We start from the raw sequence: 72,089 nt of genomic DNA on the forward strand, positions 1-72,089 counted from the left end.
CCTAGAGCCTGTAAAATTATTCGAACTATTCTTCCCTAAGCCTACTCTATTTGCCTATCCCGCCTCGCTCATTCCCTCCCACAAAAAGCACAATAGAGGCTCCTGCTCACATAGCCCGCTCACTCTTTTTGCCTCCTGACTGAGTCTGGTGCTTCCTCACATGGCCCTATATGGTCTGGCGTACCTCCTGATTCTAGGGACCTGTCAGTAAAACCTGATGGATTCACCATAGTCATTTCCATGTCTTCCTGTCTTCTACTTGAGTAAAACAAACCCCAGGGACATTTTAAAATATAGGGTCTGGGAAGCTTCTGGTCAGACTTTCACAGGCCAGAATTTCTAACTAAGAAATCTCAGCTCAGCTGAATTGGTAAAATGTCTTTCCTTTGCTTGACTAAGGAACACGAGGAAAAGTATTAAAAACGGGAGCACCTTGGGTACGTTGTGTTTGGACAAGGGTACTGACAAGTGGTGAGGTCTTGTGTTACTACAAGCAGGCTTCTCTTTTCTGTTTTTAAGATCCTTGAAAGGCATAAGAGAATTTGATCTACTAAATTTTAGGAACGTTTTTCGCATCCAATTTGGGAAGCTGCCTTTGCAAATGTCAGAGAAGCAAGTGCATTAACTTCGTAAACGTAGTTTGAAGTATCTAAGGTAATTCGACTCATTGAAGTTGAACTGGTGTTAGATTTAGAGGAGGATATGTTAAATTTATGAAATAAGTGCACATTAATCAAATAACCAATTAAAATGATGGGTTTTTTTTCTTACACAAAAATCACTAAGGTTATAACTATAACTTATAAATTGACCTTAAAAGCTTAAAAATACAGGTTTTTATATTTATTACTTTGATAAATTAAATGGTAAGACACAAGTAGCTCTAAAAATACTTTTCTATGCATGAGAGCTCTTTGGGTAGAGAAGTCATTAACGCTTAAACGTTTTCCAAGGCTTCACAATGCACCTACAATCAAGTCTAAAGTCATTAGAACTATGAAAATTTCCTGGAAAGGCAAGTTAGCACCACTGGACCCTCAGGGGCTGTTCTTGGGCACCTCTCTCTCACCCCCGTTCTTGGTCAGGAACAACCTCCCCTGAGTGGTAACTTAACCATTTAGCAAGGTCACTGGTAGGTGATTTCTGAAGCAACGAGCAAGTCTCTTGTCTTCTGAAATTCAGCAAGAAGATCACAAGTGACACTTCAGACCCCCAGGACTAACCCCCAACCAGTGATGTTCAAGGCAAAGGATGCAATCCCTTTGCCCCTCCTATGACCACACCCTCCCAGTGTTATACCCTCTCTGCTCAGCTCTTCGTCTGGGTCCAACCTTTTGACCAAATCTCTTCATCTATGAAAGATACCTGAAGATTAGCAGGGCCATAATACTCTAAAGAAATGGAACTGGTACAATTATATAGGAGAAAAAAAAAAGAAAAAAACCTCAACTCCTACTTTACTCCATTTGCAAAAAAAAAAATTTATTCGAGGATGTATCATAAAGTTCTGGAGATGGATGGTGGTGATGGTTGCACAACAAAATGAATATAATTAATGTACTTGTACACTAAAAAATAGTTAACATGGTAAATTTTATGGGTATCTTACCACAGTTAAAAATAATTTAAAATTTCATTACAATAAAAAAGAAAATTAAAAAAAAAAAACCTTAAATGTAAAACCTATAAACTATAAAGCCTCCAGAAGAAGACATAAGAGGATATTTTTCACAACTTCGGAGCAGGTGAATTTCATACACAGAACACGAAAAGTCTCAGTCGCAAAGGTTTTTGGTTGTTTTGGTTATTTATTTAAGCGGGTCTCTTATTCTGCCACGTACCTCGAGCTGGTAAGCTCTATGTGGTGTACTTGACAAGCTGATATTTAAACTTTGATATCTGAGGCAGCCCTTTCATTTCTGAAAATCGTAAATCTTAAAGAATTCATACTTAGTAACATCACCAGAGATGTATCCTAGTGGATCTTGGATCAGAGGGGAAAAAATATTGTTATAAAGGCTATCGTTGGTATAATTGCTGAAATTTGAGTATGGAGTATATAATTTGGCTCAGGTTATACAAGACAATGTCCTTATTCTTAGGAAACGCATGGTGAAATATTTAAGCATAGAGGGATATCATATGCCATTTACTCTCAAATGATTCAGGGAGAAGAAAAAATACATGAAAGAGAGAAAGAGAGAGGGTGCAAATGTAGCAAAAAACAGCATTTGAGAGTTCTTTGTCCTTTTCTTGCAACTATTCTGTAATTTTTTTTTTTAATTTTAAAAACCAAAACAAAAAAACAAACAAACAAAAAAGCTCTTGCTGAAATTGCCTTGAATTCTGTCTCCGAAAGATTTCCATCTCTTTGGATCTAATTCTGTCATTTACATGATCTTTCTGGACAAACTCGGGTTTTTCTATTATAATAGCATTTCAGATATCAGAATGATGGTATCATGACTCTCCCAAACTTTTTCTCACCAGATAATCTAAATGGGAACTTTACCTCCTTCCTGACCTTTACCCCTCCCTGCTCCCCAGTCCTTTTGTCTCCTCCACTCAGGGCGGATATAAACATACACGTACCCACAAGCACCATGTATATATACTAAGTGTGACATCCTACTTTGGGAACCTCTGTCAGCTCCCACATGTGCAGAGCCATCCATGGGAGTGGACAAAGAGTTATTTTTCTTCCCTGCATAAAAAACCTCCACAATGTCAAAGGCTTCTCAATGCAACTGTGACACAGCCTGTCACTCGCTGCACTGGCAAAGAAAAAAACTAACGCGCAAAGCATTGTCTCTTTTGGCAGGACAATGAGACAAATGGAGCCTCTGGAGCTCACAATGTGAGGAAAAGAGAAGAAATAAGACATAAAAGCCTGCTGTAGAAAGGTTGCTATGGTGTGATGTGTTTTGCCCCCACTCTGCTTTTCAGAGGCAGAAAAAAATGAATGATGTTGATTTCACTAGTTCTTTCTTCAGTGAATGAATGAGGCTTTCCTGAAGAAAATGGTCTCACAAAGTGAATGGCTCCCATCACACAATCTGGCGACACAATCAGACATTATGAACCGAGATCGCCGCAAGCTCTAGTCCGTGCACAAAGATACAAGATGAATCTGAATTCTGAGGATGTGTATTCACGTTTAAAGCATTGACTGATGGCATGGGTCGCGTGTCGCGTGAGACTGCATAGAGTAGTTGGCACATTTAATAACATTACCAAAACCTTGCTCTAGCAATGAAAGCCCCAGAAATGGACTTTTAGCACAGCACCTCCAAACAATGTTTGTGGGTGTGTTCTCAGGTCCTGGCACAGGAGGTTTGAAATAGACCTAGTTTCTTGAGGTCCCTTCCATCTCCTTGATTCTGAGCATAAAGAGTTCTTGCAGACTCTGTGTTAACAGTAGAACATTAGCACCATCTAAAGGCTACATACCAAATGTCTTGCCACTGTGACTGTTGCTCAAAATGCTGTTTGCTAAGATATAATTCTTTGGGGGACTGACTCTGTGAAAAATGTTGCCTGCCTAGAAAGAAGCAGTGGACCCCCATCGCACGCTATGTGATGGTTATATCCCCGAGAGGTATGTGTCATCTATAGCTCTTGCTGGTTTGAAAGAGTAGGTCATGTTTATCAGAAGCTCTATTGTCTTGCTGTATTGTAGGTACCTGTTATTCCTTAGCTCAGACTGCCAGTGGGCATGAACTTGGCCATGAGTGCAGTTGGGGAGGAGGTTGAGGGGCGGGGAGGATTGGGCAGTTATTCAATAGCCAGTAGCCTTGATGGGAGACCTTGTGGCTCCAGTCCCGCTTTGTGGTTTATTAGGTCAGTGGCCTTAACCTCTCTGATCCTCTCATACATAAGACAAGGCTGCTCAGCTCGATTATCAGGGTCCTCTCCTGTTCTACCATCAGTGTGGCCCTGGGTTCTGGGAGCGTGATGTAGATAACCCGGTCCCATACCTCTATTGTATGTCATTGCCGGGAGCAAAGTGAAATGCTGCAGGCAGGTTTGTCCTTTGTTAAACCCAGCTGAGTTTTACCCAAATCCTTTGGAGTCAAGGCCAAGGGAAGCCTGACTTAATGTTTCTTTGGAAAGGTTACAAGGCCCCGGGGTGTAAGTTGGAGTCCCCAGATTCCCCAGAATTTACTAAGAACCTTTTAGAAATAGAAGCTGGTCTTTAAAAGATTTGAGTGGTAGGAAGTTTTTAGAACAGACTGACCTTTGCTCCCGACCCTCTGATTCAGTTATCCAGCGGGAATGTGTCTTCTGAGGATCAAACCTTGGTGGATGTGGGAACAGAGAGTGGCCAGAGCAACAATAAAAAGTATCTGAAGCTTAGTAGGCAGAGATCTGTGGTTAGTTTGCTTCTGGCCTTACTGGTTGGGAGACACGGGGCAAACCATCCGACCTCTCTAAGCTTTGGTTTCCCTATCTGTACAATGCACCTAACAGCGAATTTGTTGGGAGGATTAAATTAGGTACTGTACCCATCGTGTCTAGCACAATATTCAATGCAGAGTAAATATTCTGTGAAGGCTGTCATTGGCTCATGATTTTAAAATCAGACTCTCCTGTTTGAGACAATACAACAAAGAAAGGTTTACAAAGCCAACAAAGAAAGGCTTAAGGTCCTTGTGCAACAACACAGGTCATAGATTCTGGTCTCAGATCTAACGATGCTCGCCGGGTTCCTCTGACACACAGCCCAGGCTCTGGCTTTGTCTTTCAAAATGGCCTCTTGGCTCAGTGCTTCCTGAGTATCTGCCACGGGCTCTGCCTTTCCCGGCCATGATCTTGCTTCTGCTTTTAGCACAGGTGGCTTGGCTGTCAGGGTACTTGAAGTTTCCTTTTGATGGCCCTGCAACTAAGCAACTTAATTATGAATGAGCACTCTGCCTAAAAGCCTGGCTCACGCTGCTCCCTTTTCCCCTCAAATACCCCTGGCATGAGTCCAGGGCTTCAATGCACAAAAGCAAAGGGATGACTGACCCACTCACCCACTACTGAATGACCCCCCATCCCTTCTCTCCATCTGCTGCTTGCTGCCTTTGTTAGAAGGGAAGAGATGAAGAGTGAGCTAGGAGGAAAAGAGCATGAAAATGTCACACATTTTTTCATGAAATGTGACATATAAAAAAATTAAAATTAAAAAAAATTCTCAAAGTGAATGATGCATTATTAGAAATTCATTCTGTTTCGAGATTGGTCAAAGCAATGTTTTAATGAGCTCACTTCTAGTTTTAATCATATATAAAAACATCACCCATGCACAACTCTTGAAAAGAAGAAAAGGAAAAACGGAGACACTCAATGAATAAAAAGATAAGGTTTCTTAGCGGTGAAAGTACAACAGAAACAGATTGTTTAGAAGTCCCTTTACCTAGAGAATAGGTAAGTGTTAGAGCAGGGCTGTGTTTGTGTGTGTGTGTGTGTGTGTGTGTGTAGGAAGAATATTCGTGATATGGGAAGAGATCTTTGTAATCTGGTCTAAAAAACTGAGTAGTAAAAGCATAAGTGACAAGTGACTTGCTCTGGACTACGCAGCTGGTTGGTGATGGAGCCAGGAGTGCATTCGAATTTCCTGACTCTGAGGGTACTGTTGAGCAAAGCCACGTTGAGAATAAAGTCTCTGAAATGTGCAAGAAACTATTGCTTGCCAAGAGCTAATCTAGTTCAACCATAACTTGCTGTCTCCACCTCTTCGCTCTTGTTCTTAGACTTGTCTGCCATATTTGCCCTTTTCAGACAGGGATTTCAGTACATCATAAAATTTCAAAAATAATATATAGTTGGAATTGATATGCACTGTGACTGAAAAAATAAGCATCAGACTTCAAAGACTTGATATCACAAAAAAAAACATAAACTATCTCATGAATAATTTTTCGTATAGATTACATGTTGAAAAGACAATAGTTTGGATAGATTGGATTAAGTCAAATATGTTGCTAAAATTAATTTTACCTGTTAATTTTTATTTTTTTAGTGTGGCTACTATGGAATTAAAAATGAGTTTTGTGGCTCACATTACATGTTAGGTCATACGGAATTGTAATTTTCCAATTTTAATTTGGTATTCTACTCTGTTCAAATCTAAGACCTGCAACTAAGGTTTTTGGCTCCAGGTAAATGACTGCTGTTTTGGAAAAATTGAAATTAATGCAAGAGATAAATGATTCAGATGTATTAAACTCTGCTAATCAATAATTGTTCTGTTTTGAAAAAATGTATGTTATGATAATCAATATTTGTACTATTCTGGAAAAGTAAAAATTAACATAAAGAATAAATGATTTAGATGCATTAATTTTTACTATTTGCTATAATCCTCCCTTCTGTGTGTTGGAACACAGAGTCCTTGACTCTCTGGTGTTCTTAAATTTAAATTGAACTAAAAATGTGCCTTCATGTGGAGGGTAGAGCTCAGTGGTAGAGTGGGTGTGCAGCGTGCACAAGGTCCTGGGTTCAATCCCCAGTACCTCCATTAAATAAACAAACAAACAAACAAACAAATAAACCTAGCTACCTCCCCCATCCAAAATGTGCCTTCAAGCGGTTCTTCCAGTAAATATATACAAGATCTTGTGGTAGCACATGGTGGAAAAGGATGTGACAATGGATATATGTATGTTCATGTGTAACTGAAAGATTGTGCTCTACGCTGGAAATTGACACAACATTGTAAACTGACTACAGCGCAATAAAATAAAATTTTTAAAAAAGAGATTCTTCCAGTAGATCACTACTCAGAACATACTTGACAATATGCTCATTAGCTCACAGCTATGAGTTATTATTGAAGGAGGGTGTGGGGCAGGGGGAGAAAAGACAGTGTGTTTGAGAATAATTGAATGATGGGAAAAATAGAAGGTCGTACATTATTTCAGAGTAAATTAATTGCCCAGGAAAAATATTGAAAAACTTACACATTTCATTGCTTTCCGTGTTTTCATCTAAGCCTGATTCATGCTTGGAGGAAGGCAAATCAGATGACTTAATAAGTGTCTTCTGCCAGTAGACGAATGTAATTTTTAAGGCAGAATACACAAACTAAAAATTAAGCTATAAAATAACAACCAGCTCTGATTTATTGCTACCAATTTAGTGCTATAACCTTAAAAATGAAAGCGTTTTTTATTGTATAGTAATATAACAAGAAATCTTAAGAATGCATAATTTTTGCTGGGAAAAAATATGGCCAAGAATAACATTCAGCTTAACCAAAGCTGTATTTGAGAAGTTATGACTTGTTCAAACTCTGAATGCATAATGCAAATGGTAGCTAATGTTCATACCTGCTATTCAGTGCCAGGCATGGTTCTGGGTTTCCTCACATCGTTTATTAACTCATTGAATCCTCATAATAGAACCATGGAGCCTATACATAGATTCATCCTATCTTATAGATGCAAAATCCAGATTAGGCACAGAAAGGCCCGATAGCTTGTTCAAAAGTCACACAGCTAATAAACAACCAAGCAGGGGGATGGAGAGATCTCAGGCAGTCTGGCCTCAGAGTTCACGCTCTTAACATACAATGATACGTGTGCTTAGCATTATGAGTTAATGGCTAAAAGTGGGCAAATAGTTGAAGAAAGCCTTAGAATGTTGGTTTCAACAACAATAATGGAGAATTCACTTGCATGGTTCTTGGCAAACCATCATGCAGGAAGAATCAAGAATATAGCATTGGCCAATGGCATGAGCGTTGGTTGAGAAGTCAGGGGACACAAGATCAAAAACCTCTACAGAATGAGAGTTGGACGACATGCCTTCCACGTTCCTTTTTCGGAGCAATGATTCTGTCAGTACTATGGTTTCTCCTGGCTTCTTCCAACAACAGCTACCTAAAAAGTCATGAATCGCAAATGAAGTTGTGGAATTGAATAAGAGAAGGTGAAGGAGACTGTTCCAATGGGAAGAGGAAATAATTGGATGTTAAGATTACGGAAAAAAAAAAAAAAAAAAAAGAAACACTGCTGGTGTAGACCAGAATTGAAGAGGACACATTGTTAAAAATTTAGCTATTTAAAACCATACGCAGGGTTTAGAATGTCAGCTCTTACAAGGAAAGAGCTTTACCTCTTTAAATTTATTTCCATAGCACATATACATGGATAGTTACTTTATATACACTTTGTGGTGACAATATTACTTTTGGTGATCATTCTGAAGATAATAAAGAGTTGTGGGATACCAAAAATAAATAGTCTGAGTGATTAGAAACCATAAACACTTATTCTGTAAAGTGGGGATAATATTAACCTCAAAGTCTGTTGGGAGGATTAAATGAGATAAAGCACAGAAGGTGCTAAGCACAATGTCTGCTTCATTATACTCTGTTAATCAAGGTGAAAAATTATGATGGTGATGACGATGACAGTGACATGCCACACAAATCAAACTGCTCCAAGGGAGCCATGTCTAACTGGCAACAATTTAAAAATAAAACATTCAATTTAACATGTATGTATTACACTAGGACATTTAAGCTGTTCAAAACATTGTAGCCAAATACAATAGGGTTTTAAACCCAGGAGCACAGCTTTGGCTTCATATATAATTTGAAATGTATTTGTTTTCTCCAGAAGCTGTAATCAAATTGTACATTCTGTAAAGTTCTGTTGTGTCAAGGCCCTGTATGCTTTATGTCAACAAGATCGTCACATTCTGGGATCCTCATTTGCTAACGAGAACTGACAGATACCAGCGCAAGATGGTTTGGTGGTCTTTTCGTTCTGTGCTCAATCAAGCTTTAGAAAATAGAAAAAAGAAGGTTTTGGGGAACAGCAAAGAAAGCATAGACTGTGAGATCAGAAGATAACCTCTGGCTTCTTATCCGTGAGATTTTTATAATAATTAACCTACAAGGATGAGATACCATCTGTGCAAGTGCTGTGCAAACATAATGTTATTATTGAAAGTCATATCCCCTTATTTTTAAAGCCGCCACCTTAAAACCAAGCACACAAGATCATCTGCTTTGTGGATTATCTTTATACGTCACCAGTGTACTTATTATAGTCATGTCTCACTCTCTCTAGATTGCGCACATATTAAAAGCAAGGCTAATGCTTTTTCCCCCTTATATCTCCACCATTTAGCATTCTAGTTGACACACAGTTGGTGCTGGCGCATATGTTTAAGCTATGCATTTATAGGGAGCAGAAAGAAACATTGATTTCAACCCTAGATATTATGGGCCACATAATAAGACAAGATAGCATAAATGCGCTTGTTTCCTTTTACAAGCCAATTAAATATATAAAAGTTATTGCTGCAGGTTTGGTTCCCAAGAGTCAGATGCTGAGATGGAGCTTGTGATGCAAGGTATTTATTAGAAATTAGCGCCTGTGGAAGACAAAGAGGGAAGCAAGCTTGGACAGAAAGAGAGGTAGAGCTGACACGCCTCAGCCAACTCAGTTGGACAGCTTCAGAGAGAGGATTGCCTGCTCGAGTTGTCTTTCATTAGGCCAACATAGCCAGGCTCTTTTTACCCCAACTACATCAGTCATTGGATGTGGGCCACCCCTGGGAGAGCACGCCCTTGGGCAAGGTGATTCTGCAGCTGAGGCAGTCCCCAAAAGGATTGACAGCTGGGGCAACAAATCCTCCCTTGGTGCCTGCATGTCCACGTTCACCAAGGTCACCAAATTTTACGTGTTCTGTCAACCCCGTGAGGAGACAACATTAATATTTGAGGGCCCAGAATGTCTTTAATCAATGAGAAATTTGGAATTTCGTTTATAAATGAACTAAAGAAATTATGCAAATTTTCATAGATTTATGGTAAAACCAAAATATTTCATTAATATAGTGAAGATTTATGGAAAAACATTGATTTGTCAGCATCTGATGTCATTTTCTCGTGAAATATTGTCCTTCAGCAAGTAGTTGCTGGGTACCCGTTTGCACACTGAAACAGGCATGACTAAGCAAAGTGCTCCTCCCGGGGTGTAATGATACAGCTATGGGTGGAACCTCTCTTCCCAGATCCAAGGCTCTCCGTTATTCTAGCTCCTGAAGGGAATGGCATGTCTGTCCAGCACGATGTGGCTGTGCCCTGGGGTGATGAGGAGGGCAGCATCAGTAGGATATGGCTTCCCTTTCTGATCTAAGCCTTCCCAACCCCCTGTCCCCCACACATTTGGTGTTCCATCTTGGGCAGCTCTCTCGCTCGAGTATGTATGTTTCAGTGGGGCCTGAAGAAGTGATCAAAGGCAAATCTGTACCTTAATTTCTCCAAGGTCACCAGGAAGAAATCAACTTACTCAAACAGTTCCCCAGTCATGTGTAGGCAGCCTGTTCTACCTATTACAAAATAACGTGTTGAGTGGATTAGCAAACACTTGGGTTTAGAAAAAAACCAACTGTTACTTCCCCAGGACCAGAAAAAGTTGATTTGTCCTTCATGCTAAGTTTCTGGGGAAAAGTTCAGGGGGTTCCATGAATAAAACTGAAGAGACTGGTCTGGGAAACTGAGATCTCAAGAAAATAAATCCAGTCCATTAACCTCTTGATTTTCCACTGCAGTGTTAACTCATTATTACTACATGCTTATAAATTGCGAGGATAAGATTAGTTTACAAGAGGCTTGCTCTCACCATTATGAATTATCACACAGATTTTTAAGATGTAAGCTATTAAGATTATAACATATTTTAATTTCCCTTTATTCACGCATAGCAAATGGGGAAGGCGGGTCAACATTCCCTAGACATTCCAAGAATAGTGTTTTTAACTGATCAATGTTTTCATTTGGTTTTCTCTCAATCCTTAGGGGTAGACATTAATGTCAGGCTAAGTATGTTTAATTTTTTAAAGGTATAATACAAATTCCATAGTAACTTGATATCCAATAATATCCAAATTCTCTCAGTTCCCAAGGCTATTTTTAGGTCTTCAGGAAAACTGTAACTCTTTCCTCTTTCTCAGCCTTAAAAAAAATTTTTTTTTGGAGGGGAAGTACTTGGGTTTATTTATTTATTTATTTATTTTTAATAGAGGTACTGGGGATTGAACCCAGGACCTTGTGCATGCTAAGCATGTGCTCTACCACTGAGCTATACCCTCTCCTACTTTCCCAGCTTTGATATGCCCCATTAAACGGTACTCTGGCTCACTGCACTCTTTTCCAGTCCATTCACCAGATTCAGCATCTAAGATCCTGAGAAGAGTGAGACTCCTTTCCCCTGACAAGGGGAAGGGATGACCCCCCCTGACTGTGGAGAGTAGGAAGTCTGGGTTCTAGTTCCAAATCCAAGACTAAGTGTGTGACTTTGGGCGAGTTCCTGGGTTTCCACAGGCCTCCATTTGCTCACCTATTTAGGGAGAGAGGAGGATGGAAGCTTTTGAATGACCCTCCCAGTGCCACTAGTCTATGACTCTCTAATGTTCCAAGCACATTCTGCTTTTTTCCATGGGGGAAGTTTTGACAATAGACCATGAAATAGGATTTGAAGGGAATATTTTCTATGGCTTCCAGAGAATTTGGAAAATGTGAGTCATAGAACTGCCCCCTCCAGGACTAAATTGGTAGTAAGGAAATAAAGATGGGAGTTTGGAGCATACAACTCTCAAAGCCAATTGTGTTTTCCAAGCCAGGAAGAGCTATTTTAAGATTAGAAGTATTATTACCACTTTTTGATTAGTGACATGAAAGAATAACTATAAGTGTGACCAGCAGTTAATACTTTCATTATCAGTTAAGAATTATAACTATTTAACTTTAGGCATTAAATTTAATTCTTTTTTATGACAAAGTTTCCCTTCACGTGATGATCCAAATGCCCCTTTCACGTTTGCCTTGGGAATGTGGAGAACCTCTAATTTAGTGGAGTGGCTGGCTCTGTCACCATGAAAGTTATGATCAAGATCAAGGTTTAATAGTATTAGTTTTATTCTATTCCAAAGCCACAAATACAAATTTAACCCTGCTGGCTTTCTTTTAAAAAATGTGTGAAATCTATGCCAAAGAATGGAGAAAACCATCATTTCTACAGGAAAAGTAATTCACAGGTTGGCTGTACGAACAGCAGGGTATACACCATCATCTCTGGTGAACCAAGACAGCATGGTGTTGAGGTTGCCTTGGAAACGGGATAGTGGTGAGATCCCGGAAGTGGACATAGCGCTATGCTAGCACCATAATGCTCAGGAGTACCATTGGCCTTGGATCACTGGACAGTCAATGGTGCAGAAACCATTGTTCATGAACTATTCTCCTTCGGATTCTTTCAGCTTCACTGATGGCTACTTATTCTTGTCTGAGACTAGTGCTTAAGAAAGCCAGAATGCATCAGATTTTGTGCCCATTCAACAAGCTAAATTCTGAGACTAAAAGCCAAATTTCAGAAGCCCCCACCACCCTAGTATGTTGATTTCAAAAAATGTTCCCATCATGCATTCTGAAACCCAATCTCCGTCTATTTCTGCATCCCCCCACACACCATAGGGGATGCATCATAGTAGGAAGTTGAGTGGGAAAAAACAATCCTTACACAGTCAAAATTTTGAAGATACTCTCTTTTTATTTCAAAACATGGGAATAACTCAAAATTTGAGCCTCAAGGACCAAATTATATTGGAACCAAATGTTCAGAAGATGAGCCAGGCCGCCATTTTGGCAGCAAGCTTCACATGGAGGAGTGGATGTTAGAGAATGATGCTCACGACATGGCTAAAGCTATAGCACACCGACAAATAGATTCATACTCGGTTGTCTAATTTGCATGCATGAGTATAGTGCATTCTCCATGCCACTAGTACGTATATGCCTTTTTCGAAGTCAGTGCAGGATCTGTATTTGTGCAGGTCTTTAAAAGTCTGCTCCCTTACAAAATTCTACCATAATTTAGCTGAGAGAGTCTCAAGGTGACAAATTCTTTATGCCACTTTTACTTCCCCAGAGTCATTTCTGGATACTAATTACGGCTATCAGGAGTTCTGGTATTACACAGGAGAATCTGTTTGTTAGTTATTTTAATGTCAGTTAGCTGGCTGTGAGTAAATCTGGCTAAACATATCCACATGCTTGGTGCCTGGAATTTGAAATCGGTAACCTTTAGCATCAATGGCAACCTTAGACCAAATGACAAGATGAAAAAAAAAAAAAAGCCAGATGATGTCCCAGAAAAAATCGAGCTTTCCTGTTTCCCAAAGCAAATGCTTCCCTAAATCTGCACCAAACAGTGACAGCCTGACCCACTTTTGCATGGGGGACCACTTTTCCCAGTAACGCTGAATTGCTGGAACCCAAACAGCACTCAGTGCCAAGGGGGAAGATGCCTGGATCCGAAAAAGAACCAAAAGAAATTGTACCAGGGAAAGGAGATGGGAATGGAAAACAAGTTCCCAGAGTATCTCTGTCAACAAGCATGTAGAGTCTTTATTACTAGAATATGCAGAATCCCGTGGGAATTGCTACATCTTTTTTTTCTTTAATTCTTCTCTTGCCAGTCCTTTCATGGCCGGTTGAACTGCCTCAGCGAGGGGGGAGGCTGTCCCATCCAGAAGCCACTCAACAGCTGGCCTCAGGAGCTGCACTCCTCACAGTGACAGGACAGGATGTACCGGTAAGTGGCGGTGAGTCGCATGCCCCCGGAGCAGCGCAGCCGCAGTGCCTTCAGCTTGGAGGTCTGGGGCCGGCAGCAGTGACAGGAGGAGCGGAAGGGCTGCTTGAGGACAGTGCTGAAGGAGACCAAGGGCTCGGAGCGTGACGCCTGACTGCAGTGCCCCTCACACCTGGCCAGGAGTACCATCTAGGGAGAGAAAAGAAGCAGTTACCCCCACGGGGGAAGCCGAAACCTTAGCCAGGCTTCACAGCATCCTCTAAAAGGCTCAAACACTCCTTGCCAATTCTAGCTGGATGAGACCAGTTGCTCTCCACCCTGGTCGCACGTTGGAACCACCTGGCAAACTTGCTTTTAAAATGTCAACATCCAGGTCCCATCTCAGACCAATTGAACTAAAACTCTTTGGAGTATAGCCCAGGCTTTTGTGGTTCTCAAAGCTCTTTATGTGATGCTGAAGTGCACTGAGGGTTGAGAACCACTAGACGAGACCCACCAACACGATGATATGCAAGTAAAAACCAAAGAATAAAAGAAATTTCTTCAGGCAGGTGGTAGTCCACCAGCAGTCCAGTGGTCTCAAACTGTAGAAAGTCACTCCAAATTGCAATCAGGGGGTAAATAAGAAATGACTACAGGAAAAAAAAAAGGAATTTGTTATCTGCCAGGAATTATTAAAGAAAAGGAACATTGTTACTGAAGAAGGAAAAGAGGCTAACTTATGTGATACTTAAGAAGAAATATTCTGGGCACTACAACTTGAAACAAGAGACTGAAATAGAAACGATACCTTTTGGGCCCTGGAATCACACTTCTGGGCTTATACACTGAAGGAGCCTGAGATTTGCACAACGGCATTTTCAGCATCATTTAGGGCAAACATTAGGATGCATTCATTCTGATCATCTCCATTTCCAAAGGTAGGTCAGGATGATAAATAAAGCTTGGGCTGCAGTAGGAGAGGCTGTGTGTTCTTTATAGTGGCTCTTAACGTGGCTTTAGTAAACAGACTCCTTTAAGTTATCCCCAAAGCAATGGACATAAACACACACTCCATATTTTGCACACAGAATAAAAGGACAGAGCAGGGGCTGATTTATATGTCCCATACATAAATCCTGGTATCCTGGGAGTGGCTGTCATGGGCGGGATATGGTGAGCAGGTTGATTCATTAAACTATATAACCTTATATATTGGGGCACAGTAGGTGGGGGAAACCTGAGATTATTGGGCTACGTTTATATGGGAGGGTCTTGCTTGGTGAATTTCATATTAAGTGATGGAGGAAAAAGTTGTGCTATAATTCCAGACCCCACAGTAAGAACAGACAAAGTGCAACCATTCAAATAAAAATTAAAAGATACATAAATAGGCATGAAATCTTTACCTCGTGGCATTTTAGGAATTAGCAGTTACTATTGAAACTCACCAGCTATTATCTCGGACATCATTCTGCAGGACAGAATTGAATACCTAAGAATTAAAAGAAAGAAATGGCCTGCCCATTTTCCAAAATGAAGAGAAGATGACTTCCAGTAATTATAGATCATTAGCATCATTATCTGAGAAGATGCTGGGATGAATCTAACAATCTCTTAGCAACCGTCAAGAAAATATGAGATACTAGGACACAATTAGCAGGGCTTAGGGAAGAGTAAGTTGGACTAGACCTACTGATTTATTTTCTGAAAGATCACAGAGACAGGGAGAAAATGGCAGCTGGAAGCCATTTTGAAGTTCTTAAAGTCTGATTCTATCCTGCCTGCTCTCCACACTGATAGGGGAAACAAACATGATCAGAAATAGGTTTTGAGAGATTATGCCACAGGTCTATATCACATGGGCCAATCCTTGGTGACCATCCCATCACTCTAATGAGAGAGACAGATCTAGGTCCTCCCAGTCCCTTCTCCCCACCCCTGCTAGTACATGGAAATAACTCCTTGACATCTCTCTTCGGAATACCTTTAAATTTGCTCACCTCTAATCACCTATTAGGCGGATTAAGCAGTTAGTCAAAGAATCACCTCCCAAAATGGAGTCCTTAGAGATCCAGTTTGAGTCTGAATGGATATAGCTAACCTGTGCCAACATACTTAATTCAGAAGGGCAAAGACATGGTGGTGCATCGTACCCAAATGATACACATACGGGTGAACCAAATGCAGACCTTGAATGACCAGGCAACTAGCACTGTCTGTAATGTGACCAAGTCAGCAATCTAGGGCCATTTGTAGAACTAACCCACTTGTGATTTCACTAAAAGTCTTCAAGGTCTCAAGCCCCATCTTTAGCTCATTCTGAAGGAAAAGAACTCCAGCACTCAGGGTGGGGGTGGGTATAGCTCAGTGGTAAAGCACATGCTTAGCATTCACAAGGTCCTGAGTTCAATCCCTAGTGCCTCCATTTTAAAAAATAATAAATAAAAATAAATGAATAAATAAGTTAGCCTAAAAAAAAGAATTAACTTTAAAAAAAAAAAAAAAGCTCTAGCACTGAAGACTCTGGGGCCACCTCCAATAGGTCCCCCTTCCTCAGGAGCTAGACTTTCTGGGCAAGGAAAATGCACAGACATGTACAATAAACACCTTCAGTGGCTGCCCGCGGCCTTCAGAATAAAATCCAAAATCCTCAGCAGACATTAAGCTCCTCCGTGACCTGGTTTTCTTCAGGTCTTTTCCAATCTTACTGTTGGGAAGTAACTGTTCTCATCACCCTCTCTTTATTCAGATCAAGCTTAATTATTTAGGAGTCGATGGAACTGCCCTGAAATTCCCTGCCTCTTGTCTTTGCTCACGTCTTTCCTCCCTCATGAATGCCCTTTTCTCCTGGTTGGACTTAATGAAATTCCCAACTATCCTCCATTGCCGAATTCAAATGCCCTTTCCTCAAAGAAGAGACTATGAAGCAATTTATCTGGCCCTTGACATTCTCAACATATATGCAAATCTCCTCTCTGGGAGAGTCCTAGTACAGTTGACCCTTGAACAATGCTGGGGGTCAAGGGCTCCATCCTTCTACACATTCTGAAATCCACAAGTAATTTACACTCGGCTGTCCCAACCAACCACAGGTCGTGAAGTACTGTAATATTTACAATTGAAAAAAATCCACATATAAGTGGACTCACGCAGTTCAAAGCCATGTGTTCAAAGGTCAACTGTATATAGAGCCCATCTCAAAGCTAGAAACTATATCAAACTCTGGCCCTGTGTGGTGTATGTGTGTTGAAGGGGTAAAGCAGGGAGTTTGGAAGATAAGATCTGTAAATGAGTGACATTAAGGAATAGAAGGGGTTCTACTCTTGATATTCACATTTTAGTCTCTGCCATGCCTCACCTGTGTTACAGATTTAATGAACAGCTTCTGACCTCTTCCAGACCAGAGCTTCTCAAACTGTAATGTGTGTATAAATCAGCGGAAGCTCTTGTTAAAATGCAGATAGTGCTCAAGTAGTTCTTGGCAAAGCCAGAGATTTTGCATTTCTCCTAAGATTCTGGTTGATGCCGGTACTGCTGGCTAAAATCCACACTTTGAGTAGCGAAGCTCTGGACCTTTTAAATTTTGAGGGGCTCCACTCTAGGTGGATCACTAGATAGCGACCATTCAGCTCATAATAATGATGGCAGCTAACATTTATTGAGTGCTTACAATATTTAATCTCATTTAATTCTCATGACAATCCTTGCAAAAGGGGCTACTGTTATCTGTACTGTTATTACATTTGAGGAAACTGAGGCTTTAGAGAGTTTAAGTAAATTGCTCAAACTCACATCTCTGGTAAAATGCAGAAATGAAATCAAACCCAAGTTTGTCTCAAACGATCCCATGGTCTAAACCATTATAATATCTTGCCTCCTGATATTAAGATGTTTTCCCGAGGCATGGGTCAACTCACACCCTACTCTAATTTATTTTGACCTGCCTCTGGGAGTCCTAACCATATCATAACCACACAAGTTTGACCTATCTCTTATGGGCTTCTTGGGACACATCATCAAACTTAAGCAGAGCTGAATCTTGTAAGAGTCATGGCAGTCCTAAGTATCTCTTCCACTGTCGAGACCCTCGCCCAGCTCCATCCTCCAGTGATTTCAGGACTCCTAGGGACTCCCGGCAATTCACTGGATGGTACAACACACTTTCTAACTCCTTAGCCAGTTCACCCTTCAGTTCAATAAACCTTTGAAACTTTCAAATATCAGCTCACCTGCCAAAACACACTGGCCCCCAGTTTACGGTCAATGCACATTCCTCACACGTGGGTGACTTGGCTGTATTTTATTAACATTGCACTGCACATAACTGCTCTTAATGGAGAGCATCCACACTGCTCTGTTATCAGATCAAGAAATGAACTTTTTTGGACAAAGAACCCACGTGGAGCCACACCATTAGAAGAGTGGGTTCAATAGGTGATTATTGTTCATATGACCTTCCATGACTTCTCACGGTTCAGGTGGGTGACAGACACGTTATCTGCTTTGGGTCCAGTTTAATTTTTGCTATCTCATGTTTCCCCAAACAAGCGGCTTGATGCTAGAAAGCTAAGCAACTTCTCCAGGAACCCCCTTTGGATCCCCCCAAACTTGGAGTCACTTGGCTCCGGTCGGATGTGAAATCTAGTTCCTTCTAACATGAACAGAGCTGCTGGGTCCAGAGTATTTGCTCAAGGATAGGCTCCTTCGTGTTCTAATCTGATTTCCACGTGCTGAGGCTAAAAGAAGTGAAAGGACCTTGGGCAATAATAAAAGAATAGTAAGGATGATGATATATAACACGTATTGAACATTTACTAGGCTCCAGGCACTGAGCCAAGCCCTTCATAGGCAACTTAATACTTGACAACGATTTCAAAAGGTAAACTCTCCCCACTTTCCAAATTAAGAAATTAAAAGGCGGAAGATAAGTTACCAGCCTGAAATCACATAGCTATACCATAAAGGGCCAGAATTCTGAACCAAGACAGTCTGGTTTCTGAGCACTCTCTCCTAACCGTGGTGCTACATTGTTAAGCCATGAAAGTCAGCCTTTCGAGCCCTTGAGTTCCCGAAGATGCTAATGTCGGTCATGGGCAAGTTCAGGCTACACTGGGAGGGTTGTAGCCAGCTGTGATTCCTGGGTCCAGACCAAGGATTACACCCAGAGACCTCAGACTCCTGCTCTCTTTGGTGACCTACCACAGTTCTTAGACAGTTTTGTCTTTGCTGCAATACCCAACCGTCTTCCAAGTGAGAGAAAACCCAAACACAGCTGGTTCTCATCATCCCTTGTTGAAAGACTCACCATCTCCAAAGCCACTTTCCTCTCCTGTGATGTGGAGCCCTGTGAATTCCTGGCTCAGGCCATGGTCTCCATCAAAATCGGAATAATCACCCACCTGTCCCATCCTAGAATAGAGTTTTGGCTATTTTATCTCAGCTGAGTGAGAAATATACTCTGCCTTTTTCTCAGCACTGAACACTGTGTATCCCTTATTCCGTGACATCCCTTGAATCACCTCTCTTTTTCCTCAGGAACAAGATTCACCTCTGCTTCTCCCATGCTTCACCTCACCAGTACCCTCAATAAATGACAGTTCAGTTCATCTCCAGAGACCCAGATCAACCCCTGAAGGGTCTGTGCCAGGCTGAGGGCATCTGCAAAATGGCAACCAGGGGAATGAAGCAGTCGGGGGAGGAGGTGAGAGCTCCAATAAGGTGGGTGGGAACTCTGCAAACCCCAACTGGAATCTGGTCCCTTCACTCTGGTCACAACTCAAACTGACATGAAGAGGCTTTTGCACACAGAATGCTTCCCTTCCCTCTCTCCTCCATTTACTTTGTAAGCACCATGAGGGCCAAAACGTAGTCTGTGTTTTCTTTGACTTTTGTGCCTCAAGTCCTAGCTCAGTGCCTGCATTAGTAGGCATTCAGTATAAATGTGTTGCTTTCTAAAAAATCAAGTCATATCTGCCAGGTAGTCAATTGGGTTATAAACTCAATATTACCGACCTCCACCCCCGTCATTTCTTCTATGAAGCTATGAGCTTCAGGGGCAGCACCAGGAGATGGCTTGGGGTCCTAAACACCCCTCCCAACCCCAAGGCTTGGCCCATGGCATGACAGATTCCCTTTCCTCAAGGAATTTCCCCACGTTTTGTCCCCAGGACCCTCCTCCTCCTCCTTCTCCTTTGTGGTCCCCCTTTGGGATCCCCACCTGTTCCTGTGGCCCTGCAGAGTTCAGGCAACCACATACCCTGGTTCCCCTCTCCTGGCTCGGGGGCCACCATCTCCCACTCCTCACCCAACTCAGACTTCACAAGCCTGCCCTGCCGGTTCAGTGTCCCAGCCTCGGTCCTTTGAAAGCCCGTCCCTGGCCCAAATCCAGAACACACCACTTCTGGTCCCTTCTTCCACTCACCTGGGAAGGGAGGTCAGACAGCAGGATCTGTTTCTCTTTGCTTTGACCTCTCCACCCCGCCCCGAGCATCCAGCACAGTGGCTTACACTTACTTTGCCCTTCTGCATGCTCCCAACCCCTGCCAGGTTTCTGTGTTTAACAAGAACCGCAGTGAGGTTCATTTTCCTAATCCTTTAAGGCTATAGGAGATCCCAATAGTTACTGAGGTTTCAGTGGTGACTGAAATAGAAAAGTAAGTCTAAACACCTGTCCAGTTTATAACTTCATCGTCAAGATCATACTATCATTTAAGTCAGACAAAGACAAATACATATGACATCAGTTATATGTGGAATCTTAAAAAAAAAGATACAAATGAACTTATTTACAAACCAGAAATAGTCTCACAGACATAGAAAAAAAAGCTATGGTTACCAAAGGGTCTGGGGGAGGGATAAATTAGGAATTTGGGATTAACAGATATACACACTACTATATAAAAAATAGATGAACAACAAGGACCCACTGTAGAGCACAGGGAAGTATATTCAATATCTTGTAATAACCTATAATGAAAAAGAATCTGAAAAAAAATCTATATGTATAACTGAATCACTATGCTGTACACCTGAAACTAAGACAGCATTGTAAATCAACTATACATCAATAAAAATTTAAAAAAAACAGAAAAAGATCATCCTATCATTTATTAATGTCTATTATATGCCAGAGAGCTCTTTTGTTTGCTCTTCTACCTTTACTAAAAATTTCAGGGGAGATTATCAACGAAGCTGCCACTCCTAGCATCTTTTGTACCCAATCCTATGAAGTGTTGCCACTGAAAACTGGGCACATCTTAATCTGTGGCCACACTGACCTCCTTAGTACTAAGGACCACTGCGACCAGTCTTTTCTGCCTGACTCCATCTCAACCCTTTCCTGAATTGCTGGATGATGAGTGACAGGACCCCAGGGCTGCCCAGCTGCAAGTTCAGAGCTAGGGGAAACAGACAATCTCATGGAAGGCTCCCAGAAAAACTTTCACTATTATTTCTATTTTCTGCAAAGGTTGCTGAGTAGAAATCATTATTTTCCGCAGACCAGAAGTTGAGCCTGGACTTCGAAATAGTGGTTCCTACATTCTATTTGCATTTCTCCAATAGGAAGAGCCAAGTGGAAGATGAATGAATTGAAAGATGAACGCTCCAAGGCAGACATTGCCACTTCCGGGCTAAACAATGTTGAGGAATCTACTTAATACTTCCTTCAGGTTTCAGTTTTCCTTATCGGTAAGATGGGAATTATAATGCCCTCCATCACAGGATTGTCAGCAATGATTAGATCATATAGTATGAGGTGCCTGACACATATTAGGTGTCTAAGCACATGCTCTTCCTTCCCTGAGCCTGGATCACACGTTCCCCGAAGCCAGACACTGGATAAACGGGAGTCGGGTAGCATTAACAATCGACAGGCAAACAGTAGGCATTGTCTAGTAAATAATGGCCTTTGAACATCATGTTAAGGGGAAATTTTTTGCCTAGAGGAAAAATCTACCCTAGTCTCCTCTTTTGAAAAACCTCCATGGGTTATTGTTGAGACACAGGCTAAATGTTTTATCCCAACTCTGTAAAGATGTACAATTTCGTTAAATGAGACCCGTTAGAGAGAAGACCAGCCTGAGTCTGTGAGAATGAAGAATTATAGAATATCTCAAAATGAGAAACAGTTCTCGTTCCTGGATGCATAGAGAAACTCTAATCCAGAAAAGGTCTGGGTAGTTGAGATTCTGCCAGGCATATTTTATGGCCAGGGAAGAAAAGTTTATAATTACAAGCACCATGTACATAAAACTATTGCTATATTCGGGATAGTTTGGGATGTTTGAAAACAGATTGTTCCCATGAAATTACAAACATCTCTTTGCAATCACAATTTTGTGCTATTTATCACGGTATTCTGGCAGAAACAGAGGTGAACAAAGGTAGACTAAAGTCTGTTTCTAGGATTCGTTCTCAAGCACTGTGAGTTTGTTGTGTTCCAGTTAATGGTATCTCTTATTTGACCTTTCCTTAATTAATTGCCGAATCTTTTCAGATTTTTTTTTTTTTTCGTTTTTACAGATGCTCCAATTTTTCTGTTCATCACATTGACACATTGCTCTCTGTAGGGGGAGCAGAAGAGAAGCTAATAATTGCTCCAGTCAGCCTTGCTCAGACCTACATTTTCTGAGCAATCACAGTTGTAAAAGCATGTCCTATCTTTCTTCTCAATTTGTTTTAGTTATTTTTTTTCTAAGAAGGGATTGCAGTCTTGCAAAAATGTATCTTTTTTTTTTTTTTTTTTTTTTTTTAGTTCTGCAAGTACAAATAAAGAGCCAGGAAGTTTCGGTTAAAGTGATTGACCCCAAATTCTGATCCCCCTAAACTAAAAGAAGCCATAATCATTGAGCTATAATCAGAGGAGTTACGGAAATTTTAAAGGCGGACGGAAGTCATGTTTTTAAATGGAAGGGAGAAACATTAATTTCTATGGTCTCAATTCTAGTGGTTGATATTACCAGAACTTCTTAATTATACTGGTAATTTAAAAAATACTTGCCATATGAGAATGTTTAAGTGGTTTTAGTCTCGAGACTGAGAGTGAAAAAATCTCTGAGGTTGGGTTAAACAAATTCTTATTTGCCAAATGTGGGCAAATTTCACTTATGTGACTGGGGACAGCGACAGTCTCCCTACTACGTGCCTCCCTTCTGGGTGGTCCATGTGGCTGGCCACTCTTGGCGGCCTTTGAAGCATGGCATTCCTTCATACACCCTGTCTCAACCCTGAGACATCATTTTCCTGTGCCAGGAATGTACAACCCATTCCAAATCAGAATGACTTGGATAATCAAGGTAAAACTGATCAATTATCAAGTTGTCATTTATCTTTTGAAATCATTTTGACATAAACATGGCAGGTAGAGAAAGGCATGGACCACAAGGCTGGTGACCAACTATTTTGCCAGGAAACTCTTAGAAGAGTACGTTTCATTGCTCAGTCATATTTCTTGGATTCCCTTCCACTTGCAGACTCCACTTTTCTTTCTTGAAAAAGGCCACTACCGCCTATAAATCTCACAGCCCGCAATGAAACACATCCCTCTCACCTTGTGTCTAGCACCAGTTTGATTGTGAGAACCTTCCAGCCTTTCCTATTGATTTTGAGCAGCCGGAAAAGAGAGAAGCTGGCTGGTGTGCCCCACGGTCAATTAGGCGGTTTTACTGACAAAAGTTCAAAGCCTGGTGGGAAACCCTAAAGGCATGATTCTCTGCGGGGCTGGCCATATACCTCAGGTTTGGGCTGCGATCAGAGTTCTCCATCCCCCTGACAAAGGAATATGGCTTCTCTCCTGTTTCTGGAACTAATGCTTGATCTTACCTTTGAGCTACACTTGTACAACGGATGGCTGATAGAATCGACGTAGTGGTGCCTCATGCAGCGTCGAGGGTCGGAGTCCATCATGAATGAGCTGTCTGCTTTGCTGTCCGTATCTCCCATCAGCGCCAGCAGGGATAGCATAGAAAAGGATGCCGCTAGTACATGATTTCTCATTGTTGTAAGGGAAAACTTCTCAAGAGGAACAGCAGAGGGAGGCAGAGGACTAAAAATTGGAAATGCCTTCGCCTCCTAGGATCCAGTTCCTTTCAAGGAAAGGGCAGGATCCGGTTGGAGCTTTCTGGTTGTCATTGTCCTTTGTATGACGGAGTTTGGTCTTACTCTTCGCACTTGCCATCCATCATCCCAGTATCTGCTGCACAGCTGGAATGAAAACAGAAATTATTTTCCCCAGAGACACCCGGAAAAAAGAATGGAACCCAGGAGGTATCGAGTAGAATCTTTCCATGTCATTTTGAGTGGCGTATATTGGTTTCTGCAGTGTCATTAGCATAAGTTGTCATCCAGTTCATGCTCCACCCCCCCACCATAGCTTATGGTACATATTTATAATCATTTGGAGGTGGACACAATGGTTTCATGGAAGCACATGTTGACTTTAATTGCTGGAGTCCGTGTTCCTAGGAGCAAGGATAGTTTGAACCCATAGTAAAGATTAAACATGTGGTTCTGGCCACAGCGTAACTGAATTGGGTGGTCTCATCCTTATCCCTGGCTGTTGGGGGCGGGAGGGTCTATTTGGCTTCTCAGTAAGCTTACAGGGCTACAGAGGAGGCAAGTCAACACTAAACGAACACAGGCCAGGTCCCACAGGAAGGAAATACGTTTCCCAAGTCCAAGTCCAGCCCACCCATCCACCTAGTTTTCCCCTTCTGCACTCCAGGCTCGTCCTGTTTTTGTTTGAAGCCCCGTGCCTCCCAGAATCCATGACAAACTGCATCTGAAATACACATTCTGTTAACTGGCTTCCAGTATGGTTAAGGCAACACATGTGTATTTGCTAACAGACCTACGCATTTCTGAAGAGCCTTTGTAAAGCCCCGGCACATGGTATAATTTGAAAAAGTAACTGGTTGTTGGAACAGAGACTTATCATTAAAGTGGGACCATGCCATACCTGAAATTTGCTTTGTTCTTTTAACCATATACCTCTTGGAGAAAGGACTTGAGTCCAGAGATCTCGTCAAATCACCTCCCTAACCACCTTCCCCACCAGGCATGACCACCATGATCGCACAGGAAGACAGAGAGTATCAAAAATATTTTCAACCATGTAGGAAAATTGGGGGATGCCATTACATCTAAAACAAAAAGAACATGATACTTAAAGCTTCAGAAAAAACTTTCAAAGATATTTCAGATAAAAGTGTGATTATTTTGCTTCCTAGTACAACTTTAAAAAAAAAAACCAAAAACTTCCTACTCAGGGACAGTCTGAATACAGAGGACAAAGCATTGATAAGACGAAGATTAGACATTCAAGTCCATATAAGTCAATGAGTTTTGCTCTAATAGAGTGACCCCAGCCCCCTTAACATCAGTTAGCTGTCTTGCGATTGTCAGGCAGGGGATCCCAAGTGGAAGAGGGTGTGTGATGTAGGGCTGTTTCAGAGCAGAGCATCCCTGGCAATGGCAAAACCTCAGCATGTGTGTTACAGGGAAGCCTTATAAATTGCAGGGAGGGCAGGGAACAGTATAACGAGGGGAGGGGACCCACTTGGACTCTAGCACTGCCATTAATTAGCTGGGGGACCTTGTACAGGTCATTTAAACTGTTCCAGCCCCAGTCTCCTCATCTGATGAGTAGGGGGGTTGGAAAGGAACAGTGTCTGCAGCCCCCTCGTGCTCTAAAATGCCAATGTTTTAGATCCTTATGGATCCAGGTACCATCATCCCCATAGGTAGGAGATAATCCCAAAGTCAAGGAGACTATATTTTCATACAACTTTGCACTACTTTCCTTCACATGTCTGCTCATGGCAACAGCTCATGAAAATCGATCCAACCTGAGCCTAAAGCTCCAAATCAGCAAAGGATGCAGAAGAGCATTTTTGTTTTCTGTTCAGCTATGTATCCTAGGTTTTCCGATGCACACGACCCTGAAACTCAGCAAGACTTCAGCCCAAAGAGCCAGTGCTTTCTTGGGTTCCATGTTGAGAGGCTGCAGTTTTACTGACCATTTCCTGGTTTCAATATGACTATATTTTCCCCAGTGGTTATCTATCTCTTTGAAGCCTTAATTAGTCTCAGGAAAAGAATTTATTAGATTTCTCCTTTCACCACTCCAGTCGACAGATATTTCCCCCAGGAGCCAATGGCAAAGGGATGAAGGGAAACAGCAGACATTCCAGTCCTGACCCTCCCTCCCCACTGCCGGCAACTTCTTTTCAGAGCCACGGTCGGTGGGGGGTATGGGTAAATGAGCAAAGCAAATGAAAGGAAAGCATGCATACAGCACAATGGTCAAAACAAACAACATCATCAACAGGAAAACCCTTTCTGTGTGTCTGTATGGTTGTACATGTCGGCATTTGCATCTTCTCCCAAGAAAAAGAAACATAAATGAAGATGGGCACCATCGCTTATCAGAGAGAAATGAAAATTAAAGTACTTTGAGGTACTTTGTGCAACCAGTCAACCTGACACAAATTACAAAGTCCGATCGATCGTGCACCCTGTTGGCAGGGCTGTGGGAAAACAGGTTCATGTTGGAGAGAGTGCAGTGAAAAGTGGTGCAAATTCGGTAGAAGCCAATTTGGCAACAGCTATTCAAATTGAAAACGCGTATGATTTAGATGCAGTAACTTCACTTCTGAGAACTAGGCTCCATGGGAGATCACACAAGCATATGGTTATTCACTGGTTATCAGAGCGTCAACTTGGAAACAGCACAAGATATCCATCAGTCGGGGACTGATTAAATCTACAACATTCATACAATGGAATACCACGCAACTCTGTGAGGAAGGATGCAGAAACTATTCTGATTTGTGTTAAAACAAGGAGGGACAAGAATATATATTTGTGTTAATTTGTTATTTACATGGAAAAGCTCTGGATGGATACTCAAGAAACTATACAGTTAGTTACCTGTGGGAGTTGGAGGACAGACACGGGAGAAAGACCTTTCACTGTATACCTTTTAAAAATTTGTAGATGTTTGAACTTGTGAATGTATGACCAATTCAAAATTTCATTAAAAAAATAATACCTTCTCTTTTGAAAGCTTGGCTTAAAAATAGTAATTCAGTTAATAGATGTTTAATGTTTGTACCAGTTTGAGCATTTTAATAGTATATGCTTTTATCCCTCATAAATATGGGAAGACATCCTTGTGTCTTGGTCAAATAGTCCTCCAGGTGGACCATTTTGTTCTTGTGCACTACTGCCACCTAGTAGCAAAATTCTGAATTGCAAGCACATTTGAAAAATGGTTTTTCCTGAAAGGTGAATAAAATACTTACTTTCGCAAGCAAATGTTATGATGTTGATACTGATAAAGAGGTAGTTAGTGTCACACAAAATGAAACTTTAATATCTGATTTTCTCTTTAGGGATGATAAGCTGAACCCAGAAGTAGTAATAAAGATAAAGTATAAAAGAATGACAGAAGAAATATTGCTTCACCACTAATAAGAAATAGATTTTTCATTTCAACACACTCATAAAGCAGGATGTTTTTTGTTCAGTTGTTATATTAAACTCTGAAATGAGAATGCAAGCAATCATGTAAATACGGCATAGAACTCACAGACCCTCAAGACATGAAGGCGTGATCCTTGCAAGATAACATTGGAATTAATGCCTTAAGCTTTCAAATGGAATGAACCAACACTGCAGTGCTGAAGAAGACATAAATATAATGCTCAAGAAAAAAGTGATGTTAAGTCAAGTTGCCTTAGCATTGTGTTGGTCAGGATGTGCGCAGCAGAGAGCCCGGGGAAGTGCTCACAAAGAGGAAAACCAGGAATGGAGGAAATTGACATCCCTTCGAGATCCCCGTTTAACGGCAGCCTATGGGCATCTACGTCTGCCTTGCAGGAGCTCCTGTCACTGTTCTCAAGACAAAATTAATTCTAATTTGCTTTAATTTTTTAAAAAGCCACATAGCATCAAAATCAAATGCTGCCTCTCAAGACTTGGAACATCAGCCCAGCTAGTGATGGACTGAGAGAGAAAAGCAACTCTCTTGCTGAACTCAATAGACCCAGACTGCTCCGTGTGCTGGGGACAGTCTCCGAGACATGGACTTGGCCGATGTACAGAGCCCACATTCTAATAGCTTCAATGTGGAGCCTCTGCCGGCAGGAGAGGCACGTAGGCTGGCGTGCCCGACTTTGGAGCTACCCTCCAAACGATACCAGTGGAAAAGAACAACTGGTGCCCAGATTTCCCCACCTGTCATCCTCAGCGAAATAATATAGCAGAGCTTACAGTGGGCCCAGCCTCCTGGGTGAGAGATTGTGTCGTGTCCACAGATCAGCTCACTCTTGGGCTGACCTTCTGCCTGGTAAAGGGGAAAGTGCTGGTTTCACACAAGTGATTCCAGCAACAGGCTAAGACACGTGGCATGTGCCAAGAGTGGCCTTATCCTTGCCCTGCTTGCCAGGCAGGGGAGGGCAGTGCTCGGTATTTGTACATCACCCCCTGCCCCAGTCCCGGGCTGTTTTCAGTATAATACATACAGGTATTGCCCCACCCCTCTGCCATGGCTTCTTTCTACAAATATCCACTTCACACATATTCAATGAGCACCTACTATGTGTCTCCTTTTGCTCTAGCAGATAAACATTAACAGCCAGGGGGGAAAAAAAGGTCTAGTTTAGTTCCCTCTCCCAGCTCACTACATCCACAAGCAAAATGTCTCGGCCTGTTGTCTGCCTGGGTGATTTTGAGGACACACTGGTGAACTCCCTTAGCATCTAATTCATAGGCAACAACCATTGCATCATTTCTAAGAAGATCAAGTTAAGCAAATCAAATATAATGACTTTGGAATGACGTCAGGGTGACAGATAGAATTATTTGATATTTACTGTAATTTAGAACAATCATATCAGGCGTGGGTAAAGTAAAGATGGCAGAACACAGAGCCTCTCTCCAAGGATTTGCAAAAACAAACAAAACAACAACATCAAAAACCCCCAGAGCCTTAAAGGTGGAAGAAAGCTTGCCCCTAGATAACACGTCACACTAAGATTAGAAAAGCAAGAAACTCGAAGTCTAATCAGAGAGTGTGAAATGCTAAGTAGCTCCTTCACAGGAACTTAAAGAATTCCAACTGGATCTAGTCAACGAAATGCCTGGGAGAATAAGTCAGATGCCTCTTCCCAAGGCACTTAATTTATAAACTGTAAACAGCAATGTTGAATTTTATAAAGCATCCCGTGCGCTCAGTGAATGGTTTTTGATATTATTTCTATCTGGCAGTACATCAGTAGCAGCCAAGAAGCCAAGCCTGGGCTGACTGAGAGGCAGCGGTCCTGACCGTGAACACTGCCAGCCCTCCAGCCTGCGGGGGGGGCCCACCCGCAGGTATCTCCAAGGATGGGCAGACACAAGGTCAGTGGGGAGGGAGCTGTTCTGAGGTGGGGGAGCGCGGGAGGCAAAGCCTGCCCCCATAGTGCCATCTGAGGAGAAAGACGACACCGTTGTGATTTAATAACAGTTCTCCAGTCTGGGATAGTCTGTCTTCTCCCAGCCTGCATTTACTAGGCGAGTGTGGCCAAACTCAGCAGTGACAGTGATGGAGCAAAAAAAGAGATGGGGGAAGCAAAAGGGAAGGAGAAGTGTAGTCTGGGAAAGGAGCAATAAATCACAAGCCTGGGATAAAGAGGGCTGTGAAAAAGAAGGACTGGGAATAGAAGTAATTTCTGGCCACCTGTCAAGTGGCCCCACCTGTGTGTGTGTCCTTGGCTTGAATAGTTGTAGTGTCTGGGGAGGGACTGGTGTGGGAGGACTGGACCTTGAGACTGACTGGAACTTAAAATTCTGATCTTTCAGGAAATCCAGAGGAACTGCTCATTGTTATCCAAACACCCACTTATCTACAGTTTTCATCGCTTCCTCCCCAAACCCATTTCTAGCCTCTGTTGTTAGTATCCCGGTATTTTGCACCCATTTGTCAGAAATATTGGATCACTATTCTACAACCTTCTGGAACTGGAGGAGCATTTTACTGCTGTCTGCTCTGGTGACAGGAAGGCGGCTCCACGGAGCTGCAAGCTCTGAGCCCTGTGTTCCTGTCCTTGGCTGTGCCATCTTGAGTAAGTCACTTGCCTTCTCTGAGACTCAGTTTTCTCATCCACAAAATGAACGGATTGGTCTAGATGGTTCTATGGGTCTACCCACTTCTAACATTCACTCACTCTACCCACGCTTCTCAGAGTACACACCTGCTTCGGGGCTATCTATTCCCCAAAGAAATACTACGAGAAGAGTTCCTGTCTTACTCAAGAAGTTAACAATTACAGAAAAGTCCAAATGAGTTCTAATGTGGTGCCTGAGCCAAAATTTGAAGGCCAAGCTATAGGAATCTGCCCCTTGAGGAGGCTGTATTGGTGCCCTGAAATAAAAATAGCCCTTAATAACCAGTTAACTTGGTGTTTGAATGTACTAATATGGTTTATAAATTAATAACGTTTTGTTAATAACAGGAAGCAGTTAGCAAGGATATTTAACCAGTTCCTATTTTCTTAAAACCGTCTTAAAATGTATAGTGTTCCTTTACAGTTTCCACCAAATGGACAGAGGAGAAGGGCTAAACTATGGTAGAATAAAACTTCCTCCATTTGATGATGACGATGACACAGACTTGGGTCTAAAAGAGCTGCCCATTGGGTATGGCTCTGGGATCCTGTGCTGGGCTTCTAGGGGCTTCTATAGTTTCTATGGAAGGACTCCTGAGTTCTTAATGGCTGACATCACTAACTGACTTTCAGAGAACAAGCCTTACATAAATTGCAAATGACCAAGTCTGATTACCCAGGTGTCAAGCAGCAGGATACGGCTGAAGTCTCTTCCTCTGGGGGTTTGGATTATTTCTATAAACCTACCACTTCACTAAAAGCTGTGACTGATACAGTGATGAGCTGTCAGAAGATGCTTACGGGTGACCTATCTGCGGCACCAAAAATCAACAGTAGTCCTAAACATGGAGTCCCCTTCCATCCTTTCATCAACAGAGAATAAAACTAGAGAGAGAAGAAGCCACAAAAGAAATCACAGAAGGGAAGGAAGAAGGACAATCTTTATGTTTAAAATCTGCCACTGCCCTTTCAAATAGCACAATTCTAGAAAGGGAAGGGTCCCTTCAGTTCATCCACTCTCTCCTAGGAAGGGGGTTTCATGTGAAGAATGAGACACACTCTACTATTCACCTTGTGTAAGACCCTTTGGACAGAAAGCAGGACAGTTCGGAGATACCCAACCCAGGGGACGCAGTCTCGCCAAAACATGCATGTACCCTCTTCCCATGGAAAAGAAAAGGTGCCCAGGTGTCCTGGGGACCCTGGTGCTGATTTCATTTGACACTGGCTCTGCTGGCTGTGGTATGGCCTTAGGAGAAGGGAGGTGACCAACGTTAGCTCAGGGTGCAAGCTCCCTTTTACCCTGGAGCCAAATGAGTATGTTGGTTTTTCTTCAAAGTGTCCAGCAAAGTGTTTCCAAAGCTGCATTTGAATCTCCTCACCCACAAGAACGTTTTGGAATGGTGGGTAGTAATCTCACCTAACAGCTGTAGCTCCCTTAGTTAGAAATGGGGCATAAACCATAGGCGCAACTCCGTCTTTCCATTCCCCATTCAATTTGCCTTTTTCTGCCCAATGGTGGGACTTGAACACTGAATTCAATCCTGTTGCCATCCAGAAGGAACACTTGTGGACACAGACTCATGTCAAAGGGGCACGGTTAGAAGAAGATCACAGAAAAATGAATCGAGTTGTTGCAGGAGACCTGGTGATCCAAAGACGTAGCTCAAATATGTGCGGCTTAAGTAAAGCAAAATCCAGGCAGAAAAACAAAAGCCCACTAAGTTCAGTGTTATTAGTAATATATTATAATAATGATTATAATAGAATTATACTAACATATAATATTAGTATAATGTAATTATACTAGTAATTAGTGATATAGTAAATGATGATTATAATATAATTATACTAATATATAACATTAGTATAATATAATATATTAGTAATTATATTAGTAATATATTACTAATAACTCCGAACTTAGCGGGCTTTTGGTTTCCTGTCTGGATTTTGCTTTACTTAAACCATGCACACTCAAGCTACATCTTTGGATCACCAGTTCTCCTGTAACAATTCGATTCTGTCACTTTTGGATTTCCAACCTCCAAGAAAAAGTCAAATTCTGAAAAGAAGTAATTTCCCATAATTAGGGGAAAATCACAGAAATATATCAAGTCCTTAAATATTGCCTGGCGCCGTAAAGAAAAATCGGACTTTGATTAATTTCTTTGACTCTGCACATCCATATGGGGAATGGGTGTGCCTACATTGTCTTAGAGTTAAGGAAGGGGGATATTGTTTCACTGGAAGGATTGACCTCCTTTTCTTACGTCAAGTAAAGGAGGCAACCTCAGAGTTCAAACCCCTCTTCCTGGGAGGGAGTAGGTGAAATTAAGGGAAGCTTCCCTTTCTGAAATTGTGCTATTTGCAAATTTCCAGTGACAGATTTTGAACATCAAAAATAATCCTTCTTCCTTCTCTTTTGTTCCTTCTCCCATGGCCTGCTCTGTTCCTACTTGTATTCCCTATTGATGGAAGGATGGGAGGGAACTCCGTCTTTAGGGCTATTGTTGGTTGGTGGCACTGCGGAAGGGTCAGCCCTGAGCATTTTCTGACAGTTCATCAGCTTTCTTGAATGTATTAACCTGTTGCCCTTTCATTTTTAAAGGATATTGCAATTGGTTGGATCACAGTTTAAAAGAAAAAACTGGGACTGAGCCAGGCCTTGGAAGAGAGAAAAGAGTATGAAAAAGTCTTCGCTTTTGTCAAAAAACAAAAAGAAAAACATATCTACTGCAAATCTGATAGAGCTGAGTTGAAAGCTGTAGTCAATGTTCACGTGCCGATTTGGACATCAGGGTGAAATGGACTCTAACGGGATGAATTCCTGATTCTAAGCAGGAGGGATAAATTGCCCATTCTTTGAATTTTCTGAGTCAGCAGTCTTTCTAACAAAAAAAGAGTTGTCCCAGATTCTGCACCCCATCCAGGGTGTTAGGCCCTGACTATTGAAAATGGGTCTGGGGGTGTGACTCTTAGCAGTATGTGCTCACCCGTTCAGACTCCGAGGAGGGGACAGTAAGCATGAATGGCACCAGGCAAACTATTACCAGACCCACGAGAAAAGAGCTTTGTAGATGTGAGAGCAGCTGGCACCAGGAAGAATGCCATCGGCAAGATCTTCCTCAGAAACCCAAATGTGTGGGTGTGTGAATTTGCAGCATGCAACCCGCATAGCCAAGCCAGCACTCACTGTGGTACCAGCCTCTCCCATCCCGCTGCATGCGCGGGCACGCGCACGCACACACACGCACACGCTCACACACACACACACACACACACACACACACACGGGGGTGGGGAGTGGGCTTCAGCAGGATTCCCCACCCTTTGTTTTCTCTTGGGCTTAAACACAGAAGTTTATGGTGGGCACTACCAGCTGGAATGTTGCCACTGGCAGGGGCAGACAGGAAAATAGGAATGCTCTTAATGTCCTCCCAAAGAAAACCTTTGATGGACAAAAGAGTGGTTGTATTTTTACCCTCTCCCTTCATGCTGCCAGGCGTCTTTAAATAGATCTTCTAGCCTGGGGACTTGTATGGAATAATTCATATTAAAACCCAAGAAGTGGCAGAGGAGGGGAGTTGGTTCTTTCTTCTCTTTCTTTTCTTTCCTTTCTTCCCCCCCCCCGCCCCCAACCCCACTTCTTGTCAAGTGAACAGGAAAAGACTCATTTTAATTCAGCTGTGTTAAAATTTTCCTTTTGGGTGTTTTTAATGAACTTGAGTTAATTTGGAAAAGACGACCAAATCCCCCAGGAAAAGAAAAGGAATAGGAAGCTGCATTGTCCGCTGCTCCTTAATACCTTTTGGTCCCAAGGACATGAGCAGCATCTCTGAAGGATGCTGCACAGAGGGGGTTGCATGAGGCTCTTAAATGGGAACGTCTAATTGAGAAGTCCAGTTCCTTCCATTTGCAACTCAGAAACCAATCTGTTGTTCTACTGTTTAAAGAAAAGGGGGGGGGGAGAAAAAAAGAAAAAAGTCCTCCCCGTCTCCCCAGCCCCATGCATTTTTAGTTCAGCTCAGCCCAGGATCCATTTCTCCCCTTTCCCCCTTACGAAATGGGTTTCATAAAGACACTCAGGCCTGCGCAAACCAAATTAAAAGTCCCATCTCTCCTTCTTTCTCCTTGGGAAGGGAAGAACTGACCGAGCAAGGGGGCGGGGGAGGGCCCAAGGACCCAGGGAGCTTTGTTTCCAAGTTGCTTGTCTCTCTCCCTGAAACAGAGAATCACCACATTTCTCTTAATGTAGGCCGGAGTGCATCCAGGCGTTCCCATAGCGCCCCCACCCCCAGCCCTGGGCCGGAGATGTGCGGGTCACTGTGATGGTATGCTTGTCCCCGCCAACCCGGGTCACTCCAGCCCTGCTCCCAGCCGCCTAAAGGGCAGCGGAGCCATGAGGCTGCTCCTCTCTGCGAGGGGGGTTCAGGCTCGGGCGCTCCAAGAAAGACCCCCCATCCTATCAGCCGGGCCGGCCGAGGCGCTGCCAAGAATGACATCCTGGGAATACTATGGAGATGGGGAGACCTCCTGGGCTCTTGTCCCCGGATGGAACAGGACCCAGGCTGCCTGGAAAACAGGCAGAGCAAAGAGCAGGCGCACAATGGAAGGAGCTCAGGCGAAGGGAGAAGGGGGCGGGGTGGGAGTGGCGGAGAGCAAAAGAAAAGAAAAGCCACATGCCACCCAGGAAGATTCCAGGGAGGGCGGGAGGAGGTGGTGGAGGAAGGACTTGCAGGAAACAAGTGCCCAGACATGGCACTGCCAGTCTAGCTGGATTCTTTTCGGAATTAGATTATGCGAAAGAAAGAGGGGAAATATATAGCCTGCCAGCTGTTCAAAGGCTTACAACCTTGCTTTTATTGTCTGGGTAAGTTGGTGAGGTGGGGCATCAGAGGAATTCCAAACATACCATCCCAGAGAAATTTTAATATGTTCCACAGTGTCATACACGAAGAGGAAATGACAGCTGATCACAGCCAGGGCCGGCCACAGCAATCGGCCTCGGAGCTCACCCACCCTCCCAGGGCCTAGCTTCCCTCCTCCGCTTTATCACTTCGCAGTCCTGCCACCTGCCGCCCCATCCCTTCTGCTCCCACCGGCTTGCCAGGGGGCCTGGACATAGTCGCCTTAGCTGACTGTCATGGGAAGAGTTGAGGATGGGCTCGAAGGCCACTGGCCAGGGAGCTGAGGGCTGGCTAGGGTGAGTCAGGCACCCCGGGGAGTCAGAGGCATTTTAATCCAACCATGGCGGATTAGCTGCTGATAAGGACCAAATCAAGGACTCTTGTGATGCCGTCTTCAGGGTTTTGTTTTGTTTTTTTTTTTCCTCAGTAACCCACCCAAGTCAGACACCCCACGACTAGATGATTTAAATGCAACCCTGTTTGTTAGTGGCTCTGATGGAGAACCGGGTTTGGGGAATGACTTTGGGCAACCTCTTCCCGGGGGCCCCTTGAATGGAGGCCAGGCCCAGAGGCCATTGGTTTCTGGCCCCGGGGGTGGGGCAAGTAAGTGGTGGGAGATGGTGACAGCGTCTTCCTCTGTGCGTGTTTCTAATTCAATGACTCATCAAGTGGCCCTGATGGCAGCCGCTGAGTAGATGACTCACAGCCATCCCTGACAGAGACAGCACGTGGTCCTTTCCAAAGGGTGCTCAAGGGAGCAGAGAAAGAAGAAACTGTCTTTTCTCCAGGCTTCTCCTACCCAGGTGGGAAAGATCCGGGCTGTGCTAGCTGTGAGTGACGTGTCCCCAAGAGCCAGTGACACAGGTCTAAGGGGAACCCCTTAATCAGAAATGGAAATAAAACCCATTGATAAGCGACAATCATTTCAAGTCAATCCAGGTCCCAGCAGTCATTTGAAATGGTTCTTTTTAACAAGGAACTCATTGATCAGTTTACCCATTGGCAGAGTCCATTTCAGTTCCAACATCTAACTGGAGATGGCATGTAGACTGAAAATCAGGACTAGCATAATTTATCCAAAGAACGGTGACATGAATAATTAACCAATAAGAATAATAGTATACCTGAATTGTGAGTCCTGAAAATACAGTAAAAATTGCCGACCACCATTGGCGGCTATAATTCCGAGAAACTCACCACATTTGTCAAGGGCTGAGGAAAATAAATGAGTTGGAAATTGTTAAATGTATTGAAAAATGATTTATTCTCCCCTTGACAGTGTCATTGGAACTCAAATTAAGATTGAAAACTCCACAGGCGTGTTTCCATCTGTGGGTGTCAGCTGTTTGGTACACAGTGGTCAAGAAGACCTGAGCCTTTTACCTGAACCAAATGTGTTTTAAAGTAAGTGATGCAAAACATTGCATTTTGTGCTCAGACCCTCTCACATAATGATCTGAATAATAGTTTAAGACAGTTTTGTTTTCATGCAGCTAAATGCTGCATTTAACAGTAGTGGTTTCAAATTGTATAACCATAGAATCCATGGTATCTTTTCAAGCTTTCTCAAATAGTGACTATCCCAAAGTTGTAAATTAGCTCAATTCAAAAGCCCAATTTTCATTCAACGCGGTTCATCAGGCTAGTTACTGGAGAAAATCAGAAAAAAGTACCTCCTAAACCACATTCCCACTCCACAATGATAATTGGTGGCTAGGACCCTGAATTTACTTTCAGGAGCCAGACTAGTCAGAAGAAAATGGGCAGATGGTTGCCTCTGGTCTACACACACAATTGAGAAGCATCTTGCAGTCCCCACTGTATTTGGTAGGCACCTCCAGCCAACTCCGCCTTTTAGGCATCTCTAAGTTTTCAAATGCGCCTGGTATCTTTAATGTTACTTGTTGGAGCAATTTGCCAATGCCAACGCCTTGGAATTAAAATACACTAATAACAGAAACGAAGAGACATGTTTCATAGCAACCGTATCTGCTATTGATGATTGTTACAAAGCAGAGAACGTGGGACTCCCAACTTGCCCAATAGCTTCCTTTCCCGCACCTGAATCTCAGCAGAGACCAGGCAGGTTAACCTCGGCTCCTCGATTACAATGAGCCTCAGTTACAGGGCGTTCTGAGTCATTAACATTCTGTACACAGTCAAACTTCCCGTTCCCCAAGAAAGAGTTATGCCCAGGCCTCCTACAGCCCAATTGTTCATTTAAAGAGAGAACTTGTATTCAGGAGTTTGAAAGAACCCTCCGACTATTCCTCAGGTGTTTGTAGAAGCCATTGCTACAGGTCCTGGTCCCTGTGCATCCTTTCCCGGTCACTGCTTGGACAGGGGAGCATCGGTCAGGCTGCAGGGACAAGCTGACTACTAAAAATAACCCTTTGCAATAAGGCCAAGTCAAACAGCATGCATTTCCTCAGACTTTTTGCCCAATCAAAATCCTATAGTAAACCCATCCTCCTCTCTCCCCAGCGCTCCTGACCGCATCTATGGAAGTGGAGTCCTTGCACGTTGGGAGAAGAGTGCAAAGGAACCAGATTCCTGCAAAGCGTGACACAGAAAGCTAGAAATAAATGTTGCCTATTGTTTGAAGTCATTCTAAGCACTCCGGCAGAGCCCTGGCAGGCGATCAGCAGCATACAGAAGTAGTAATAAAAGTAAACAGTGCGCTTTTAAACTCGAAGGCTTGCCCGCGTTAATAGTGCCCCCACTGTAGCAGGGATGAGGGCGGTGGGAAAGATACCGGGGCTCCACGAATCCATGTCGGCGAGTAGCTGCTTCTCATTCTCCTTGCACCGGGTCAAATATAAGAACCATTACAAAGTTACATCTAACTACGCAGAGAGTTTGAAAATCAAATCTCTTTCAGTCAAACCAAAAGAGATTTTCCAGCCGCTCTGTGAGGCTCCCCTGCTCTGTCACAGACTTCAAAGACCCGTTCATTTAAAAAAACACAATGCTAGCAAGCTACAGATTAATGCAAATTAAATTAATGCAAATTTAAGTGGTATTTAAAGGTTGTCTCTTTGTCTGCGAGGAGGATGAAATGCTCGGTTTGGAAAGAAGTAATTTCCTAGGCAAGCCGTCAGCGCTGTTTTCCTTGCTTACCTTGGGGGAAACGCAGGGCTCCCTTCTCCCCAGACTTTTCTGAGAGCTAGAAAGAGGTCCTGTTACTTCCAAATGCTTTTGTTCTTCTGTCCCTCTGTCACATGGCTTGCCTTTTATATTTGCAACACACAAAAGTTAGGACTGTTGTTTAAGCGACACAGGGAGAGAGAGAGAGAGGGAGAGAGAGAGGGAGAGAGAGAGAGAGAGAATGTCAAATGGAAAAGTGCCATTGCAGTCATATATCAATCAGGCGTGCGGCCGCAGCAGCGCACTAGCAAATGGGAATGCCACGGAAATGTGAGGCGCTCGTTATCGGGGACTCACAGCCGCTGCCCACCGCTCGGCTCCCTTCCACGGAGCATCTTACGATGGGAACAGCAGAGAAGAACAAGGGCAAGGAAGTCCTCCCCCCCCACCGCCCCCACCCTCCGCCCCGCGCCACTTCTTCTGCTTTCTTTCTTTCTTTTCTTTCTTTCTTTCTTTCTTTCTTTCTTTCTTTCTTTCTTTTTTTTTTTTTTTTTTTTTTTTGGTGTTTTGAAAATAATAATAAGGGGCTAAGCAACATAGGGGATTTAATTCTTTGGCAAGCATGTGGCTGCCATAAAGAGGTGCCGTCCGCAGGAAAGACAAGAGAGTTTCGGAAATACAAAGACAGAGCGGCATTCTGTTTAACGATGCAGCAGCTGACCGGGATGAAGTTGAAATTCTAAGTAAGACAGTGGGGAGAAACATGGAAATCAGAACTACTTCTCAGGCTATGCTGTTGAAGCAAGTGCAAAGACGCTGCCCTGTTTTATCACGATGTGTGTGGGTGGTGAGAGTTCTTTTCTGAGTTGTTCATCCATTAAATGATTTCTCGCAGCCTACCCATGATGAAATGCACAATGGTACTTTAATAAGCGCCTTCTTTGGCATCATTTAGAATAAAACTCTAGATGGGATTTAGACGCAATGAGAAAGTGGCAGTCCTTGACTCCTTGAGATACGTGAGTGTGAGACTAACAGGTAAGGCCAACCCACTGCACTGCAACTAGTGGAAAAGTGACAATGGTGACTATGTGTGTGGGCTTAATGCCTCCTAACTGGATAATACTGCTATGAGCTGGGGGAATACAGAGGGAAATATTTCATAATTCTTGCCCTTAAAATTTAAAATCAAGACAGAAAACCATCAGCAATTTTTGTGGAAAGCACAATAAACTGTTGAACCATTTATAAAAATTTTTATGCCCGATGGACCCAACTCCAGAATATTTTTATTAACACTGATGAAGAATTAAACTGAGAATATTAAAAAAAGGAGTAGAGTAAATATATCATAAAACTTAAGGAGAAATTTCTCATGGGATTGCCATATAATTATTGACACTGAAGCTCTCAGGTTCATCTAGATCACATAATTTATTATTCATTCATAAATTGATAATCACATTATTACCTTTCCACACGAACTGCACTCCAGTCCCTGACATTTACAAGAGGTGTCTTAAATTTTTCAGTTTGATTTCCACCCTTTAGTAAGAAGCCCCTTTTTCTTTGGCTTTACCAGGAAAACCCTGTCTACCTGGGCCCAGCCAGTCACAAACGGAATCCACCTACAAAGATATAGGATAAATGACAAGTTCAGAGCCTTGAAAGAAAACCTGGCACTTGGCCAATGATGATCTTGGCTGAAATGTCTTAAAAGCAGAAGATCAAAAAGCAAATGGAAATTGGACCTTAGAAATGGAAATAATCTGAAAGGGGAAATGACTAGTAGCTGAGTAAATGAACACATTTTCTGGCCTAATTTTGTGGGTTGGATTCAGAGGGTGGATAAACCCTTTGGCCACCAACATTTTCAAATATCAGACCTTGACATCCATCCACCTTTTCATTTCTCCTAATAAGTTGTGCTTTTCTCAACATATGTCCCCCACTCCATCCTGCTATCTCTTGCCTCTGGGTTCTCAGAGTCAATTTATCTGCTCTGAAGTGACATGAAAAGGTGTGGTTCTTCCTGGTTGGAATTTTCCAGCCTTCTACAAGCTGCCCTTCTGCATGAGCACTGCAGAAAGTGTAAAAATTGCAAACACATTGACTGCTTGGCCAGGGAAGACAGGCTGTCTCCCAGATGGAGCCCCACTGCTTCCTCCAGCCGTTAGACTGTCAGGGGTGGCGAAGAATATACCATCTGCTGCCCCTTTCAAGTGGGAGGCTCGCCTCCGCCCCTTGGGCTCCAGGGGACACATTTCTGAGCCTATCAATAGGTATCTAGCCCCAGCAACTCTTTTCATCACATCATCATGCTTTTCAGAAAGGTCACTGTGCCATGCATGGTTACTTTACCAGCCATTATTCATGTTCCTGAGAAAGAAGGGCTCTCTTTACATTTCTGTCTATGCCAAAGGGGATGAAAATACTCCTGCTGTTATTTCATATGCACTCAGGATGGGAAGATTTTGGAGAAGATGTCTATCAGCTGGATGGGGAGTTCTTCAAGGGACCCTCCTGAACCTTTTAGTTCTCGTACTGTTTTCAGGTTGCCTCTCTCTTTCTTGGTAGCGCTCTAGGGGACATTTACAAGAATCACCCAGCATCCAGAGACCCCTGGAGGGATGGAGAATCCCAAGGCTAATGGGAGGCAGGACCTGCCTCCTCCCTGCAGAATCTGAAGGGAACAGATGCTTCTGCTTCCTTCCTCAGAGCAGCTGGGGAGCCAGGTGTGACCAAGCCTGGCTCAGCAGATGTGCCATTCAGGAGGACTGGCCAAGGTCTGCAGACTTGCAGAGGTTATTGCCTCTGGTTACACTGGAATTGAGAGGCCGGAGGTTAAGGCAGCCAGTGTCAAGGACAACAGAGTCCAGCGATGTGGACAACGGGTGTCCCAGGGACACAGGCTCTGTTCATGATGGCATTCTGAGCAGTCTTGGCCTTTTGGGCTGCATCTGTGTTTGTCACCATTTTATGAGCCTGGATCTCCAGCTTTCCTGGTGATTCTGTGAACTGCCCCATGTCACCGCACCCACCAAGATCCTGCCAATAAATTCCTTTCTGTTTTAATTAGCTAGAGACAGTTTTCGAGGTTGGCAACCTGGAGTCCTGACACTGAACACTGCCTTTTCCAAATTTAGGTAGACTAATATCATTTATATACACATGGAAATACAAATACAAATTAATATACAAATGGAAATCTATCATTAATGTACAAATGGAAATGTCCCCAACAAACAAATGGTTTCAGATTCATTTTTCACTTGACTATAATCTCTGCTATAACATTTCAAAAGTAGAAAATAACTATGTGGATATATAACAAGAATCATAGTTCCATAAATATATATATATATATGTATTTATCAAAACACCCACTAAAAGCCAATAACATTTGACATCATATCTATATGGATACAGATAGATGTGTGTGTGTGTGTGTGTGTGTGTGTGTGTGTGTGTGTGTGTGTTGGGGGAGGGGTATAAAATCTCAAAATACCAGCATAGTCTGCTGGACATGATTTACAATTATCTATAAGAATACTAATCTTTACTGTGCTCGTGAATATAATATTATTCATGCAAAAATACCTATAAATAATAATAGCAACTATTGAATGGGTGCTTACTCTCTGCTGGGCTTTGTGCCAAATATTCCATATGCATTATCTCTTTTAGGGAGTACACAGTAATCCTATAAGATAGACACCCTTTTTCTCTATTTTGTAAGTGGAGAAACTGAAGCTCCTAGAGGATCGGTGATTTTTCTGTGGTTGACAAAGCAAGCAAAAAGCAGATATGAGCCCTGGCTTTCCTCTCTCTAAAAGACCGTAGCTCAAACCACTATGCCATGCTGCCCCCATTTAACAGAAATTCACTGAACGATGCTTTGATCATCATGCTCTGTTATTTGTGAGAGTTGCAAGTAAAAATAGGACATAGATCCAGTTCTTAAGGTGTTTGTGATGCTGTAAGGAAGAGAGAAATGTTCACTTATGAAGACACTGCAAGATAGAATGTGATCAGGGTGGTGCATCCAGGAGAACTCCATTTGGTCTGGGCTTTGAAGCCACAGAATGGGAGCTGGAGGATGAAACAACACACAGTCAGATTTTTGGCTGGGCATAAACCATTAGTATCTGGAGCCAGGAGGACATGGGGAGCAGAGGAGGAGCCAGGATGGGAGCGGGGGCCAGATGAGGTTAAAAAAGGAAAGAATAGAGTGGAAAGGCAGTCTGAGACAAAGCAGTGGAAGAAGAAGACTGAGTCAGAGGAGCAAAGGTGGGTAGCATGGCAGGGATGCTAATAGGTAATTTCATTCATTCATACATTCGTTCAACACATATTCCCAGTGTTTCCTACCTGCCAGATATTGTTCTCACTGGGCCCCAGGATTGGGTAAGACAGACAAAGTTTCTATGGTAATGATGGAGGAGTATATGAGTAAGGACACTTTCAAGGCAAATAACAAAAAAATTGAACATCAATGGCTTAAAAACCTGAGAACATTTATGGTGTTCAATCAGGATGTATTAGTTTTAGGGTTGGTACAGTAGCCATGGTATCATCAAAAACTCAAGCTCCTCCCACTTCCATCCTGCTCAACCTTGTTGGCCTCTGTTCTCCCCAGCAGACTGATTCATGGACATGAGATGGTTGGTAGAACTCTAGAAATCATATCTAAATTCAAGAGTCAAGAAGGAAAGAGAGAAGAGCCTGCTTTCCATCTGCTTCTTCAATCAGGAGGAAAATCTTTCCAGAAATCCCAAGGGCTTCCCCTTGTAGCCCATTGACCAGAACCTGGCCACATTCCCACCCCAACAGTAATCTCTGCAAAGGGAAACACAGTTGCCATGACTGGCCTGGCCCAATCATGATCCATGCCCTAGGACTAGACATGATCAGATTCTTAGTGATGAAAGAGGATGAATAGTAGGGGTAGATAACCAGTAGTATCTGCCACAGTCAGAGAGACAATATAAACACCAGGTGACTTCACAGAGTGATGAATGCCATGAGAAAAGTGAAACAGTAATGAATGAGCTAGAGAGTAACTGAAGTAGAGCAGGAAGAGGGATGAGTGAATACAGCGATCAGACTTAGTTTCTCTGTGGGTGTGACATTTGAGTTTAAATGCTAAACTCAAAATGCTTAATAAAGAGCGAAGGTTAATAAGCAGAAATGCCCAGGTGGCTGGAACAGAGTGAGAAGGGCAAGTGGTAAGAGATGTGGTCAGAGATGAAAGCAAGGCCATATATATTACACAAAGCTTTATTGGCCTGTATAGGGAGTTTGGGGTTTTGTTGTTGGTTGCACTGTGTCTCCTCCAAATAAGATATGTTGAAGTCCTAACTCCCAGCACCTCAGAATGCCATCTTATTTGAAAATAGAGTTTGTATAGAGATTATCAAATTAACGAGGTCATTAAGGTAGGTCCTAATCTGATATGACTGGTGTTCTTATAAAAAGGGGGGAATTTTAAATACAGAAGCAGACATACACAGGGAAGAAGATGTGAAGATACACAGGGAGAAGATGGCCATGTGGCTGGAGTGATGCATCAGTAAACCAAGGAAGGCCAAGAATTGCCAACAAACATCAGAAGCTGAAGAGATGAGGAAGGATGCTCCCCTAAAGCCATCAGAGAAAACGTGGTCCTGCTGACAGCTCGGTTTCAGACTTCTGACCCTCAGGACTATAGGACAATACATTTCTGTTGCTTTAAACCACCCAGTTTTTAGTACTTTGATACGGCAGCCCTAGGAAACTAACACAGTTTTGTTTGCAAAAGAATGGGAATTCATTGGTGGGTTTAAAGAAATGACTTACATTGTTTTAGAAGCTCGCTCTGGCTTATATGTAGAGATGGATTACGGGCAGATGAGGAGGTTGGAAGTGACAAAGAGTGGAAGGAGAGCGGTCCCTGAAGTCTCCCAGGCCAGAGAAGGCGGTGGCTTGCACTATGGTTGAAGTAGTTCGAGTGGAGTGAAGTGGACAGATTTTGGATGTATTTGTGTGATAGAATATACAAGTCTTGTTTCTGAATTATGTGTGGGAGGTGAAAAAAAGAAAAATTCAGTATGATTCCTGCCCCATGGTGGACTGAGGGAAGGACAGGTTTGGTTAATGATGGGGCTGGAATCATTAAATTCAATTTGGAATGGGTTCAGTTGTTTTTTGTTTGTTTGTTTGTTTGTTTAGGAATTTTATCTTTTTTTGAAGCCATTTTTCTTAATTGAAGTTCTGTCAGTTTACAATGTGTTAAATTTCTGGTGTACAGCATAATGTTTGAGTCATGCATATACATACATACATTTGTTTTCATATTCTTTTTCATTATAGTTTGCTACAGGATATTGAATATAGTTCCCTGTGCTCTATAGTAGAAACTTGTTGTTTATCTATTTTATATATAGTAGTTAGTATCTGCAAATCTCTTGGATGGTGTCTTTCAAAGATCAGATCTTAAATGGTTTATGAGATCCAATTTATCATTTGGAATGGGTTCAGTTTAACGTTCTTATAAGGCATTCAAGTTGAAATGTAGAAAAGATGGTGTGATATACAAGTTCAGATGGCAAGGGCTATTTCAGAGCTGGAGAAAAGACATTTGGACATTGTCAATCTATGGAGGGTATTTAGAGCTAATTCAGATCACTGAGGAAGAGAATCTAGCTAAAGAAGAGATGGGGAACCATGATAGAGCCCTGGAGCTCACCTACATTGAGTGAGACTGAAAAGAAGAAATCAGAGAGGTAAGAGGAAAATCAGGATATTGGGTTGTCACCAGAAAAATAAATAATAATTTTTGTTTGGTTGGTTTTTAATTATAGAAAGTTACTGCCTAAAAATAGAGAAAGGAAACTATGGTACTAAACGTGTGCTTCTCAACTTCAGAATTAACTAGAGAGTGTTCAAATGCTGATACCCAGGCCCCTCTCAGGTTAACCAAAACAGACTCTTCAGAGGTGGAGACTGGGCTTTAAATGATTTTAAAAGCTCCCCTCACATCCTCAAAAAATTAAAAATAGGACTATCATACGATCTGGCAATCCCATTCCTGGGTATTTATCCAAAGAAAGTAAAAACAGGATCTCAAAGAGATATGTGCATCCTCATGTTCACTGTAGCTTTATTCACAATAGCCAAGATATGGAAGCAACCTAAGTGTCCATCGATGGATGAATGGATAAACAGAATGTTGTGTGTATACACACACACACACACAATGGAATATTACTCAGCCATGAGAAAGAAAGAAATCTTGCCATTTGGGACAACATGGGTGAAACTTGAGGGCATAATGCTAAGTAAAATAAGTCTGACATAGAAAGACAAATATTGTATGATCTCATGTATATCTGAAATCTAAAAAAGCCAAATTCTTGCATAGTACAGTGGTGGTTAACAGGGACTGAGGGTTTGGGGAAATAAAGAGATGTTGGTCAAACAGTACAAACTTCTAGTTATAAAATGAATAAGTACTAGGGATCTGACTATAGCATGATGATTATAGTTAACAATATTGTATTATATACTTGAAAGTTGCAAGGAGAGTAGATCTTAAATGTTCTCACCATGAAGAAGAAATGGTAATTATGTGACACAGTGGAGGTGTTAGTTAACGCTATGGTGAAAATCCTTTTGCAATATGTAAGTACATCATATCAAATCAGCCCATTATACACCTTAAACTTATGCAATGTTATGTGTCAATTATATCTCAGTAAAGCAAGGGAAAAAATAAGAAGATGAGGAATATAAGTAAATACATAAATAAAGCTTCTCTTACAACATCTAAGGCACTGTCCAATTTATGAGCTGGACTTCATTAAAATTAAAACTTCCACAAAAGAAAATGTTAAGAGAGTGAAAAGAAAAGCTGTGGACTGGGAGAAAATATTTGCAAAAGACACATCAGATAAAGGACTTTTACCCCCAATACATGAAGAAATCTTAAACTCAACGAGAAGAAAACAAAAAAAAACCCTGATTTAAAAATGGGCAAAGGACCTGAACAGATACCTCACCAAAGAAGAGATACAGATGGCAAATAAGTACATGAAAAGATGTTCTGCATTACATGTCATCAGGGAAATGGAAATTAAAACAGCAATGAGATACCACTGCATACCTATTAGAATAGCCTCAAACCAGAACACTGACAACACCAAACATTGGTAAGAATATGAAACAACAGGAACTCTGATTTATTATGAGTGGGAATTTAACAGTAACAGCCACTTTGGAAAACAATTTGGCAGTTTCTTACAAAACTAAACATACTCTAACCATATGATCCAGCAATTGCAAACCTCGATATTTACCCAAAGGGGTTGAAAACTTACATCCACATAGATATTTAGAGCAGCTTTATTCATAACTGCCAAAACTTGGAAACAACCAGTTGGTGAATAAATAAATTGTGGTACAGCCAAACAATGAAATATTATTCAGTGCTGAAAAGAAATGAGCTATCTAACCATGAAAAGACATGGCGGAATCTTGAATGCATATTTCTTTACAATTTTATAGGTCAATTATATCTCAGTCAAGCTGAATTTTAAAAAATGCATCTTAGTAAGTGAAAGAAGTCAAAATGAAAAGGCTACATACTGTATGATTCCAAATGTAAGACATTCTTGAAAAAGCAAAACTATGGAAGGAGTAAAAAGATCAGTATTTGCCAGGGATGGATAGACGGAGCACAGAGGATATTTAGGGCAGGGAAAATACTCTGTATGATGTTATAATGATGGATGCGTGTCATTATACATTTGTCCAAACCCATAGAATGTACAACATCAAGAGTGAACTCTAATGTAAACTATAGACTTTCAATGTTGGTTCATCAGCTGTAACAAATGTAGACTCTAGTGCAGGATGTTGACATTGGGGGAAGCTATGCATGTGAACTTCAAAACTGTTCTAAAAAATAAGTTTGTTTTTTAAAACAACAACAACACGGCATGTTCCTTCTCCCCACAAAAACATTACCGGATTAAAGGAGACAGCCTCAGGGGGAAAAAAAAAATCTCCCCAGGCAATTCTAAAATGTAGTTAGAGTTAAGAACCAGTCATTAGCCATTATAAGAGTCCCCTGTCAATGAATTCAATAAACAATTTTATAATGTAAATTCAAGCTAATGAACCACTAGATATGTGCTAATTTTAGTGAATAATCTTTTTTGGCATCTTTTCCACCATTTTATGAGCATCTTCAAAGCATTGAGAGGACATCTTTTTCTTACAACATACTGTAGATCTCATCAAAGGCATAACTCAGGACAATCTTTGGTTTATAAAAAGATGATGACAGAAAAAAGACTCCCAGCTCTAAATTTAAGCACCTTTTGAACTTTATAAAAATCACTTTAAGAGCAACATTATTAGTATAATAGAAAACTAAGATTTTATCTAGCCGTTTTCTTTTCACATACATCCTTCTGTCTATGAATTATTCCATAAAGATAATGAAAAATTATTTTACACACAAAATTTAAAAGGCAAGGATTCAAAGCAATCCAAAGAATGTTTGAGATTAAAAAAGGACTTATACTTAAGGAGGAAACAGATCCTCTAACAAAATGTGTTATCTTGCTTCATTATGGTTCTAAAATTAGCACTACTTTAATTAGGTGAGAAATGGGGCTATTAAATTCATCAGGACGCTGCCAAACCACTGGGGAGGCTCCATGCTAGAGGTAAGGACTTCAATGTCCATTTTTATTTCACAGGTCTTATTCCTCACCCCACAGAATCCCTCAATAGTATCTGACACAAGTGAGGAACTCTTCCTAAAACTTCTTTCTTCTCTTAGTCTTCATCATGTCAGAGGATCCACTCCTAGCCTGGCATCCTTTCTTTCCAGGCCTCAATTTTCTTCTCCGCAAACCCACCTGAGTAATTTATCTAGTTCCTGGCTCAACTGTTACCTCGAGGTCAATGTCTGTTCTTAGCCTGCTTTCTGAACTTCAAAACAAGGATTTCCACTTATTCCCGAGAACTCACCATTTAAATATTTCATTGGCACCTCTCGCTGTGTTACCAAGTCCAATTGATTATCCTCTCCTTTCATGCTGTTCCTTTTTTTTTTTTTTTTTTTTTTTGCATCCTTAACTCAATTGCACCAGAGTGGCCCCAGCCTGGAAAATCTTATTAACTCTGCAATTTTGGGAAAGCTGTTAACTTCTTACAACCTCAGTTACTTCATCTGTTTTATGGGTAAAGAAAAACAATTTAAGAGGCTCAGCATGAAAGTTATTTGAGACATTCAACTGACATTGCTTTAGATTTCAAAGAATATTGCCCCGTGTCTTTGTTAGACAAGGTTCTGTTGGAGATCACCTAAGGAGACGGTGAACTCAGCCCCAGCTATAAACAGGCCTGAAATCTTTGACTCTCATATTGTGATGCTTATAAAACTACTGGCAAGCTACGAAGTAATAACTTTCTTCATAGTGAAACAGAATGGCTTCAGTCATATTTGAACTTCAATTTCTTATGTACTTGCCATAAAATAATAGACTCTACCCGCAAATCTTATTTTCTCAAATTCTTAAATTTCACAGTACTGAAAAATATTCACCTCCTGTAGTGTAAAATGTGACATTCGTTTAGAAATAAGGAATTCTTAAAAATTAAATTTGCATGTCTCAGAGATCATGGACAAACTACAGTCACCAGTAACTCAACCAATTCAGGTTAGGTCAATTTTAGTCCTACTTAAGGTCAATTTCACACAGAAAGAATTATTGTAAGAGTTTCTACTGACAGCTTGTAATTAATGTATGCTTTTGAAAGGATGAATAGTCACTGACTGGATGTTCAAAGAAAGATTACATTTTTTGATCTCCCCCCACCAACACAAAAATTATACCACTCATCATATTTGACACTATCTTTCCCCAAAGAATTTTTTCATATATTGAACAGTTTGTCTTCCCCAAATTTATGACTCTTTCAATTAAAATGTAATTTTAGAAACATGTTTGGTGGTTTGAGTCAAGAAAAAAAAAATAACAGGCATAGAGGTATTCCACAGTTGTTCAATGCTATGAATAAAGGAAGCTTCATTTTATCCATTTATTTATTCAATCTATATTTATTAAACAGCTATTGGGTGCAGAAAACCCTGTCTTTCCTTACCTAATTGATGAATAATTATATTTTCAGAAAGATCCTCTGATTTACCCAGATAACTGAGAAATAATTTTCAGAACTTTTTTTAGTGCCACTCATTCATTTATTCAACAGATAATTTTTGAGCAGAGCCAAGCCCGGTTTTAGGCCTTGGAGACAGAGGAGGAAACAAGACAGACAAGATCCCAGCTCTCATGAATCTGAGACAATCTCATAAAGAAACACACAGTATGCTTTCAGGTGATGATCACTGCAATGACAAAAATCAAAAAAGGATAAGGGGGTCTAGAGTGAAGGAGAATGCTACTTTAGATTGAGTGGTCAGCAAACGCACCTGAGGAAGTGCTGTTTGAACTCAGAGATATGGGTAAAGTAAGAGAGTTGTGCAAAGGTTAGGAGAAGACCATTCTAGGCAGGGGAAATAGCCTTGGAATGGGATCAAGCAAAGCAAGTGAAGGAAGGAGACCACTGTGGCTGGAGCAGAATGAGCATGAGCAAGAGTAGAAGAAAACGAGGCAAGGACCACATCATGCTGAGCCTTGTAGCCATTGATATGGCATTTAGAGTGTATTCTAAATGTAATGGGAAGCCACTGGGGAGGTTAGAACTAGAGGGTGACATGATTTATGTTCATAAAAGATGACCTTGGGTCTTTTGTGGAAACAGACAGTCTGGTTAGGAGGCCAATGCAGTGAAACATGGTTGAGTTCTGACTCTATTTTGAAAGTAGAGCTCTTGCAGAACTTGATAATGGATTGAATTTATGGTTTGGATGTAAAAGAGGAATTGGCGATGACACTTAGGTTTTTGGTATGACTGGTGATAGATTGATATTCTCATTGAATTGAAATAGGGAAGATTAGAGGCTAAACACAGCAGATGGGGGAAGCAGAATCAGGAGTTCTGATTTGGATAATAGAACATCTATTGTGCAAAAAATACAAATGATCGGCTGGCACGTGGACCAGACCTTCAGGGACATCATTCATTGGGAAAAACTCAAGGAGACAGGACCAGGGCAGACATGTGAATTCCCCGTTGTCTCTCACACTCTGGGGTAGCTTTACCACAGGTACCAGATGTGGGAGAGGGATGTGGCTTTTGGGATGTGAGGCTTTTAAGTTGAATGGTTAGGGAAGGACCAGATTTTTCCCTGATATAATGAAGGGCCAGGATGTGATAGTAATATAACACAGTAAAACCATACACCATCCCTATTCTGCCAGCCCCTCCTTTGGGGTGATCCACGACCAGGATATAATGACAATATGATATAGCAGAACTTTTTTCCATCCCTATTCTGCCAGCTCCTTTTCTAACATTGTAGAAGTAAGAGGAGGAGCCAAGCTACCTGTTGCAGCTGTATGACAAAGAAAGCAAACAGCATGATTTGCCACACCAGTGCTCATGATTGGAGAAGTACCAGCCTCTATCAGGGCATGCTGGGAGGGCTGTGGTCCAAGCCTTGTGTTTGACCAGGATTGATTGCTTTAAGCACTAGCCTTGGCCAATTTCTATGGAGATTTTCAGGAGGCCAATTCCTTCTCTACAGGGGATAATTCATGAGCAAATTAACACTTACCTCTTAGGAAAAACTTGGATTGAGTTGGTGGTAGTGGAGTGGTGAAATGTGATTTGATTCTAGTAGTACTCTGAATGTAGATTTCCCAAAGAACTTGCTGGTGGGTTGATTTTATGATTCAAAGAGAAAAAAGCAATCAAGAAGTATGCATAGGTTTTTACCCTAACAGCTGATTTAATCATTCTGTCATTGACAAAAATAAGGAAGGTTGAAGACACATGTAGTGGGGGTGGGGGTGAAATCAAGAGTTCGAATTTGGAAATGCCTAATAGAAACCCAAGTAGAGAGGTGGACAGCACATGGAGTTAGGGAAAGAGATTTGGATGGAGGATATAAATTTTGGAATCATCAGGATGTAGATGCATTTTAAAGCTGTTACTGAGTCCAAGTTCCTACTGCTCACTGCATGACAGGCCAATAAATGAGAGATGAGTTGTTGGGGCAAGGAATAGTGACTTTATTTGGAAAGCCAGCAGACTAAGAATATGGTGAACTAGTGTCCCGAAGAACCATCTTACCTGAGGTAGAATTCAGGCTTCTTTTATACTAAAAGGGGAAGGGATGTGGCTGGTTGTTGCAAACTTTGTGGTGCAGGAATCTTTTGTTCTTGCTGCTGTCCACGGAGATCTGGTCACAATGTTTCTACAAGCCTCCAACAAGACAAATGTCATTTTCTGTTCTGCAACTTTTTATCTCTGTATGAATGGAAAAATGTTGTACCTTTAAAGGTCAGAGCCTTGACAATGAGTTAGGGTGGATATTTCAAGATACAGGCAACATTCTTTTACAAAGTTGCATGCCAAGAATGACTAAGTACAAGCAACAGAGCACAAGGGTTAGAGCTAAAGGAATAGACCCAATATGGAGGCAGGTTTGTTCTTCTCTGTTACAAAGCCATGAGACTGGATCAAGTTAGGAGCAAATATAAGAGAAAGAAGGACTGCAAACTGGCCAACTGAACCCTGACTGGGTTATGTCAATCTTTAGAAGCCTGGGCAAACCTAATGCCCCCTTCTCCAGGCAGATTCTTGGTTGCCTCCATCAAGAAAAGAAAGAACATTCAAGCACGATGCAATCTCAAAATATTACCTGTGATTTACTGCATAAAGCAGGTCCAAGAGAGACCTGAGGTGCCATGCTTCAAGGTAATGAGTAAATATTTCTACACACATACAAAACATCATGAACTTAAAAATGTAAAAGCATGGCTTTCTTTTCACTCTGCTGAGAATTATCCATCAGTTCAATATAAAAATTGACAAAATTCCATACTTTGCTTACTGTTTCAGAGACTGCAATTCAAATTATATAATCATTCCAAAGCTTTTTGAGGAGCGGTTGTTGTCATTTTTTTTTAATGTAACATTTTATCCTGTCTTTAATAGGGCTATATTTTACTCTGTCCTCCCCTCAAACTATAGAACTATTAAATTATTGGACATTCCCCTCATGTGATAAATCTATTGTCTGTTTCATGTCTAAGTTTCTAAGACTAATGTTTCAATTACAGAGCAATGATGCTTTAGATACAGTGACTCCAACTGCATATCACTCTTATATTCATTCTTACTCTGAGGAGAAATTATCAATGAAATCTGAAAATACCATTAACCTTTCCTCAACTTTTGGATCTAGAGCCAGAAATTGGTTATGGCCTAAGCTAAATGAGCTAGACATTAAATTTTGATTAGCAATGAATCAGGAACCAAAAGAGTCTTGGTTGGTAGGAATGGAGTAACAAATATATAACAGTAAAAATTTGGGAAACATTCTAGTCCCTCTCTGTTTTAGCTTGTTTCCTCTTCCCAACATAGAAAGAGTTGGGTTTTTTCTTAATTAAAATTTAATATTACTCAGCCATAAAAAAGAATGAACTAATGCCATTTGCAGCAACATGGGTGGACATAGAGATGATCATATTAACTGAAGGAAGTCAGATAGAGAAAGACAAATACCATATGATGTCGCTTATATGTGGAACCAAAAAAAAAAAAAATACAAATTTATTGACCAACCAGAAATAGACTCACATACATAGAAAACAAACTGTGGTTACCAGTGGGGAAAGGAGGGGAGAGATAAACTAGGAGTTTGGGATTAATAGATACATATTACTATATATAAAATAGATAAACAACAGGGACTTACTGTATAGCACAGGGGAACTATATTCAATTTCTTGTAATGAGCTGCAATGGAAAAAGAATCTGAAAAAATATATATATATGTGGGTGTATATGTATAACTGAATTGCTTTGCTGTACTCCTGAAACTAACATAGCTTTAAAAACTTAATATATTGAATTCTAAAATTCGTCAGGAACAATATATGTATGAGAATAGTCAAGAAATTTCTGGAAAAAATAAACTATAAATAATAAAGGCTGTGGCAAAACATCTATTACTCACCCAATATTCATGGAGTCTTCCATTTTTCTGAGCCCCCTTGTTGCTCATGGGACTGTGTGACTAGTTCTGGCCAATGGGCAGAAAAAGTGACATTTCTGGGTCAAACCATTGAAGATCCTGGGCACAAAAAAACTCTTCAGTGCTGTCTTCCCATGCTTCAGTGACCTGGAGGTCATATATTGAGATTGTGGCAACACAACAGGGAAGCAGCCTGTGTCACTGAATCTGCAAATGGAAGACAACTGATCTGGAGAGTTGTCTGACCCTTGGTAGGATTCGTGTGACTGTGAAATAAGTCTTTGGTGTATTAAACATCAAGGATTTGGGAATTTGTGTTTTACCATAGCATTACCTATGTATATACTGATACAAAGAGAAAATTTCCTCAACAGATGTGACGAGACAAATCAATGAAACACAAAAGGGTTCATTATAGACCCATGTCGATTTGGAAGTTTAATATGTGACAGTGACATCTTAAATCAGTGGGGAAAGATGGCTGACTGGTGCATATCTCAGTTAACAAAATCAACGCTCAATTTAGTGGTTTAAAATGACACTAATCATTTATGATCTTGTAGATTGAGTAGGTCAGGAATTCTGACAGAACATCATAGAAAAAGCTTGTTTTCACATCATGCATGATGTTTAGGGCCTCAGCTGGGCAGCACAAAGGCCAAGGGCTGGAGTCCTCTGAAGGCTCGTTCGCTTGCATGTCTGAGGCTACAGATGCTGGCTGTGGGCTGGGGTCTAGCTGGGTCTGTCAGCTGGAACACCCACATGTGGCCTCTCGCATAGCCTGAACATCCTCCCAACATGGTGGCTGGGTTTTTAAGGGTGAACATAGCAAGAAAAGGAGCTCTGTATTGCCTATTGTGACGTAGCCTCTGAAGTCACACGGCACCACTTCTGCCATCTTCTGTTGATCAAGGCGGTTAGAAAGCTTTACCTGTGTTTGAGGAAGGGAACACGGATGCTACTTCTTGATGGAGAAATGTCAACAGGATATTGTAGAATGGCATAAAGAATGGGATATAGATATAGATAAAGACATAGATGTATGTATGTGTGTATATATATGTGTATACACACACACACACACACACACACACACATAAATAGCAGCTATCTTTGGAAAATACAACCTGCCACAGTGCAAATGATTGTTTGTTAAGGCTCTGGTACCACTTCTGGATAAGCAGAATGTATGCCCTCCTATTACAGAGATGAGAATAACAAATATTTCCTTATATACAGATATTATGGTTTGAACAGACTGCTGAGGCTCTACGCAACGATTGTATAAAGAAGAGATGCAGTAGACAATCTTTTCTAAAATTAAGGACATCATTTTTGGTAGAATTTCCTCAAATGACAATCTAGTATATAGATGAAATTTCCATATGCATTGTTTTATTTAGTTATATTGTTGGAAATCATTTAGGGCCTTTACTGAACTATTTTTAATGTCCAAAGCCTTGAAAAATTCCAGGCTAAAGACATTTTTGTGAAATGATAGGAAGTGGAGCTTCAGGCTTGTATTTCCCATGTGTCTATGCACCATAGTAAGTGAAAAACAATTTTTTAGAAGAATCTTGGCCTTGCCCGTGGTTTTCCCATGTTTCCTCTGAAAGCAAAGGTACTATGGCTTTCTATTCAGGCACACATTCCTGTTAGATGGTTCTTTGTTTTTCACATAAGGGTATCAACCCTACTTCTAGGTAACTAATCAATCGATCATCTGCAGAAGTATCAGTATCCCAATATAGAAGGGTCGACTGTCACAACTTATCAGAGAGTGCAATCTTAAACTCTCTGCTGCCCTATTTTACACTTGATGTTTGTCTGAAGTCAGGGATCAAGCTGAGGCTGGGACATCACCTGGACTCACAACCTTGCTCAGCTTCTTCCCCTCCTCCATCCTGCTTCCGCTCACTCCCATGCCAGTTTCTCCTGGGAATAGTCCTAAAATAAATCACATGTACATGAGTCCTCAAATTAGAGTCTGATTCTGGAGAACAAGACGTAAGACATAATCCTTCTCTTTAGATATTCTTCTATCATTCTGTGAGTGAATGTCACTAGAGAGTGGAATACTTGGACCACTTGGTGTCATTCTAAGGAATCAGAATCTACATACCAATGAGATCCCTAGGAGATTTGCATGCACATTAACGTTCCAGAAGCACTTTTCTGAGAAAGAGTCCCGTGAACTGGTTCAAGAAGACGTAAGACATTGAAATAGATCAGAAACTGGAAGAAATCACAAACCTTGTCAAAAATTAATTATTGAGTTATTTTCATTTTCATATTATTCCAATGCTATTTAAATAATTCCAAAGTAGAGGAAATGATGGAAAAATTCCAATCCATTTTATGAAGTTAGCAAAACCCAATATTAAGACCTGATAAAGATTAAACACTCAAAGAAAGCTTATTAAATAGTCTGGTGAGTATATAGAAACAAAAATCCTCAACCTAGCATTGGCAGACTGAATCCAGCATGAAAATAAAAGAATTGTGCACCACAATGAAAAAGAGTTTATACCAAAAATGCTAGGGGTATTTAACATTTTAAAATCTACTAACATAATTTATCACATCAAGGGGGGAAAACCAGAATTTCAATAGATGTTCCCAAATTAATTAATAGATGGTAAAATTAAATATCCATGAATTATAAATATGTCTAGTGAACTAGGACTAAAAGAACACCTTCTTAACATGATAAATTGTATATTTTGCAAACCAACAATTTACATCATTCTGACAGTCTTTTCAGCTGAAGTCAGGAATAAGATAAAGATGCTTGAGATAATCACTATTCATTTTTTTCTCGTAAGTTCCAAACAATATAACAAAACAAGAAGAGAAATAGGAGGTATAAATATTAGAAAGGGAATTAAACTAATGCTATTTTCAATTATTTTTACCTACTTCAAGACCTCAAGAAAAATCATTCATGGAAATGTTAAAACTACTAGGAAGTGGTGGATAGCAACATATGTGTACAAGTATCAATGACTTTTACATATTAAAAAGTAAATATTTCATCCACAAAATGAACAAAAATACCATACTTTCAAATGATCTTAAGAAATGTGCAATAATGTGTAAAGAAAATAAAAAACATACTTTAAAAAGAGTCTAAAATGGAGAAAGACACTGTTTTTCTAGACAGCAAAATCCATTATTATTAAAGTATTAATTCTTCCCAGTTTGGTTTATAAATGTGGTGTTTCTAATCTAATTGAATACCAACTGAACATTCTTGCAACTTGACAAAATGCTTTTAAAATTTATCCAGAAGAATAAACATGCAAGAATAACCAAGAAAACTTTAAAAAGAAAAATGAGAAGGAATTTGAAACATAATATAAAGCCACAATAATTTGAATAATCTGGTACATGCACAGGACTAGACAAACAATTCAAGGTAAGAAAAATAGTTCAGAACAAATGCAGGAATGTTTAAGAGTTTAGCATGTGATAGTAGTGTCATTTAAATCAGACTCATTATATAATTTGACTAAATATTGGTGGAAAAATTAAGTTAACTTTATTATATTCCAGAATAGATTTCAGCTGGGCTAAAAATGTAAAATTTTAAGAAAACACATGCACATTCCAGAAGTGAATAGAGATACATGTTTAAGTAAGCTTGGAGTGCAATAGGCTTTTCTAATCATGACACTGAAAGCAACATCATTTAAAAAAATAGTTTCTTTGACCATATAAAAATGTTAACACTCCTATGCATAAAGGAAAAACAGTATATATTAAAAACTTAAGCATATAGTGCTTTTCTATTGGATGAGCACAAACAAAATTAGGAAAACCTCGCTACTACATATGAAGTAAAAAAAAAAAATAAGTATATGCAATAAAAAGCTTTCACAAATCAAAAATAAATAAATAAAACTGGGAAAGGCCATGAAAGTGTAATTCACAAAATTGTGGAGCCAATCATTTTATTTTTTAAGAAAAGTTTAGCTGCTTTATTAATACACTGCAACTTATCGCAACAATGAGGTATCACCTTTTGTGTATCAAACTGACAAGAATTAAATACAATTATGACACATAAAGTTTGATAAGGGTGCAAGCAACTGGTACCCTTGAACACAGCTGGCCAGAGTATAAATTTTATAACATTCTATATAGAAAAGTGGTCGTTTCTGTTTGAAAACTTTTAAATGTTGACTATTGGTCTTCTGGGAATTTATCCTAAGGAAATAAGTCTAAATTTTTGCAATGATTTATCTGTAAGTATGTTCATAGCATCATTTCTTATAGTAGCCAATCTTGGAAACCAACTAACTATGCAGCAACAGAGGATTGGCTCAATAAGTAAATGCCTTTATCTAATGGAATACATAGAAGCTATTAAAAATATTTTTAAAGAATGTTTAATGGCTTGGGAAAATGTGCATGATATATGGTTTAATTAAAAACAGATTGAAAAATAATGTGCAGTTTGAACCTTTTGTTAAAAATTTTATTCACGCACAATGTAAAACAGGAAAAACACACACCAGAATGTTGACAATGGTTTTTTTCCCTAGATGCTAGGATTTTCAATTATTTATAATGTCTTTTTTCCCGCTTACCTGCAAGTCTCCTCTTTTCTTCAATAAAAATGCATCCTATTAAGATCAGAAATTATCAATACATGAAAATTAGCTTGTAAAAAAAGTCAAAAAAGAGAAACAAGCAACTTACGGACCTTATGTTATAGACATGTGTTTGTCATGATAACAATGCCTCTTTCAGGGTGACACCCAGGAGAAATTCTTGTCCATTCTTGACACAAACAAATAATGATAATTGCTCTTGTCCTGGGCAGTTGACCGGTTTTTATCTGATGGACCCTATGAACCACATAAACTTGAGAGCTTGGAGACAACATATGTCCACCTCTGTAAACAAGGGTATGAATCTATGTAACATGCAATTGTTACACTTAAGAACATTGTCATCTGGGAATTTGTGTGTTCTGATGTCAGCTTCAGTGTTTCCAGGAAAGATGAAGGATCTGTATAAAGTAATAAGTACACCCACTAAGGGCCCTGAAGCAATAAGAGAATTCTGCCAGCATGCAAGAACCCCAGGACCCATCAGAGAAGGGTCAGTGCTAGACCTGCAAGAGAACTCGTTCCTTAAACAATTGGGAAGAGTAGATCATTCACTCAACTAACATTAGCTGAGGTCTGTTATGTGCCTGCCAGGCACTGTTCTAGGGGCTGGGCAGCCATACAATAAATGATGTGAAAATTACAGTATCCCTGCTGTTCTGGGATCAATTGCGTTTTTTCACCCACTCCCCCCAAATTCATCTGTTTAAGTTCTAATTCCCCAGGACCTCAGAATGGGATGGTATTGGGAGATAAGGTCTTTACAGAGATAATCAAATTAAAATGAGATCATTAGTGGGGGCCTTAATCCAAATGACTGGGGTCCATAAAAATGGGGAAATTTGGAAAACAATGTGAAGACGCAGAGAGAGGGCCATCTATGAGCTCAGGAGAGAGACCTGGAACAGATCCCTCCCTCACAGCCCTGAGAAGAGACCAGCCCTGCCCACACCTTGATCTAGGACTTCCAGCCTCCAGAACTGGGAGACGGTACATTTCTGTTACTAGCATCATCCGCTCTGTGGGACTTGATTACACTGGTCCTAGCAAACAAAATCATCTCCCATCAAGGGGATAAGGGACAGGCAAACAAAAAATAATTACAAATTGTGGAGTCTCCAGATCAAGTACCCAGGAAAGACTGTGGGGTGGGAGGAAGCACAGTTTGAGCTTCAAGCTGAAGGATAGGAAGGAAAGCGACCTGAGAAGGGGAAATGCCTCCCCGCGTGTGGGTCCATGGCAGAGAGGGACTGAGCTGGTGTGAGAACTCAAGAATCAAGTGAGGGTGAATAGGTCCTATAAGAAGGCACTGGCGACAGACATCAGAACCCACTCAGAGTCTTCTGTCACTTGTGTTCGAACAGGCGTGGTGAAGTGTAAGGAGTCCTCAGTCCCTGTTCTGGGATCTGTCACTTATCACTGTCTTGATTTCTTAATCGAGTCCTCCATTATTTAAATAAGTCTTTTCAGTCACAGATACATGAATCCAGAAAGCCTGGTGATGAGAATAGAAAAACTTCCAGAATTCATTCTTAATTATGGTAAAGGGGTGTTCCATGATTCTCGTTTGCTGTACTTTTCAAACCCTTTTCCTCTTTCTTGGTGTCTCTGAAACCTCTAGGTCACTGCCTGATCTGGTAAAATGCACGAAAGAATGTGGCCACCAAATCAGCACTTTGCCTAAGGAGAGTGAGCAGAAAGGCTGTGACCCCATGGTCATGTGTGGATGAAAGTTTGCACCTGGGAACGTCTCTAAATAAATTTCATTCTCTTCATGTCCTCACAGTCATCCACCAACCATTCGAGTTCACTCATTCAATTACATAGTCCTCTTCTTTCTGTCACTGAGGACACACCACCTCATTTTGCTTTGAGATCTGCTTCCCAATCACCTGAAGTACTTAGCTCTAGTCATGTCCTGACTCAGAGAAAGATTTTATTTTTATTACCAAGTCCCCCCAATTTTTATTTGGTTAGCAGCAAATGTCCACCACATAATTCCTTCAAAATTGATGTTGTTTAAGGTTCCATCACGTATCCAATTGATCATTCAGTAAGTAAATTCAACTAGATTGGCCCTTTAAAGCTATACATTTTTTTCAACTCATGATTTTGAGAAGATTTCTGTATTCACTTTAGATACAGTACAAAGACAAGACTAAAATGGCTTCAAGACATTCATTCTAGTTGAACCAAAGTTCATTTTTTAGTAATCTCATGAAAGTTTTTTTTTTCTTTCAGATAAGGTGAACGGAAAGGAATTTTTTAAAAAGAAAAAAAGAGATCCAAGGATGTTATAAATATGCCATGCAATTTAAAATTTAATACTGCAGCTTGGTTCTCTGCTAATCCTTTTGTGCATTTCTTCTGTAGACATACGGCTTTAAGAGCTCACCTAAAATACCAATAAATAAATAATGGTTGAACACAGCTCTGTAGAACTCCCAGTTAAAACAAGATTAAAGTAAGGTTGATTTTGAGCATACTTTTTTTTTTTTTTTTTTGCCAGTTCGTATTCGGACGCAAATATTATTACTCCTTACTTTTCATTTGCATGCTTATTACAAGAGATGTTCTCCATTCTTACAACTCATTCATTATTCTATTGAAAAACCAGACTTCTTGTTTCAGGGAGCTAAGGAGATGTGATGTACACTGAAGGATGTCTTCTACTGTTATGGAAGCCGTAATGCCAACTTTGGAGAGATGAGAGACCCCAATTCCAAAGGGTTATCTGAGCACCTGTAAGGGCATAGCTTTTCAGTTCATCATCACAGTCATGCAGTACAATGTTTTGACACAGATGAGTAGACATCACTGGGGACAATTCCGTAGAAATTTGCCATGTATATCTGCTTATTAAAAAAAAATCTGAGTTATGAAAATAAGGCTTTAAAGAACCACTTAAAATATCTCATTAAAAAGCCAACATATGGTTGTGACACATGTATCACTGGTGCCGGATGTTGATAGTGGGGGAGGCTATACGTGCTGGGGGGGGGGAGGGGGTACACGGGAACTCTCCGTACCTCCTGCTCAGTTTTGCTGTGAACCTAAAACTGCTCTAAAAAGTTAAATCTATTAAAAAAAAAAAAAAAAAAGCCACCATACTAAATCTGTAGAAATAGCAGATTGCTGATTGCCAGAGGCTTGGGGGAGGCAGGAATAGGGAAAGGCTGACTTATGAGAATTGGGGTCTTCTCTTGGGATGACGAAACTGTTTTGGAACTAGATGGAAATGGTGGTGGCACAACAATGTCGCTGTACTAAATGCCACTGAATTGTTCAGTTTAAAATAGTTTACTTTATGTTATGTGAATTTCACCTCAGTGTTTGAAAAAGCCACCATACAATAGATGGGCTTCTTCAAACTTATATCGCATGGAATTATAGTTTCCCAGCATAGTCCTCAAAAAGGACTTCTCTGATCCAATTTGCTTTGAAGCAGTGCACATGTATTCTCTTCTTGGCTATCCTGCTCTGCATTAATGTATTAAAGGCTCAGAATGGTCCTGCGGTAAACCTCTTAGTGTTTGTTTACACAAGAACCCCCATCCCCTGCTCTCTGCATCCTATCTGATAACATCGCACAGAACACATTTCGGGAAATAATACTCCAGACCTTTCCAAGAAGAGAACACTCCAACCCATTCTTGTTTTAATTGTTCTAGGAAAAAGCTTTTTACACAACAACCTTTTCTGGGTGTTTGCTGAAAACCACTTAGCTTTCGAGCAGATCTAACATGGTTTCTGAAGTCTTTTGATAACGCTCAAGACAACAATAGATGACTGTAATAAACCTAATTCTAAATGAATGATGAGATGTTGTAATAATAAAGACAATCCTGATCTTGACTATCACTTGATTTGTACGCAGGCGTGCCACACCAGGAAAACTTATTATCCCGGCCGTATATAGATCAGCTGGCCATATACTTTGAGATTTTATTCATTTGCACAAATTGCATTTTATATATACTTCAGAAAATATGACACAGTATGGGGGCACATCTAAAATAACTGACTTTTTAATAGCAGATATAAAAATGTCCAATACAATGGCAATTTAATAAAATGAAATGGCCCAAGGCTATTTCTTCATTGCAAGTAAATGCAGCCTCATGAATCTTCACTCGAAAGCCATTTCTGAGATTTTGAAAGTGTTGATTTAATAATAATTACCACCAGTAAGAATGTCTGTAGAATGGAATTGACAATTTTATGATCGAAATCAGTTATCCGTAGCCAGGGGTGGGATTCAATTGGGGGTGGTGCAGGGGAGGGAGCACTCCTTTCTCCCAGAGAGATGTATCGGAATCTCCAGGAGGGATGTTTACTTAAAAAAGGAAGTATCAATAGTATAATTACAAATCTGACTATGGTCACAGTAATTAATTCACTTTGAAGATGTAATCACAATTAACAGGGTGTGGGAGTTTCGCTTCCTCAAATGGAGACATGTGTTAGGAAAGGTGGAGAAGAGAAACACAAGACAGTGTGTTGTCTAGAGACAGATTAAACACAGACAGTCTGTCTATTTCTTCACCACCCACACCACACATTCAGCTTCCTGAATGCCCATGCCCCAAATGTCCCACTGGTCTGGACTTCCCGATCTGAGTGTGAGTGGGTGGGGTGTGAACGTTCCAGGAAGCAGCATCCCAGGAGCCCGTGCTCTGACTCAGGCTTTCCCTCGATGAGTAGCTGGCTATGTGCTCCCAAAATTCCTGGTTCTGGCATCTGGGACCACCTGTCCTGCTCTTCTGACTGTCTTCAAAGTTACACCACCAGGATCAAATAGGTTAGTATTGCTTAGATGAGTTGGGTTATAGGGTTATTTTTAGTGTATCTGTTTGCCATCATGTTCATGTATGCACACACACCCACACATGCAGGCGTCTCCCCCTCCAGTACACACACACACACACACACACGCACACACACAGGCCCTGTGGACGATGTTTATACTAGTTGACTCCGCCCTCCTGACCACTGCTCATTGGACCAGGCTGCATAATTGACTCACCTGGACCACTTTCTCCAAGGAATATAGAATTGAGGCTCAGAGGTACTGGTCATTATACTGGGAGCTAAGATTGCAAACAAAGGAAGGTTGAGCTGGGAATATCCTGTTTGACCCGGAATGCAGGAAGAAGCCGGGAAAGTCATACTGGAGGAGAGTGGCATAACTCAACTTCACAGGCACAGAAGCTCCTACGCGTGGGATCCTTCTGGACCTCACTCTATGTGTCTCTTCATCGGGCTGTTTTTTGTATCCTTTAAAATATCCTTTGTAACAAGTTGGCAATAGGAAGTAAACAATTTTCCTGAGTTCTGTGAGCCATTCTAGCAAATTATGGAAACTGAGGAGGGGGTCGTGGGAACCTCCAATTTGCAGGTAAGTTGGACAAAAGTTGTAACCTGGGAACCCACTACGTGTAAGTGGCTTCTGAAGTAGGGGCAGTCTTGTGGAACTGAGCCCTTAACCCGGGGGGGGGGGGGGGTTCTGTGCTAACTCTGGTTAGAATCAGAACTGAATTGAATTTTAGGACACCCAGCTGGTGTCAGAGAATTGGTCAATGTGGGAAAAACCCTGCACATCTGGTGTAAAATATTTAGCGTGAGAATAAAGGAAAACAGAGTTTTTTTTCCTAGACACATGAACACATGCATTCTTCTTTTATTTAATGGGTTATAATCCTTTATTATCATTGTTTATTTTAAACTCTAATTGTCTCAGATTAGCCAGTGGTAGCCCTCTCAAGGTGGTTCTTTTGTCCTCTTGACCTGTCTCCATAGCTCTTTGAGGACTTCATTACTTTCTGGCAAAATAAGATGTTCCATATTTATCTTGTAGTTGCTCTGCCCCATCCCTGGAATCACCTATTTCTTCAAGGAGTCTAGATTTCTTTTTGGAGATAGAAATCAAAGCTATATGCAAGGTATACTCAGTTGCTACTACAGTGTCATTGCTTCTAGACCCTCTCATTGGACAGAGGTAGCAAATGTATGTATATGCATATAAACATACATATAGGTATACAAAGCAGAATTTTTGGAATGTGGAGAATGCACAGAAGAAAAAAGAGAAAAAAAACTGAGGTAGGAAGAATAATGGCCTGCCAAAGATGTCTATGACCAAAACTTCGGAAACTAAATACCTTGGATCGTATGGCAAAGAGGAATTAAAGTTACAAATGGAATTAAGGTTGCTAATCAGCTGACCTTGAGAAGAAAGTAGAGGAAGGGTTCCGCAGGCCAAAGAAAGTGGATGGTCTCTAAATGCTAGAAAGACAAGGAAGCAGACTCTCCTCTATAACCTCCAGAAAGGAATACATCTCTGGCAACATCTTGATTTTACACCAGTAAGACCCATGTCAGATGCCTAACCTACATAACAGTGAGGTAATATATGTATGTTGCCTTCAGCCACTACTTGTGGAAATTTGTTACAATAGCCACAGAAAACTAATAGTGACTCCTTTGTCAGGTCAGAGCCTGTAAAATTCCAAGTTACCTCTGGGCAAAGCAGAAAGAATCCCAATTATTTTGTCTTGGAAGAACCTCAGCCCAACTTGTCGGAAGATATTCAGTATGGTTTAGGGCATGGAAACTGAGACCCACAATAATAGTGGATCCAACAGAGACAATTTTATTTCTATCTCTATTTAGCCATCTTCTGGTCATTTGAAGTCCCTCCTGATTAGGGTCCTTGAACCTCCAGGTGTTGCTCCCTATTCCAAGCTCCTTCTGTGTCCCTTCTCCTCAGTTTTCTAGACTCATAGCCACCTTCTGCTGTGGGTCCTCAACTCTTGGCATATCTTCCTCAGTCTTCTTGCTGGCAACAGCCTGTCTGAAACACACCTAAAACAGGAACATCTCCTTGACCCTTACTTTCATTTCTCCTGCATTACTTTTCTATTTGCTGCTGTAAAAAATTATCACAAACTTAAGTGACTTAACACAAATTTCTTCTTACAATTCTGTAGGTTAGAAGTCTGCCATGGGTCTCACTGGGCTAAAATCAAGATGTGACCAGGCCTGCATTCATTACAGAGGTTCTAGAGGAAGAATACATTCCCTTCTTCATCTTTTGTAGCTTCTAGAGGCTACTCCCATGCCAAGGCTTATAAACCCTTTCTTCGTCTTCAAAGCCAGCAACAAGAGGTCAAATCCTTCTCGCATCACATTATCCTGACCTCTTCCATGGTCACATCTCCTGCTGCCTCTCCCCTTCTGCCTCCCTTTTCCACTTTTAAGGATCCTTGTGATTACATTGGGCCAACCAGATAATCTAGGATAATCTTTCTATTTTAAGATCAGCTGATTAGCAACCTTCATTCTATCTGCAACCTGAATTCCCATCTGCCATTTAACATAACCAAAATCCTATTCACAGGCTCTAGGAATTAGGACATGGATATCTTGGGGAGAGGCATTATTCTGCCTACCACCACCCCCATTTTTAGCCTCCTTCCATTATGGCCAAAAGCACAAATAAAAGTCTCCTTTCCCTCTCTCCCTGGGCTTCCTCTATGCTTCCTCCTAAATCAGGCCATTATTCAGCTCAAGGATTGGTACTTGAGAAAAAAAGCCCTCTTCCAATTATCACCTCACTTTGTACATAATCATTTGCTCATTTTAAGTTAGTCTCTCAATGAATGAGTCACTCTTCAATGCCTTAGCAAAAGATAGCAAAGTGAGGAGGCAAGCCTAACCACTTTTAAGCTGCCTTGCACTTGATCGCCAGTCTTAACCACTTGAATTTGGGGTTTTGGCACTCTGTACAAAGTTAGCAGCAGTTATTAAGAAATGGAACACAACATCACTCAGATCGATTTGTCCAGCCAGCGAAATAGAAGCATTAATGTCATTTGTGATTTTGCAAGTTATGCCCGAGGCCTCAAAGCTGTTCCTGAAAAGAGGAACAAAAGAGGAGAGTGGGGACGGAATGAGAATGTCCTTGAAATGTTTTTCTATTCAAATCATTTAAATAAGATTAGCTAAGCTGCAGGAGCATCCTCTAGGCCTGGAGGAGTGAGATTTGGTAGCAAGAACCTGGGAAGAAAAGTAGAAGGGCTGGATTCCCATCCAGCTTTTATCACTAACTTGTAGACACTAACCACCATGCCTTCAAATGTTATCTTCAGGACAAGGAGGAAGACATTTGGCGCCAACCACCTGCGTGCTAATCAAGGCCAGGGAAGCAATTCTTGCTCCTCCTAGAATTGAGGGTAAATCTGAGAGAACAGTCTCCTGCTTGTAATTCTGTAATAGTTTGCATCTGATGGGACTGAGTTATGAAATGAGTTGGCCCGGATGATCTCCAAGGTCCCGTTAGGCTGTGTCCATTTGGGGTTCGGTGACACAGTCTTACTCAACTGACAGTCACGGCTCTGCCCTTGGATGGTCCCGACCTCTGCTGCGCTCCAAGACCAAGTCTTCTCTGTGGCCTTGGTTATGGCTCAACAGGGCACTTCCCTCTTCCTTCCTGCAAGATGAATCAGACTGGCATGACTCTTGCCACTCCCTGTGGGAACTAAGCGAGTGTGAGTGTGCGTGGTGGGTGTGACTTTTCCCAAGGATTAGACAGTGGCATTTATGATGACTCAATCTTATCAGGCAAATACAGTCCACGCTTTACTTTATTTTCCTGGTTAGAAAATGACAAGCCAGTGTACTGCCTATTTACTTTTTCTTCTGTATGTTTTAATAATGTAATATGGTATCAAGCTTTTGCAACCAGTCTAAGAAAAATACCATAAACAGGGTGGCTTATAAATGACAAACATCTATTTCTCACAGTTCTAGAAGCTGGGAGAGTCCAAGGTCATGGCACCAAGAGATTTGGAGTCTGTCGAGGGCCTCCCTGCTCACAGATAGTACCTTCTCACTGTGTCCTCACATGGTAGAAAGGAACTCTCTGGGGTCTCTTTTGTAAGAGCACTAATCTCATTCATGAGGGCAGAGCCCTCATGACCTAATCACTTCCCCAAGGCCCTATCTCAAAGTATTATCACATTGGGGATTAGGTTTTTAACATATGAATGTTGGCAGGGACACAAATATTTAGTCTGTAGCATATGGAGTTTATGAGTAAGGAATTTTCAAATGCGATTTAGGCACAAAACCCCATCTACATTTTTTTATGTGTGTGCGAATGTACATCTTTCTTCTAAGAGGATCTATAACTCATCACATTCAACAAATGTTGGCTGAATTGAATTAAGATGGTAATAAAGTAATATAAATGGTAAAAAAAAAAAAATAGAGGATCTATAACTCATCAGATTGCCAACACGAACCCAAAAAGAATAAGACTAATTAGTGTAAAAGAACGTTCTATTGCCAGAGAATCATCGTCAATTATCGTCCATCTCTAATGGAGGCAGCTCAGGGAGCCAAAGGAACTACAGAGGTAATATCATTAATTGTGGAGTATTTTATATCAAGCATCATGGACTAAAACTCCTCTTGACCAACCACTCCTTAACAAACTTTCCAGATTAACCAGTGTTCTCTGTTTTATCTCTAAAATACACCCACTGCTGCCTCCAGCCTTGAGCCTAGCACTCTTTCACACTTTAAAAAAAATTTTTTTTCCCCTTAACAGAGGCACTGGAGATTGAACCCAGGACCTTGTGCATGCCAAGCACATGCTCCACAGCTGAGCTTTATCCCCCTCCCCTCCCACTTTTGATCCCACCCGCGGAGTTAATTCATACCAAGATTCAGTGATGGTTCTTACACATCCTGTTCATGTCAGGATATTATATTTCTGTGATTTGGTTAAAAACATGAAAATTTGATTAAATATGAGCATAAAAAGAAAGTTGCGAAGTTGAATTCTTTTCAGATTCTTAATTAAGGCAAGTTGATTTTTTTTTTTTTTGTATAACTCTAGAATTTTAAGGAAAATATGAAAAAAAAAAAGGTTCTGCACTGTGATTCCATGACAGGTATCTTTTAGTTTCTGCTTCACTTTAAAGAAACAACAGGAGACTGCAGAAGAATGTGGTTTGTGCAAACTGAGAGATGCTCAAGGAAAAGCCTTGGTCCTTCATCAAAGGATTGGGGGATTAATGCAAATTTACATGTTTTGAGTTAAAATAAAGAGCTTAAAAAAGGTATAAATCATTTTTATGATTCCCAGATTGAACCAGCTTTTCCTATTAGCCAAACAACCATGGAGTCCCATTGAATTAACTTAGGGCAATTCTATTGCATTGGAATCCCAGCTAGGAAAAGAAAAATCAGCTCTAGGACCCATGATTTTCAAGGATCCTCATATTAGTGTCCTTTCCCTGACCCAGCAAAAGAAAGTGAATGGAAATTTTCAACTCTGCAGAGGATTCCACACTCAGGATCAACATGTTCTTTACAGAAGATTTCGGCTTTCTGGGTCATTTTGAAAATGAAGTAGGATTAGATGTGCAAGAGACTTATTGAGGGAAATTTGTGTGGAAGAAAAAGGGGTAAGGGAACAGGAGTAGATGGGGACAGGCTTAGGTGCAGGTTTTTATAGCGATGAAGGGGGAGAGGGAAGGAAGGAAGACTGGGTAGAAGGAGCTTCAGACTACAGCGTGCCTCTGAGAAAGGCTCAGCTCCAAGCAAGTCTCGTTATCATTATTATAGGCATAACCTCAATTCTGGTTTATTTTTAATAAGTTAAAAATCCACCAACCTCAGCATGTTAGCTATTATTAATAATAAATGATTTGCAACACATCCTGCAACTGATCACTGCACACCAGAATGGCCCCCAAAAGGTGACACAGAGCCATAAGCCTAGGTAAGAAAAACAGCTCATTTTACCCCAAGCACAGCTAACACAGGAGGAGTAGGAACAGAGTGCAATCCAAGTACATTTCCCTTTTCAGCATAAAGGTATCTTTCTGTGAAAATAACAAGTAGAAATACTTGAGTATTAAGCTGAACCATATGAAATCTTCATCAGCATTTTCATATGGTTCAACCTCACACTAATTATGAACATTGGCTGGATTTTATAGATATAATATAGATTTAAGGGGGCCCTGCCTCACTCTTAACCTTGGCCAGATACCTTCTTAAATAAACTGTACTTAATTTCCAACACAGTTATCTGGCGTGTCCACTCCAGGGCTAGATAAATGGATCGCAATCATGTTCGTAGATTCAAAGCCTTCCTGGAAATTGCAGTGAGCCCAGGTCTTTCTTCACCCTCTCGACACCACCTCACTACTGATGAGAATGAGACTGCGGGACATTTCTTAGCATTCCCCAGGGAGTGTTAGCCTCTACTCGAACCCATCCTGCTGCTGATTTTGGCACCAGCCTCTTAAGACAAGCACTGGGCACAAGACAGAAGAGCTAAGTGTAATCAGACGCAACCGTATTCCGACTCTATGACCTCAGACTTCTTTTCTATTACAGACCCCCTCCCAATTTAAATGCAAACCTCGTCTTATTCTTTTACTGAATGGCTTCAGTCGACGTGATATTTCCTTCCCTCATGTTGAGAGAAAAAAAATAAGCTATTACCTTTCAACATGATTGATTTTCAAGTTATTTTTAATACTAAAAGTAGAAAGCAAAAGAGCAAGCAAAACCAAGGCTGCAGGTGCCTATCCTCAAACTGGAATATGCAAATAGCTATGTTTATTTCCGGCTGTTATAGAAACAGGTAGCCTTCTGTGTTAGTTGCCTTCCCGGTGTTGGACATGGCATTGTAAGATCTGACCTCTCCCAGGGGTCACCAACTTATTCCATTCCTCACTGTCTGCAAAGTAGGGGTTGAATGTGTCCCCACTCACTTTCCTTCAGCGGATCTGCTCTGCTGGGGTTGCCCAACTTGAATTAAGTGATGCTTTGAGCCGTTGCTTTTTCCTTTCCTGAGAAACTACAGACAGACCACAGTTAACAATAGTCTTAAAAATAACATCTTGGGAATAATCATCACATGTTTCCTTATTACAGGAAATGCATACCAAATGTCGCCTTGTATTTAAACCTGAAAAGTGGGCAGAGTGTGGGCAGACAATTACACCAGAGGCTATTTAAGGAGGGCAGGTTTTCCATGACTGGCCACAGTCGGCCTTAGAACTCCATCTGTTCCTGACTTAATTTCACATGTAACTATTAGCACAGGTGCCATTGGTTAGTATTATAGAAACAAAAGTGATTGTCATGTAACCTTTAAGGATGTGAGTGGCTCACTGAAATCCCCCTGGCCCGACCACACATCCACTATGGGTGAGGAGCAAAAACAAAGAACAAACTTGCAAGGACTGTGTCTTGTGGGTTTTTTTGTTTTTGTTTTTTTTTTTTTTTTTAATCCTTGGAGCCAGAGACATGAATTTAATTTCAAGGCCCCTTGAACACAGAGGCCCTTTGACAAGTCTTAACACTTCCCTGAAACGCACTCTAGCCAAATGCTGTAGGGGACATCAGAGCCAGCTACATGATTGGAGGGGCCCAGTGCACAATGAAATGGCACAGGTTCAAAAAGCAGGAAAAAGGGTGCCATTAAAGGTACCAAAATCTAAAGCTTTTTCTTTTCTTCTGCAGTTTCTCTTTCACTTTGTCCCGGTGTTTTTCATTTGCTAGTTAGTGTTGTTCTAAGTGAAGAAAAATGAAAATGTTAAATTATTAGCGTGAATGTACCATTAGTCTTATATTGTATGATGCCAGTTATAAATACAAATAAAACCCACAGGCGAAATTACTGAAATTCAGGTTTCCTACCTCATACGTACACGCGTATTTTGTTCTTGCCAGAAGATTAGAAATAGGGAACAAAACTAACTTAACTATTTCTATTTCCATTCTTCACATGCACACATTCCATCAGCTCTCTCGATCTTTGACTTTCGATGAGTAACGAAGGACTGGAAAGAAAAAGAACCATGGGTGGTCCTATTTTTCTCTTTCCTTCTATCTCATCATTTTCTTCTCTATTTACTTGTTTTATTGAAGTCTAGTTGATTTGCAATGTTGTGTTAGTTTCTGGTGTACAGCATAGTGATCCAGTTATACATACACACTTTTTCTTTTTCATATTTGTTTTTCATTGTAAGTGATTATAAGCTATTGAATATAGTTCCCTGTGCTATACAGTAGGTCCTTGTTGTTTATCTATTTTATATACAGTAGTGTGTGACTGTTAATCCCAAACTTCTCGTTTATCCCTCCCCCTCTTTCGCCTTTGGTAACCCCCAGTTTGTTTTCTGTCTCTCTGTATCTCATCATTTTGTGTGAATGGTTGGCTAGTAAGGGCAAGCAACACAAGTAAGAAAGAACCTGATAGGTTTCTTTGTTCCTTCATGTTTCGTAGAACCCTACTGCCTTATTCTGCCATTGAAGGCAATTCTGGTTCAAATGGAATGCATCACCTCACAGAGCTGTCAGATACCCCGCTCACTCAGTTGTAGATTGAACACACTTTGCATCTCGCTGAACTCACATCACGGGTCCTCTGGAATTCTGTGCTCATGGGACATCACGAATGCTTTACCCGAATGGGGCACCAAGGAACAGCGGACACTTGTATCACTAGTATCTTCTCTACTCACATTCATGCTCCCTTGTCCCATCAGATTTCCCTAAAAAAACAAAACAAAACAAAACAAAACAAGTCCAAAAGTAAAATTATTGAGAAGGTCAAGAAGGTGACAGCAGGGCATTAAACCAAACTGCAGCCCCTTTCTGAGTGTGGACACCTGTCTGACTACACAGATCCCACACCCTTGAAGCTGATCCTGGGGTACATTTCTTTTCATATTTCAACATTCATTGAGCATCAGATATGTGTGAAAAAAAAAGGTGATGAGAAAGGCAGACAAAGTGCCACTCTTCAAGTCTTCGAGGGGCAGTTTGGGTCATTGCCATGTCTGCATTTCCAGTAGAAGAGTGATTTAGCTCCCAAAATGATGCTTCAAGTTTCAAGAGAATATCTAGCACTCCTGGGATGTGGCTTAGCCCCAAAACTGCAAGCCCTCGAGATAAATAAGGAAAAACACAAGATCTGTACAGCTGAGACTTAACACCAAACTTGTGAGCTCATCTTGACATTCAGAATATATTACCCAGGTGGCTTCTTGTAAACAGGCTGCAGAGAACAAGGTGACCGGACACAGCTCCCAACAACTTGCCTAAACAGAAAACTTGCGAGCCCTGTGGCAGAATGATTGAAGTAATCACAGAAAACAACTTTTTTTTTAGACTTTAGTTGCATTTTTAATTTGGTAAAATACACAAAACATAAAATGTACTGTCTTAATCATTTTGAAGTGTATGCTTCAGTGTTAACTGTATTCAAGGTGTCATGCAAGCAATCTCCAGAACTTGTTTATCTTGCAAAACTGAAACCCTATACCCCTTAAACCACATCTCCTCATATCCCCCTCCCCTAGTCCTTGGCAACCACCATTCTACCTTCTATTTCTATGAGTCTGACTACTCTAGATATCTTATATAAATAAGTGGAATTATACAGCATTTGCCTTTTTGTGACTGGTTTATTTTGCTGAGTATAATGTCCTTAAAATTCACCCATGCTGTAGCATGTGTCAGAATTTCCTTTTTTAAGGCTGAATAGTATTCCACTTTCTGGATAT

The 72,089-nt window shown here is 41.0% G+C and overlaps 1 protein-coding gene across 1 annotated transcript; it reads right to left on the bottom strand.

The window, feature by feature from the left end:
* Positions 1-12,535: 12,535 nt before the first annotated feature.
* On the bottom strand, positions 12,536-38,110 carry NDP (norrin cystine knot growth factor NDP). The gene is made up of 3 exons (XM_010968053.3): positions 37,750-38,110; positions 23,394-23,774; positions 12,536-13,778 (listed from the first exon to the last, which is right to left on the bottom strand). Exons 2-3 carry the CDS (start codon positions 23,565-23,567, stop codon positions 13,551-13,553), a joined length of 402 nt encoding a protein of 133 aa, XP_010966355.1. The 5' UTR covers positions 23,568-23,774; positions 37,750-38,110; the 3' UTR covers positions 12,536-13,550.
* Positions 38,111-72,089: the final 33,979 nt, after the last annotated feature.

The sequence above is a fragment of the Camelus bactrianus genome, chromosome X, assembly GCF_048773025.1.
Source record: "Camelus bactrianus isolate YW-2024 breed Bactrian camel chromosome X, ASM4877302v1, whole genome shotgun sequence".
NCBI classification, from domain to species: domain Eukaryota; kingdom Metazoa; phylum Chordata; class Mammalia; order Artiodactyla; family Camelidae; genus Camelus; species Camelus bactrianus.

Bases quoted from the DNA above. Each gene is read 5' to 3' on its own strand.
- NDP (XM_010968053.3), bottom strand. From the start codon at position 23,567: ATGAGAAATCATGTACTAGCGGCATCCTTTTCTATGCTATCCCTGCTG. The intron at 13,779-23,393 runs GTAAGATCAAGC...TTCTCTCCCTAG, and splicing joins TGTACAAGTGTAGCTCAAAG to ATGGTACTCCTGGCCAGGTG.